General features: G+C 47.1%; 1 protein-coding gene across 1 annotated transcript; it reads left to right on the top strand.

The window, feature by feature from the left end:
- The first annotated feature begins 18,760 nt into the window (after positions 1-18,760).
- On the top strand, positions 18,761-70,567 carry ADAMTS10 (ADAM metallopeptidase with thrombospondin type 1 motif 10). The gene is made up of 24 exons (XM_063147146.1): positions 18,761-18,982; positions 19,870-20,234; positions 38,132-38,291; positions 39,648-39,865; positions 41,245-41,328; positions 42,668-42,813; positions 44,954-44,997; positions 47,863-47,968; positions 48,964-49,110; positions 49,227-49,368; positions 50,670-50,777; positions 51,892-52,037; positions 53,744-53,807; positions 55,665-55,767; positions 62,432-62,565; positions 63,911-64,034; positions 64,150-64,230; positions 65,029-65,192; positions 65,563-65,689; positions 65,916-66,045; positions 67,701-67,905; positions 68,952-69,128; positions 69,329-69,485; positions 70,337-70,567. Exons 1-24 carry the CDS (start codon positions 18,895-18,897, stop codon positions 70,444-70,446), a joined length of 3,330 nt encoding a protein of 1,109 aa, XP_063003216.1. The 5' UTR covers positions 18,761-18,894; the 3' UTR covers positions 70,447-70,567.
- Positions 70,568-71,523: the final 956 nt, after the last annotated feature.

Below are 71,523 nucleotides of genomic sequence, written 5' to 3'. Positions count from 1 at the left end.
AGAGAGATTCCACCAGCCTGCTGAAAGACCACGTCTTTTTCCTCTTCCCTCCGCACCCTATTTTCCTTGTGTGTCATGCCTTTTTAGATTCTAAGCCCCCAGGGGGGGGAATGTCTTTGTTTTACTGATTACCACCCTGGGAGCCTTTTTTGGCAGAGGAACAGGCTAACAATGCTTTAAATAAACATGCAAACTCCAGTTGTGGTGTTCCTCTTCAAAATGGTGGGAGGCCACCATTTCTATTTCCCAGAGATCTCTTAGGAATGAGGCAACTTCACCCAGCAATACACCAGACAGCGGGTTTATTTGTGGACTTTCCCCCCCTTCTTTTTTTAGAAACCTGACTTTGTTTTTTCAAGCCAGTGTTTTGAACTGCGGTTGCCTTTGCTTATTACTTAGTTTGGGCTTTATTTCTTGGGCTTTATTTCTTTTTAATGCACGTTTAGGTTGTATTTTGAACTTATCCAAATCCGGTAGAATTTTAGTATGCTTTTAGGGTTATTTTTTTAACAGTGTATATACTATGTTTTTAATTATTATTTTATGCTTGCTATTGTTCCCTGCCTCGATCCAATCAGAGAGGCTGGTAAGAAATAAATTATTATAATTATTGTAAATAAATTATTATAATTTTTGTGAACTGCCCAGAGAGCTTCGGCTATTGGGCGGTATAGAAATGCAATAAATAAATAAATAAATAAAATTATTATTATTATTATTTTGATGTAAAGATAAGCTGCCTTCTGTACAGTTTTATTTTCTTGAAGAGGGATATAAATAAATAAGCTGCTCTTTCATTCCAATAAAGTGACCCTATGAAAAGGAGGACAGGGCTCCTGTATCTTTAACAGTTGTTTAGAAAAAGGAATTTCAGCAGGGGCCATTTGCATACCCGCAGCACCTGGTGAAATTCCCTCTTTGTCACAACAGTTAAAGCTGCAGGAGCCCTGCCTTCTTGACCAGATACAAAATCATATTTATTTATATCCTTCCTTTTCCCCAGTACTGAGACTGAAGGCAGTTTACAAGATTTAAACAGGCACAATGAAAACATATAAATATAAATGTACGAAAGTTAAAATAGAATTAAAACCACTGTAATATTAAAAACATTTTAAAATATTCAAAAACTAATCGCAATTCAAAAATCCAATACATTGACACAGGTCCAGAGTATTCCCCAAAGGCATGCCGGAACAAAAAAGTTTTTGCCTGCCTCTGAAAGTGTAACAAGGAGGGAGCCAGACTAGCCTCCTTGGGAAGGGAGTTCCAGAGCCTTGGAGCAGCCACCGAGAAGGCCCTGTCCAGCGTACCCCTCAGGCATGCCTGGGCCATTGATGGGACTGAGAGAAAGGCCTCCCCAGAACATCTCAGACCACGGGCAGGCTCAGGGCCTTTTCGGTGGTGGCCCCCAGACTTTGGAACGATCTCCCTGACAAGGCTCGCTTGGCACCAACGCTGCTATCTTTCCGGCACCAGGTTGAGACTTTCCTCTTTGCCCAAGCATATGACAGCACATCTTAATCACCCACATGTTTAGTTTTTAACGGGGTTTAATGCTTTATGTGTGTATTTTCTGTGTTTTAAATTTTTAAATTTTGTATACTTGTTTTTATCTCAATTTGAGAATTTCTGTAAACCGCCCAGAGAGCTCTGGCTATAGGGGCGGTATATAAGTGTAATAAATAAATAAATAAATAAATAAAAATATATGGGAAAGTACGTTTTTTCAGATCACCTGGACCCAAGCCATAGAGAGCTTTATAGGTGATAACCAGCACTTTGAATTGGGGGGCCACCACTAAGAAGGTCTCTCTCTTATTGCTGCCATCCCAGCCTCCTTCGGCATGGAGACCCGGAGGAGGGAAGGTTGTCTTTCTTTTCTTATAAATGAAAAGCAGACTTGAGAGGAAGAACAGTGGAGGGGAAGTGTGTGCTTCACCCTTCCACGCCGCCCACTTTCCCCACCCAAAAGTCCTCCTTCCGGTTGCTCCCCTCAGCACTGCCTCGCCTTGTAAACACAGATCTGGACGCTTGCAAAGGGGAAAGTCACATTGGAGAGGAGCAATTCTGAGCAAGCGTGAAAAGGTTAAGCATTTCTGTGCTTCTGGTCACAATTCTAACCTCTTGGAGCTGCTGTCTGTGATCTCTTTCTTTTTAAAGATGGGACTAAATTACACACATCTACATGTAACATCTAATTTGCCAGAGAGACAGAAGCTCATGATTGTTGCTGTTGATTTTTATTTTTATTTTTGTAATGAAGGAGTACGTTTGCAACCATTTCTGCTTAGAACAGTTTTTGCTCGTTCTGTTGTGACCACGTTCAGGCCACGTTTGCAGGGAGTAAGCCCCATCAAACAGAGTAGAGCTTTCTTTTTAAGTAAGCATGCAGAGGATTGTATGGCAAGCATTTTTTGGAATGGCAGACATGCGGCTTTGTCCTTTGCACATTTTACATATTTTTTTCCTCTTCCCTCCGCACCCTGTTTTCCTTGTGTGTCATTCTAAGCCTGCAGGCAGGGAATGTCTTGTTTTACTGATTACCAACCTGGGAACCTTTTTTGGCTGAGGAACAGGCTAAAAATGTTTTAAATAAACAAGCAGACTCCAGTAGTGGTGTTCCGCCTTTGCATGTTTTACTTGGAAGTAAATCCCACTAGGTTTAAAAGTTTTGAGTGGGGAAATGGGCAGGGTTAATCGCGCCTCCTCTCCACGGGTCCTCTGCTAAGAAGTGCGGCCTCAAAAGGCTGCCTTTCATTCACAAGATTATTTTTCTGTAGTGTTTCACTGATGTCCAACTGATCTCCAATGCAATGGTTAAAAAAAAAGCCAAAAGAATGTTCTTTACAGAAGGATGAGTTTGTTTTTTGTTTGTTTTTTGTTTGTTTTTTTGCAGTGTTTTACTGATGCCCATAACCATTCCTGTGCATGGGCAAATCCCCACCACCACAAGAATCTTGTTTACTTTGGGATTGCTTTCTTGCGGTGTTTTTACTGATGAACACAGAGTTCCTATTCATTGGTCACTGAAATCTTGTAACCATTTCCCGGGGGTAAGTCTAATTTGAATTCAACAGGGGCTTACTTCTGAGTAGCCAGGCCTAGGGTTGTGCATCTTTCTCATTTACATGCCAGGTCTGCATTTAAAATGCAGATCAGGGGTCTGGAAACAAAGCCCTATGAAGAGGGACAGAAAGAACTGGGCATGTTTAGCCTGGAAAAGAGAAGATAGAGGGGAGACGTGATAGCACTCTTCAAATACTTGAAAGGTTGTCCCACAGAGGAGGGCCAGGATCTCTTCTCGATCCTCCCAGAGTGCAGGACATGGAATAATGGGCACAAGATAAAGGAAGCCAGATTCCAGCTGGACATCAGGAAAAACTTCCTGACTGTTAGAGCAGTAGGACAATGGAATCAGCTACCTAGGGAGATTGTGGGCTCTCCCATACTGGAGGCCTTCAAGAGGCAGCTGGACAAGCATCTGTCAGGGATGCTTTAGGGTGGATTCCTGCATTGAGCAGGGGGTTGGACTTGATTATCTTATAGGACCCTTCCAACTCTACTATTCTATGATTCTAAAATGCATTGTGGATTTCTCCTGCCCCGTTTTCTTGCCATTTGTACAAACATCTGCCTAAAATCAGAAGAATCGCTTATACAATAAATTGGCACATGGGGTTTCAATTGTAAATATATATATTTGGGCTTTTGCTGCTGTGGCACCCCGGCTGTAGAACGAGCTCCCCAGAGAGGCTTGCCTGGCGCCTACACTGTACTCCTTCCGTCACCAGCTGAAGACCCTTTTTTTTCCTCAGTATTTTAACACCTAATTTAACCTAAATTTAAACTTTGCTGTTTTAATTCCGTATTTTTAACCTATATCAATTTCTGTTGTGTGGTTTTATCCTGGTTGTGCTTTTCATATTGTATTTTGTAGTTGTGTTTTTTAGATGGTTGGTTGTTTTATTATGCTCTTCGTGGTTTTAATTTTTGTGAACCACCCAGAGAGCTTCGACTATTGGGTGGTATAAAAATGTAATAAATAAATAAATATTACCTAGCATTCATTTTAAATGTAGGCCATAAGGCAAAGCCAGCTCCTAAAATTCAGGCAGGCTCTGTGAAAACAAATTGTTATGACTGTCAGAGTGATAAAGAGTTTTATATTTGCCTCTATTCATTTACTTTATGGGCTTTTTTTTCTTTTTTTTTTTTTTGGAAGTATACTTTTCTATGTTTTCGGTTTTAATATTTGCTGTTTAACTGATCTTTGCCCTTGCCCTGGGTCCTGTTTTAAATCTATGGATGGATTGAATTAATGACGTCCGTAGTTTAAATGTTCACATGTTGAAATGGGTGGAATTTTTTTTAAGCTGTTTACTGCAGTGGAATTAAATCGAGGTGACATAAACCCTCATACAGCTACGAAGTTTTCTGGGTGAACTTCATAAGGTCGCAGTCTCTCAGCATGACCCAAATTCCCCAGCAGAAGCGCAATAAAAATATAATTAATCAGGTAACCCAATTAAAGATTTAAGTAGAAGACAAACCTCAGAAACACGGCAGTACTCCCAAATTGGAGTACTAATCAGCAGAGCTGCAGAAGAGATTTATGCAACGTTTATATACGGTGTCCGGTATTTTCAGTTTACAAAGAACCTAGTCAAATGTAAAAACTAAACAAACCCCAAAAGCCACAAAATGATAAAATATGATAAAAAGCATAAACAGCCAGCAATCCCTTAAACCTAAACAGCTTGGGAAAATAAGCGCTGTCCCTGATGCCAAAAGGTCAATAAAAATACTTCACTGGAGGCAATGTTCCACCACTGAGAAGACCGCCTTTCTGCTAGGCCACATCTGACATTAGAATGGTGGGGACATACATTGATGTTCTTAGGCAAGGATGGAATCAGTTCCTAAGGCATAAGAATATAAGAAGTGCCCTGCTGGATCAGACCGAGGGTCCATCTAGTCCAGCACTCTGTTCACACAGGGGCCAACCAGCCATCGGCCAGGGATGAACAAGCCGGACATGGTGCAACAGCACCCTCCCGCTCATGTTCCCCAGCAACTGGTGCACACAGGCTTACTGCCTCGAATACTGGAGATATCACACAACCATCAGGGCCAGAAGCCATGGATAGCCTTCGCCTCCTCCAGGAATTGATCCAACCCCCCTTTTAAAGCCATCCAGATTGGTGGCCATCATGACATCTTGTGGTAGCGAGTCCCATGGTATTTAAATGTACAGAGTTGGGGGAACTGTTCATAGAATCACAGGATTGTGGAGTTGGAAACGACCACACGGATCATCTAGTCCAACCCTCTGCAACGTGCAGGGAAACCCATTCAACCATCCATGAGAGGTGTCGCTTCAGGCTCTTCTTCAAAACCTCCAGAGATGGAGAACCCACAACCTAGGTCGACTGGTCTGCTGATGTTCAGTTCTTACCGTCAGGATATTTTTTCCTTATATTTAATCAAAATCTGCAACTTCTACCCATTATTTCGGGTCCTAATTTCATGGAAAATAGTTCTTCACCATCTTCCCTGTGGCCTCTTTTGATGCACCTCAACGCTGCTCACCTGTCCCCCCTCAGTCTTCTTTACTCCAGACTGAACATCCCAAGTTCCTTCAGTCCCTGCAACATCTTCATTGCCCTCCCCTGAACCTGTCCTAACCTGTCAACGTCCTTCTGGAAATGTGGGTGCCAGGTGTGGTGCCACGATTCACCAGGTGAATCACTAGTGCCACGTAGAGAGGAAGATCATATTGTCTTTCATATTGAAAGACACCCCACCACAGCTCTGGGAAGGAGATGGGACCAGGCTGAAATCCCCTCCTTGCAAATCCAGGCGTCATCTTGAGGGGGACCTCGAACGACCAACAGCCTTACCTAATTCGGAGAGCTGGCAGACGACACGTCTTCCTTTAAACGTTCTCTTCTGGTTTATTTTGTCAAGATGACAGTAATTAAATCAAGTGAAGTGGAAGCGGTTCCCCCATTCCAAAGCCAAACAATCGCTTCGGGTAATGAGCGGTTGCAGAGACAGCAAGGATGGAGCCTGTTGCCTTGAACAGGATGAAGCTGAGCTTCACTGTGTTGATGTTACTTTGGTTGACTTTGAAGCTCTGACCCCGTTTCCTCCGTGCGAAGGCAGGCAAGTTGAAAGGGTGAATTTAAAGCAACGCACGCGGGTTCCACGAAGCTGTGGAAAGTGTGGCATTGCCTCCTTTCCCTTGCTCTTGTTGGCTGACGCTCAGCAGGCCGCAATCCCACAGGTGGAGCTATTCCTCTCCTCCTGACCTCTGCATCTCCCTGCTTGGGAAAAACTGCTGTCGTAGATTCCTGCCTGTTGTTAAGAAACTGTGGAAGGCACGGCAACCCTGAGAGAGAGGGCGCAGGAGGGAAATATGGGACCAGGATACCTGAGAGAGCGCCTTCTCCCTTACCAACCTGCCCGGTCACTGAGGACATCCGAGGGCCTGCTCCTGGTGGTTCCACCTAGATCCATCCTCCGATTGGAATCCACCAGGGGGAGAGCCTTCAGCGTGGTGGCTCCCCTCCTGTGGAACTCCCTGCCTCTGGAGGTCAGGCAGGCGCCAACCTTGTACTCCTTTCGGCGCCTCCTGAAAACATCTTTATTCCAAGAAGCCTTTCTTTAACGTGCAGCCTTGGATTTCTGATTTTTGCTTCTTGTTAAATTTTGTTTTAACTGTTTTATTCTGTTTTTATTTTCATTTTACCTTGTACACCGCTCCAAATTTTTTCAATGGGGAGCGGTATATAAATACTCTAAATAAATAATAATAATAATATACTACAGTATTTTTTAGACAAATGACAGTAGATATAACCATGTTTTAATTAAGTTTTCTAGTTAAGAATCTGCTCAGTAGGAGTCAGGACAGAGAGATATGCACAGTATTGTAGTTGCTAGAACAAAAAACTATATTATTATAGATATCCAAATTTTCAATTATATCTGTATGGGTGTTGTTCTTTTTCTTTCCTTTTTTTAAATTAAATAACGGCTTTATAATCTATTTGTTTTAGCTCCTGAGGAAGGATTCTTTTGAATCCGAAACGTCGAGCTTTTTCACATTGTTACAAAAATAAAACGTCCATTGTTTATTTACACACAGCACCAGAGCTTGCCTCTCTTTCTTCCACCTCCTTACTGGTGCCAATTCCCTTCACCCATCAGTGCTTATCAGTTAGAGCAGGAAGCCTGAACCTCCATTTTTGGACCAGTTCTCTGGGGCCACATTCCAGTTGTGAGCAGGGCCAGAGACCAAAGGTGGCAGGGCCAGAGACACCAGAAATGCCCCCAAATAGTAGCATATTTTAGCATAAAGCTATTACTGCCCGTTACAAAGCGTTAGGAGATGAATTTAGAATGAGTAAGAGGAAAATGCCCCAAAGGGGGGAACCCACCGAATGATTGGGTAGTTGGGAGAAAACAGATGGGAGCAGGGAAAAGGGATCACCTAGGAAGTCACTGAGGGCCAGATTTAGACTCTAGGAGGGCCGTCTTTGGCCCACGGGCCGAAGGTTCACCACCTCTGCATTTCCAGTGAATTGGGCCCCGAGAATTGGGCAGCCACCCTGAGTTCCCAGGCAAACTGCAGCTTGTTTTCAGAAGAAAACAGGCAACCGTTTTTGAGCGGAGCAATGAGTCCTTTGCCACAAAATTCTGCCCTGAGAAAGGCCTTCACCTCTGAACAATCCAAATTCTCTCATTGAGATACACGAAAGGAAAACAGTCAATGGGTTTTGAGTGGAGCAGTGAGTTACCGCGAGTCTAAAATTCTGCCTTCGCCTCTGAAAATTCAAATTATCTCATCAAAATACATGAAGCTCTTCTTGGGACATTTATTTATTTAGTACTACATTTATATCTGACCTTTATTTATTTTTTACTTTTACATGGAAAGCGAGGCACACGGTCTTCTTCCTTTCCATAACATCCTTACAACAACCCTGTGAGGTAGATTAGGCAGACAGCCAGGGACTGGCCCAAAGTCATCCAGTGAACTTCACGGCCAGTGGGGATTTCAACCCAGGTCCCCTGAGCCCCAGTCCAACATTATTATTATAATATTTATTTGTATCCCGCCATTTGCCCAATACTGGGCCCAATACTACCCACTACACCACGCTGCCTCTCAATTTACTTAAATTTATTTAATTGGGTCACGGGACAGTGGTTTAATTAAAATTAGTTTTCTTACCGAGAGTTGCAGGTCAAGCACTGAATCTCAAAATGAACACTTAGGGACCCTCCCCTAAAGATTTTAATTTGCAAACTGCTGTGAGGAAAAAGTACTCTGCACATGCTTAGAGTTTCTCCTACTTTAAAACTGCTTTTAAAAAAACAGATATTATTATTATTATTATTATTATTATTATTATTATTATTATTATCATCCCGCATTTTCCCCAGTACTGGGACTCAAGGTGGTTTACAAGATTAAAACGTGTACAATTAAAACATATAAATATAAATTACAAAAGTTAAAATAGAATTAAACCTACAGTAAAATTAAAAACATGTTTTTTAAAAAATTCAATACCGGTTACAAAGGGGGGGACCAATACATTAACACAGGTCCAGTATAGTTCCCAAAGCCTGCTGAAACAAAAAAGATTTTGCCTGCCTCTGAAACTGTAGCACAGAGGGAGCCAGCCTAGCTTCCCTGGGCAGGGAGTTCCAGAGCCTTGGGGCAGCCACCGAGAAGGCCCTGTCCCGCGTGCCCATCAGGCGTACCTGGGATGTTGGTGGGACTGAGAGAAAGGCCTCCCCAGAAGATCTCAGAGCAGGGGCAGGCTCATATGAGAGAATACGGGCTTTTAGAAAAACCAACAGCCCATCAACCTGAGAGGCAAAAATCTCTTGTGCAGCAACAGGAAAATATGAGAAACATTGAATTAGGTGTGAGCTGCTTAAGAGAAGCCACAAAGGAAAAGAAGAGCCGTGCTTCTTTTGTCCACAAGAGGGCGCTTTAAAACTGACACACACACACACACACACACACACACACACACACACACACACACACACACACACGGTGTGCATTCTCTGAAAGGTTCTGCTCTGAACTTTTATTTTCCCTCAAAATCCCCACCCTAGTTCGTTGTATTTTCCCCACGTTCCTCGATTTTAGCGGGGAATCAGATCTATTCGAAGCACAGCCCTGGGCATTCTCCCATCCAAGGTTGGCGCAGACGGTCGGCATTTCAGGGCAAAGGCCGACGGCCCAAACTTCAGTAAGGGCCCCCTCACAAGACCCACACACCCCGGAGTGGATGGTCCTCTTCATCATAGCAACCTGCTTGTGCACCTGCCTCTCACTCTGGCCCAGGCAAAGGTGGTGGTGAGAAGAAGCAGGAAGCACCACGGCCTGCTTACACCCTGGCTCTCGGCCTGCCACGCAAGCCAGTGGTAGCCATGATGAGGAAGATGAAGAGAAGCAAGACCAGCTGGTGACCATCTCAACTCACTGAGAGGGGGGAGCATTGAAAGTATCATAGAATAGTAGAGCTGGAAGGTAAGGTGACCATATGAAAAGGAGGACAGGGCTCCTGTGTCTTTAACAGTTAAATTGAAAGGAGCATTTCCCTCTTCATCAAAACCGTTAAAGCTGCAGGAGCCCTACCCAGCTATATGGTCACTCTACTATAGCTCCTGCAGCTTTAACGGTTTTGATGAAGAGGGAATTTCACCAGGTGAATTTCAACACCTGTTGAAATTCCCCTTTCAATTCAACTGTTAAAGTTACAGGAGCCATGTCCTCCTTTTCATATTGTCACCATGTGGAAGGGGCCTATAAGGCCATCGAGTCCAACACCCTGCTCAGTGCAGGAATCCCCTTTCAAGCATCCCTGACAGATGGCTGCCCAGCTGCCTCTTGAAGGCACAACCTCCCTGGGTCATTGGTTCCATTGTCATACTGCTCTAACAGTCGGGACGTTTTTCCTGTTGTTTTGTCGTACTGCTCGAACAATCAGGAAGTTTTTCCTGATGTCCAGCTGGAATCTGGCTTCCTGTCACTTGAGCCCATTATTCCGTGTCCTGCACTCTGGGAGGGCCGAGAAGAGATCCTGGCCCTCCTCTGTGGGACAACCTTTTAAGTATTTGAAGAGTGCAATCATGTCTCCCCTCTGTCTTTCCTTCTCCAGGCTAAACATACTCGAGGGCTCTCGAAAACTTCAGCCTGGCACTGTCTTTTGTTCCGCCTCTCTTTACAGTGGAACATCCCTGGGACTGAGGGAGCAGAAGTCTGTGAAGCTCCACCAGTTTGCCTGCTGGAACGGCGCCACACAGCTGAGAAATGGAGCCAACCGTTTAATTATCCATCGTATGCCCTCAGTGCAGCCTCAGCTTAGTGCAGGAGTAAACAACCCTTTTAAGAACATCAGAAGAGCCCTGCTGGATCAGACCAAGGGTCCATCTAATCCAGCACTCTGTTCACACAGTGGCCCACCAGCCATCGGCCAGGGATGAACAAGCAGGACATGGTGCAACAGCACCCTCCCGCCCATGTTCCCCAGCAACGGGTGCACACAGACTTACTGCCTCGAATACTGGAGATAGCACACAACCATCAAGGCTAGTAGCCATGGATAGACTTTGCCTCCAGGAACTTATCCAACCCCCTTTTAAAGCCATCCAGATTGGTGGCCATCACCACATCCTGTGGTAGTGAGTTCCATAGTTTAACTCTGTGCTGTGTGAAGAAGTCCTTCCTTTTATTTGTCCTGGATCTCCCACCCACCAGTTTCATGGGATGACCCCGGGTTCTAGTATTTTGGGAGACGGAGAAAAATGTCTCCCTGTCCACATTCTCCACACCAGGCATCGTTTTCTCCACCTCTATCATGTCTCCCTTTAGCCTCCTCTTCTCCAAGCTAAACAATCCCAGTTGATGTCACCTTCCCTCGTAGGGGAGATGCTCCAGCCCCTGAATCATTTCCGTTGCCCTTTTCTGCATTTTTCCAGCTCTATTAATTTTTGTGAACCGCCCAGAGAGCTCCGGCTATTGGGCGGTATAGAAATGTAATAAATAAATAAATAAATAAATAAATAAATATACTAGAGTGACCAGATTTAAAAGAGGGCAGCTTTAACTGCTGTGATGAAGAGGGAATTTCACCAGGTTCCCCATATATACAAATGACACCTGCTGAAATTCCCTTTTCTATGCAACTTTTAAAGATACAGGAGCCCTGTCCTCCTTTTCATACGGTCACCCTAACCATGTCCAGCTTTGTTGGTTCCGTGGCCAATGGCTGGTTGGCCAATGTGTGAACAGAGTGTTGGATGAGACGGACCCTTGGTCTGATCCAGCATCAGGGCTCTTCTGGTGTTCTTATGACGATAAATGCCTATACTTCAAAATTTTCCATGACACTGCCGGTTACATGTGTTTAGCCTGAACAAAAAATGTAATTAAAAAAGCAAACAGACAACGACTGAGTAGGCCCCGAAGCCTGGGACTTCCCAGAATGCCTTGCAACGCCTAGAACACTTCCCAGAATCCCTTGCAACGAACGCAGCATGGAGGAGGTACAGGGCTTCGAAGCACCTTCAGAAATCAATGTCATTTGGAAGCACAGTGCAGGCTTTTGCTCCGTTTCTTTTGAAAGGGGAGGCGCAGACCACTGTCTTGCTGTGTGTAACCACTGTTCAAAGCGAGGTCAAAGAATGGGAGGGATTCTTGGCCGGCTTTCGCACTGGGTAGGAAGAGACGTTTCCTTCCTTTTATTCAGCTCATGCTGGGTTGACCACAGTGCATAGATCCTCCGTTGCACACGCAGAAAAGAAGACTTGAACGAAAGCACCAAGCATTTCACTGCGGAACGGGACCAGCTTTTTCGGTCCAGGAAGGCTTTCCTCTCTGGAACAGGAACTTGGCGCACGGCCCGAAGATTCAAACTCGTCACCTTCCCTTCTTCTGTATTCATTTGAAGGAAATGCAACCTCATGCCCATGGATTTCCTGTGCTGAACTTCGAGACTGAAGTCCCCCGCCCCCACAAACTGAGACATTTTAAAGGAATACCACCACCACCCACCCCACACCCATTCAACACCTCATTCAGAAGTGGTGAATTTAGGGGGACATTTTGAAGACTTTTCATTGGACATCGACATATCTTAAAAAGTTCTTATGGGGTTTATCGCCGGTGGGCCGCACAAGATCTGTTTACATTTAAACTGCCAGGCTGATCCCTCGCCCCATGTCTAGAAATAATGGTACATCTGGGGCGTTTGAAGAACAAGACGGCCGTCAGCAGTAACAAAAAGTTTTGAAATAAAGAGGTTCTGAATATGATGATTATCCTACCTTTTCCCCAATCCTGGCCCTCAAGGCAGCTTTACAAAATTAAAACATATAGAATGAAAGTGTAGAAGTAGAAATATACAAAAGCTAAACAATATAATTAAATGTAGTTTAATCTTAAAACATTTAAAATACAGATGATTTTAAAAAATCCAGTGGATGAACAGAGGTCCAGGCTATTTGCCAAAGACCAGCCAGAACAGAAAAGATTTGGCCTGCCTCTGTGAGCACATAGAATCACAGAATAGTAGAGTTGGAAGGGACCTATAAGGCCATCCAGTCCAACCCCCTGCTCAATGCAGGAATCCACCTTAAAGCATCCCTGTCAGATGGCTGTCCAGCTGCCTCTTGAATGTCTCTAGTGTGGGAGAGCCCACCACCTCCCTATGTTATGGGTTCCATTACCATACTGCTCTAACAGTCAGAACATTTTTCCTGATGTTTTGTCATACCGCTCTAACAGTTGGGAAGTTTTTTCCTGATGCCCAGCTGGAACCGGGCTTCCTGTAACTTCAGCCCCATTATTTCGTGTCCTGCATTCTGGGATGATAGAGAAGAGATCCTGGCCCACCTCTGTGAGATTTCAGCTTTCCTTGCATCTTTAGTCAAATTTTATGAGGGATATACGCGAATTTTGTTCCTGTTAGCGAATCATAGAATCAGAATCGTAGAGTTGGACGGGGCCTATAAGGCCATCAAGTCCAACCGCTCAATGCAGGAATCCATCTTAAAGCATCCCTGACAGATGGTTGTCCAGCTGCCTCTTGAATGCCTCTAGTGTGGGAGAGCCCACAACCTCCCTAGGTCACTGGTTCCATTGTCATACTGCTCTAACAGTCAGGAAGTTTTTCCTGATGTCCAGCTGGAATCTGGCTTCCTGTAACTTGAGTCCATTATTCCGTGGGGGCATCGAGAAGAGATCCTGGCTGTTCTCTGCATGACAACCTTTCAAGTCCTTGAAAAGTGCTATCATGTCTCCCCTCAATCTTCTCTTCTCCAGGCTAAACATGCCCAGTTCTTTCAGTTTCCGGAGCAGCCACCAAGAAGGCTCTGTCCCTCCCCCCCCATCCCCCAGCGTACCTGTAATGGTGGTGCAACCAAGATTCACTGCCAAGCTGTCATATTTAAAACAGGCTCAGTTGTCAGGAAATTCCTGAATCAGTAAAAGGCAGCATGACTTGGCAAAGCCCACCGTGTCCTAGAAAAACCCCATGAGCGAGAAAAGAGAGATAATAATAATAATAATAATAATAATAATAATAATAATAATAATTTTATTATGACATAAGCTCTAGTCCCCAAAATGCTTGTTCCATATTCCATTTGTCAACCCTCTCTTGCTTTTCAAATTTATGTGGCTTTTCTGAGCATTGGCAAAACCTCTGCAAAACCTCGCTGCAGAAACGGGCAGTCCTAAAACTGCACCTTTTATTTCTGAGCATTTTCATGACGGCTTACAATTTTATTTTAATTTTTTTAAATAAATCAGCACCTTTCCCTTAGACGCACGGCCAAATCGTATTTCCATCTCTCCTTTCTCCGCACCGCCCACCCCCTCCTTTCAGCTAGGGTTAAGCAAACTAACGATGCCTTGGTTCTCGAAGAGACCTGCCGTTAGATGGCGTCACCAAAGAAGGAGGAGTGCGGGTTAAAAAAAAGAAAGAAATGCCTGGCCCAATTCCCTCATTTTTTAAGCAGCCCGTCTCTCCACGCTGCTAAATGCCCTCTCCCGGAGTCCCACTGGCGTTTTGAAAGGAGTTCTCCAGCAACGAAACTGTTAGCTTAAGAAGCAGTTACAACTTCGTGGAAGGAGTGTTCTTGCTTTCTTTCTCTCTTTTTTCATCTCTCCCTCTCTCTCTTTCTCTCTCTTTCTCTGTCTGTCTGTCTGTCTTTCTCTCTCCCCCCCTTTTTTTTCCTCTCTCTCCTTCCAGCTGTTGCTTGGTGGAAATTCTCCCCCTGAGCTTGGAGAACTTTCTAACAACGTAAAAGCGAATTTCGGCTGCCAAGGAAAGAAGGGGGGAAAAAAAGATTAAGCAAAGGGTAAGCAAAATTATGATGTTATTCTCTCCCCCTCACCCCCTGGGTCTCCTGAGTTTGCAACGGAAGGAATAAAATCCCAACGGGGATGAGATTGCAACGCTCAGGTCTGCGGGTTGGTGCTGCAGGGAGGGCTGCGAATTTCTTTCACTTTGACCTTGCCGAGGGCGCCTTTGGGTTGCTGTCCGTCGGCAATGTCCCAAGGCCTTCTGGGTGGGTCGGAGCAGGGGGGGAGAGTTTCGGGGCCACGCCAAGTCTGTTCAGCAGACGTTCCGAAAATTCCACACGTATGCAGAAACGCCAGGGCCGGGTTCCTCAGCACCGACGGAACAGGCCTCCCCGGGTTACAGCTGTTGCTGACGCCTGCCCTCGGCCATCTGGTCGTGTGGCTGGCATTCCAACACCCATCTCCCTTGAGACGGCCGAGTCTCCCCACAACGCTCTCCGGCCAGCTTTGAATTCCCTGCCTTCGTTGCCAGCTCTCCAGCCGTTGTGGAATTATACATCACCCCTTCGCCTTTTGCTAAACACACCACTCCTGTCTCCCTTTCGGATGGACTTCACTTCACGTCTGCCCGCTGCCTGCAACCCCCCAGAAACGTCTCAATCATCTCTCCCGGAAAAATCGGTTAGCGGCAGGGCCCCTTTTCCAAGAGCTGCTGGATTCCTGGCATCGAGCGCCAGATAGTCATATGTTCCCATGATTTGATCCTTAAAAGCCTTTCCCTCATCCTCCCCACTCCCCACAAAATACAGTGAAATCCAACCATCTGCAGCCCAGTTTAATTAATCCCTTGGAACACGTTATTTTAATCATCCACAAAGAAAAAGGGGGGGGGAACCGTTTGTCAAGATGAAAAGCCAGATGTTTCAGGCGTTAACCTCTGACGGATTGCGAGTGTAGATAATGAGGTTTAATGGTTCAAGACAGGCTGGCGGTGAGGGAATCTTGCCCTAGATTTTTTTATTTACTTTATTATTGCGTTTATATTCCGCCTTTTTTCCTCCAAGGCACCCAAGGCGGCGTACATAATTGTCCTCCTCCTCTCCATTTTATCCTCACAACAACAACCTTGTGAGGTAGGCTGGGCTGAGAGTCTGTGACTGGCCCAAAGTCACCCAGTGGGTTTCCATGGCCGAGTGGGAACTCGAACCCAGATCTCTGGACTCCTAGTCCAACACTTTAACCATTATACCACACTGGCTCTGTTTTTCTCTGCCTTCCAGAAGTTTGGGAGCTGATTGCGATTCCATTGGGTAGCTTTGCCTATCGTATGTTCTGCACATTTAATAGCTAGGCCCCATAGGATCGTAGTTGGGACACCAAGAGGACATCTAGTCTGAGGGGCAGCAGGCATCCCTTCAGAGGTTTTGGCCTACAAAGAGACCTTGAGGTTGTGATGGACAGCTCGATGAAAATGTCCACCCAGTGTGCAGCAGCTATAAAGAAGGCAAACCCCATGTTAGGAAAGGAATTGAGAATAAAACTGCAGGTATCGTACTGCCGTTATACAAATCTAGGGTGTGACCATGCTTAGAATATTGTGTAGAGTTCTGGTCACCACCTAAAAGAAGAAGAAGATGTTATAGAGCTGGAAAAAGTGCAGAAAAGGGCAACGAAAATAGTGAAGGGGCTGGAACATTATTAGAATGTAAGCCTATGCGGCAGGGCCTTGCTATTTACTGTTTTACTCTGTACAGCACCATGTACACTGATGGTGCTATATAAATAAATAAATAAATAAATAAATAATAATAATAATAATAATAATAATAATAATAATAAAACATCTCCCCTAGGAGGGAAGGTTACGTCTACTAGCATTGTTTAGCATGGAACAATGCCAGTTGTTCCAAGCTAAACAAGAGGTTCAGGGGAGACATGATAGAGGTGGACAAAATTATGCTTGTTGTGGAGAACGTGGAGAGGGAGACATTTTTCTCCCTCTCTCAAAATACTAGAACCCGGGGTCATCCCATGAAGCTGATGGGTGGGAGATCCAGGACAGATCAAAGGAAGGGCTACTTCACACAGTGCAGAGTTAAAGTATGGAACTCAGTACCACAAGATGTGATGGCCACCAATTTGGATGGCTTTAAAGGGGGTTGGATAGATTCCTGGAGGAGAAAGCTATCCATTGCTACTAGCCCTGAGGGTTGTGTGCTCTCTCCAGTATCCGAGGCAGTAAGCCTGCATGCACCAGCTGCTGGGGAACATGGGTGGGATGGTGCTGTTGCACCATGTCCTGCTTGTTGATCCCTGGCCGATGGCTGGTTGGCCACTGTGTGAACAGAGTGCTGGACTAGATGGACCCTCGGTCTGATCCAGCAGGGCTCTCCTGATGTTCTTATTGGCTATGTGAACTAGAACTGATGGGAGTTGTAGGCCGAAAAGTCTGGAGGCTACAATTTGCTCAATCCTGCTCTTGTCCAAACTCTGGCCATCACAGGAAATCCACAATCTCTTCTTAAATGCCCTCCCCCCAACGAAGGAACCTCCCCCAGACTCCAGCACGCCCGACAGTTCATGCCGTCAGAACAATTCGTCAAAACCTTCGAATTCCTCTTCGAATTTTCAGCCCGTTGCTCCGGATCCAATTTAAAATTGGAGGTGCAAAGTGTTCCATTTGTTTTTCGCCGCGAACCGATCAAATTCGCTCTTCCCAAACCAAACCCGCGATTTCGTTCTGTTTTAAAACGTGCGCAAGGACGAAAAACATGTGCAAAAGAATGCTGGCCTCTCCAACGAGTTGCTTTCCTAATGGGTTCGACTACAACTCCCAGAATCCCCCAGCCAGCATAGATGGTCAACCCGCATTCAAATGGAAAAGGAACCAAATTTCCCCTGACCCCACATCCCTTGCTAGAAATGGACAGAACGTGTGTGTGTATGTGTATGTGTATCCCATAGGGTTTTCTTCCATCTGTTTCAAGTCTTCGAAATAAATAAATAAACACCAGAGCTTCCAATCAGCAAACATGGGCTTGGGAACGTGAAACTCTGCAGGGAAGAGAAAAAAAAGACCTTGTTCTCTTTGCAGTTAAAGAGGCACACCGTGGGCCGACGTGAGGGACCATCTGCTTCCGATTATCATCTCCTGCATGTGGGTTTCGAGCCAAACGGCTCTGTTTTCTGCAACCCCAGTGGCAAAATTAGGAACAGTTGCGGCCTCCCTTTCCACATCGATGAGCCCTTTAAAAAAGAATAATAATTAAAAAGCAACAACCAAACTATCCCCCCTTCTCTCTCTTTCTCTCTCGCACACACACACACACTTTTCTTTCGCTGTTGAGAAACCTCCCTGGTTTTGCGGCATTTCCAAGCTGTGACACAAACCCTGCCAAGAGGTCTCGGGGAAGGCATGTGTGAAAGAAAGACAGGCTGATGGAGGTGGTCGTGGGGGGAGCCCTCCGGGTGGCCGTCAGCTGTGACTTGGGAATCGTTTGGATTTGCCGAAGGGTAACGGGAAAGTCGTTGTTCGTACAGGCCTGGGGAGGGGGGATGGAAAACCAAGCCAAGTACGAGTCTTCAGCCCGGAGGTAAACCAGGCCTCTACTGGGAAGCTCTGGAACTCTGACAGTTCTGGTGTGCACAGCTGGAGGGACGCTGAAAAGTGCTGACTTCAGGCAGATGTCTAGTGGGCTGGACTCCATTTCTTTTCCTTTTCTCCTTTCATCCTTCCTCCCATTCTTTCGTTATATCATCCATTCCATCAGTTCTCTTTCTCTACTTTTTATCCCGGCACACTCACTTCATTGACCCATTCCATCTTCCACGATCCATTCCGTCCTCCTTCCTTCCTTCTTTCCTCCTCCTCCTCCTCCTCTCCCGACATGGACTTGCCTGTACATTACGTTCAATATCTAAGGTCCTCCTCCGAGGACAAAAATCCCCTCTGCATCACAATAGCTAAAGCTGCAAGAGCGACGCTCGAGTGGCCAGATACAAAAGAGGGCAGGGCTCCTGCAGCTTGAACCATCGTGACCAAAAGGGCGCTTCACCAGGCGCTGCAGGCCTACAAAGGACACCTGCTGAAATTCTCTTTTCTATGCAACTGTCAAAGATACAGGAGCCCGGTCCTCCTTTCCGTCAGGTCACCCTAGCAAAACGCAGCACACAAGACACATTAAACCCTGCTGTGTAACCAAAAGCCTTAACCAGCAGGGTCTAGGTGTCTTCTGAACGGGCTCACTGTTTATTTCCCCCTCCCCCAAATCTCCTCTTGCTTCCATTCTCCATTGCTCCCCTTAACTCTGCCCTTCTCCCTCCCGACAGAGCAACGCTGAAGATGGCCGCCGCGTGCTGAGGACCAGGGCCCGGGTTCAAAGCGCCGCAACGCCTACCCCATTGTCCCAGAGAGTGCCCAGTGGCTGAGAATGGGCACCAAGGACCTGGGGCACCCTCTCTTGGCATAAGTGGAGGCTCAAAGAAAGAAATGTGGGGGCAGATCCTGTCGACCTGGTCCAACACAGTCCACACCGCACAGAGCATCGCTGCCCATTATGGCAACGGCGTGGAAGCTTTTCACCTGGACACTCGTCTCCGCCATGTCTGTGGGCAATCTTCCCGGCTACACATTCCAAACCCAAGGTACGGTGGCGGGCGCCGACATGCGCTCTCAATTTTCTAGACCTCAAGGTGTCACTGAGAAATGTACACAACCACCGAGAGATGCGTTGCTAGGCCTAACAAGTCTTTGATGCACCATGAAGAACATCAGAAGAGCCCTGCTGGGCCAGACCAAGGGTCCATCTAGTCCAGCGCTCTGTTCACACAGTGGCCAACCAGCCATCGGCCAGGGATGAACACGCAGGACATGGTGCAACAGCACCCTCCCACCCATGTTCCCCAGCAACTGGTGCACACAGACTTACTGCATTGAATACTGGAGATAGCACACAACCATCAGGTCTAGTAGCCATGGATAGCCTTTGCCTCCAGGAATCTATCCAACCTTCTTTTGAAGCCATCCAGATTGGTGGCCATCACTACATCTTGTGGTAGTGAGTTCCATAATTTAAGTCTGCGCTGTGTGAAGAAGTCCTTGCTTTTATTTGTCCTGAATCTCCCACCCATCAGCTTCATGGAATGACCCCATTGGGTTCTAGTATTTTGAGAGAGGGAGAAAAATGTCTCTCTGTCCATATTCTCCACACCATGCCTCATTTTGTCCACCTCTATCAGGTCTCCCTTTAGCCTCCTCTGTTGCACCACGTCCTGCTTGTTCATCCCTGGCTGATGGCTGGTTGGCCACTGTGCGAACAGAGTGCTGAACTAGATGGACCCTTGGTCTGATCCAACATCAGGGCTCTTCTGAAGTTCTTATGACTAGATGGACCCTTGGTCTGATCCAACATGGCACTTCTTATGTTCTTATGGAATGTAGCCCCGAGTGGGAGTCTTAAACGACTAACCGATAGGCTGCACTTTGCCCATGTCCTGTGTCACTCTTGTGCTTCTCCTTTTCCTCCCTACAGAGGAGTTTCTCTCTAGCCTCGACCACTATGAGATCGCCATCCCGATCCAGGTGGACCAGAACGGCGACTTTCTCAGCTTCGACATGAAGACCCAACGGAACCGCAGGTCTCGGCGTAGCGTGGGACAGCTGCCTTACGAGTCCCCGGAACAGCACGTCTTCTACAAAGTCTCCGCCCACCGGACCCAGTTCCTCCTCAACCTGACCTTGCACACCAACCTGCTGGCCGAGCGTTTCCGGGTCGAGTACTGGAAACGAGATGGGATTGACCGGCAGCACGAGTTCCACGAAGACTGCCACTATGCCGGCCACTTGCAAGACGAGTACCTGAACTCCAAAGTCGCCGTCAGTAATTGTAACGGGCTGGTAAGTGGATCGCTTCCTCCCTCATTGTGGTGGGTCTGTTGAGAAAAGACGTGGTATTAGAGGTGCTGGGAGGTTTGGCCATTTCAGAGCAGCTGGGATAAGAGCTCAACCCAACTCTTGACCTTCGATGCACGCAAGGTATTGGGCCTGTTCAGACGACACGCTTCAGAGAAGATTGAGGGGAGACATGAGAGCACTCTTCAAATACTTAAAAGGTGGTCACACAGAAGAGGGCCAGGATCTCTTCTCGATCCTCCCAGAGTGCAGGACACGGAATAACGGGCTCAAGTTAAAGGAAGCCAGATTCCAGCTGGACATCAGGAAAAACTTCCTGACTGTTAGAGCAGTACGACAATGGAATCAGTTGCCTGGTGAGGTTGTGGGCTCTCCCACACTAGAGGCCTTCAAGAGGCAGCTGGACAACCATCTGTCAGGGATGCTTTAGGGTGGATTCCTGCATTGAGCAGTGGGTTGGACTGGATGGCCTTGTAGGCCGCTTCCAACTGTATTCTATGATTCTATGAATGGTTCACATTACACACTGGCCCTGTTCAGAAGACACTTTAAACCATGGCTTTAACTACATTGGTTAAGCCGGAAAGCTGGGACGAGTTCGGAAAACCATGGCAAGCAGCGGGATCAAAGTGCCCCATGGAATGGGCCACATGCGCGTTGTTTACTTCCTCTTTTGAAAGAGGAATGAGGGACACATGCGCGGGCGGAGAAGCGACGGTACACAGATGCGATTTCCCCCGGTGTGATGGCGCTCTTTCAGCTGGGACTATGCACAGAACACCCTACCAGCTTCGGAGGCAGATTCGGAGCTTCTGAATCGGCCCCGATCCACCTCGGCCTGTTTCGGCCTGGATCTGTCCCGCTCCGAACCTGGATCGAGATTCAGAAGTCTGAATTATTTGGACATCCGGCAGGCCAAATGGTTGGCTCTCACCCATGAAGCCCCCTGCCCATTACCTGGACCCACCATGAGTGCCCGCAGCTGTCTCCCTTGAAGAGGCCTGAACGGCTGCAGGCACTTACAGTGGGTCTAGCTAAGGGGCAGGGGGCTCGCATGGCAGAGCCTGGATCAGTCCAAAGTATTTTGGTCCCAAATCTGACCCAAATCAGCCTGAAGCCTTGGAGCTAAGCAGAAGCAGGGAAGAGCAGCTGGCCCAGCTCAAGTAGGAGCTATAAAAGTAAGCCAGATTCCCAGGGAGCGAGCGAACAGGGAGCGAGCTAACAGGAAGAGCAAACAGGAGTTTTACAGGGGGAGTGTAGGGGAAGAGGAGACCAAGGAAAGGGGAAGAAGACAAGCCTCAAGGAAACCCAGGAGGCTGCCAATTCAAAGAGGCCGTGTGCTTGCCATGTGCTCCTGAGTGCTGAGTGAAGAAGGTGAGTGTGGATAGTTGCTGCAGGAGCTGAAGGGGGAGTGGCCTGATTGTCAGTTGGACTCAGCAATCAGTGCCTGATTGCTGTTGATTGCTGTTGATTGTTGTTGGCCTTTCAGTGACCTCATTCTGCTTCCTGACTTGGAGCTAAGCAGAAGCAGGGAAGAGCAGCTGGCCCAGCTCAAGTAGGAGCTATAAAAGTAAGCCAGATTCCCAGGGAGCGAGCGAACAGGAAGAGCAAACAGGAGTTCGGCAGGGGAGGTCAAGGGGGAGGCCTCTAAAAAAAAAAAAAAGAGGTGGGGGGGAAAAAAGAAAAACATAAAGAGAAAAAAAAAACCCACAAAACCCCCACCAAAAAAAAAAAAAAACAACCAAAAGATCTTAATTTCCCTTAAGACATCCTCATATAGTTGTGTACCTTCAGAGAGGACACGACAAAGCAAAGGCAATTCTACTATAATCAAAAAGGAAAAAAACCAAAGCAGAAATCGACAATATGGATGGAAAGGAGTCCCTAGAGGTGGTGACCTGCAAAGGGTGTGCAATGTTCGTGTTTCTGCCTGAGCTCAACATGGCGTATACCTGCAACAAGTGCAAGCTGGTGGCACTTTTGGAAGAAAAAGTGAGAGGACTTGAGCGGCGAGTGTCCACCCTCCAAGGAATAAGAGAAGTCGAGGAGTTCTTAGACCGAACGGTGGAACTGCAACAGCAACAAGAAGCACAAGAGATTGAAGAGCAACAGCCAATTGAAGCAGAAGTGGAGTATGCTGAGGGGAGGAAAGCCAATGAAGAGGAAACTCCCTGGAAAAGAGTGACAGTTAGGAGCAGAAGAATTAGAGGGCGTTCTGCACCAGTGGAGCCATTGGAGTTAAGCAACTGCTTTCAGCTTTTGGAGAATGAGACTGAAGGACAGTTTGCAGAGGAAGAAGTGCAGGAGACACCATGCAACAGTGACCAAGAGGCAGAAGGTACATCAACCAAGAAGAAGAGAAGAGTAGTCGTTGTGGGAGACTCCCTGCTGCGTGGGATTGAAACCCAAGTATGTCCTGAAGACCCATGGACTCGCCAGGTGTGCTGTCTCCCTGGAGCACAGATTAGAGATTATTATTATTATTATTATTTATTTATATAGCACCATCAATGTACATGGTGCTGTACAGAGTAAAACAGTAAATAGCAAGACCCTGCCGCATAGGCTTACAATCTAATAAAATCATAGTAAAACAATAAGGAGGGGAAGAGAATGCAAACAGGTACAGGGTAGGGTAAGCAGGCACAGGGTAGGGAAAAACTAACAGTAGAAAGTAACAGTAGTTGTTTTAAAGCTGTGCTTTTAATGTTGTGATTTTAAATGTACTTTAATATTGTGAGGAGCGTTACTATATTCAGCAGTATACAAATGCCACAAATAAATAAACTGTAGTCCCCAGCAACTGGAATACAGAGGCATACTATAGAGCCACTATGACTAGAAGCGATTGATGGGCTTATTCTCTTCCATGAAACCATCTAATCTCTCTTTAAAGCTGTCCAAATTGTTGGCCATCATTACATCTTATGCTGACGAATTCTAGTTCCCGGATACCCCAATGGGAAGCCCACAAATGGGACATGAGTGCAGCAGCACCCTCCCACCTACCTTCACCAGCAACTGGTGTATTTAGGCAGATGGCCACTGATACTGGAGGTAATATATAACCATCACGATTAGTAGCCATTGATAGCCTTCTCCATGAATTTGTCTAACCCTCTTTTTAAAGCTGTCAAAGTTGTGGTAGCAAAGTCCAAAGTTTAACTCTGTGCTTTCCTTTTGCCTATCTTGAATCTCCCACCATGCATTTTCACGGATGACCCCACTGAGTTCTAGTATTATGAGAGTGGGAGGAAAACTTCTCACAACCCGCTTTCTCCACCCCAGGCATTATTTTACATATCCCTGTCATGTCTCTCCTTACTCGCCTTTTTATTATTTATTACATTTCTATACTGCCAAATAGTCAAACTCTTTTTCTCAGCTAAACGTCACCACGCTAGCTATATAATCCATATTCCAGGTAAGTTTCAAATGACCTCAGGCAAAATTAAGTTCCTTATACATGGTGCAATTTACATGATTTATCCTTTTTAACCTTCTTTTTATGTAGTTTTATCATCTGCGTGAGATGATCACTGCTTTAAATTTCAGGGTGGAAGCTCTTTTAGAGTTAAAGAAAGTGGGAGTGGTAAAAATGCTGTATAGCAAAGGAGGACCGGGCTCCTGTGTCTTTAATATTTGCATAGAAAAGGGAACTTCAGGAGGTGTGTTTTGTATGCATGCAGCACCTGGTGAAATTCCCTCTTCATGACAACAGCCAAAGTTGCCAGAGCCCTGCCCTCTTTTGTATCTGGTCAAGAGGGCAGGGCTCCTGCAGATTCCACTCCTGTGATGAAGAGGGAATTTCACCCAACCTGCTGAAATTCCCTTTTTCTATGCAAATATTAAAGACACAGGAGTCCTGTCCTTCTTTCCTAGATAAACAAACATACAGAAGCACACACTGATGTGGATTTCTCAGTGGTAGGAAAAAAGCACTCTGCACATGCTCAGAATAACCATTTCTCACAAGGACTTCACATCTCCCAGACCTCAGCCAAACCAATAGGAGGAGACTCCTGGGCTCAATAATTCATCCCCTTTGCCTTCCTCAAACATACATGACAAGAGAGAGGGTGCATGCGTGTGTACCTCAGCCTTGGGCCTCTCTAGCCTTCCCCTTCTCTCTTCCCCACTCTAAGTCCTCCACCATCCCACAATACCCAGCGACCACGCCTGTCCCACGCATGCGCACTCCGTGGGTGAGTTCGGAGGACACGCTAATCAACGGTTGTTTCCCATTCTGTTCCTATAACCCCGCCCCCGTTGATTAGCGTGTCACCCCCCCATCTCTAATTCACCAGCTAACAACCAAATTTGCTTTAAAAAAAAAACAGAAAAGAGGCGTAGCCCAAATTAAAATAATAATTAACCCCCAACATACGCCAGCAAACGCCTCTCCGCTTCCTTAAGCCCCTCCTCCTCCTCCCCTCATTGGTCAGGGTGCGGCCGCCGGGCCAATCCTCCCCCTCCGCCGCGCGCGCGCCGGGGCCCGCCTCTCGCCTGAGGGGGCTCGCTTGACGATGTGACTGAAGGGTTACCGAAGCTCATAAAGCCCACGGACACATACCCCTTTCTTCTCATCCATGTGGGAACAAATGATGTCGCCAAGCAGAGCTACGAAGAAATCATTTCAGACTTTGAAGCTCTGGGAAGGAAACTGAAGAACTTTGGGGCCCAGGTAGTTTTCTCATCCATCCTCCCGGTTCTTGGAAGAGGATTAGAAAGGGAAAGAAAAATACTCCGGATGAACGACTGGCTTCGAAGGTTGTGCCGTCGTGAGAGTTTTGGATTCTGGGACCACGGGCTACGCTACTTGGAACATGGACTGCTGGCAAGGGATGGGTTGCACCTCACAAGGGCTGGAAAGAATGAGTTCGGCCACAGCATGAAGAACTTGATCAGGAGGGCTTTAAACTGAATCTTACGGGGGCAGGGGACGTAAATTTTGAGGCAACAATGGATGAAGGCCAATGCACCACAGTACAGAGAACAGCTCCAACAGTGTCCCAAAATAGTGTCTGCAACAAGGTAGGAACAAAGCCAGACTATAAAACACATGGTCTTCGATGTTTATATACTAATGCCCAGAGCATGGGAAACAAACAGAATGAACTTGAACTCTTCTTACATGAAGGCAAATACGACTTGATAGGTATAACTGAAACTTGGTGGGATGACTCCCATGACTGGAATATAGCAATTGAAGGATATAACTTGTTCAAAAAGAGCAGAAGAAATAGAAAGGGAGGTGGAGTCGCACTATATGTTAACAATACCTATCCCTGCACAGAAATACAGGCGGATGAGATTGGGAGCCCCGTCGAGAGCGTCTGGATTAAAATAAATGGGGCTAGGAATAAAAAGAATATGATAATCGGAGTCTACTACCGACCACCCAATCAAGGAGAAGACGAGGACGAAACTTTTGAGAAACAAATTGCCAGTGTTTCAAGGAAGTGTGATGTAGTAGTGATGGGGGACTTCAATTACCCTGATATCTGTTGGGAGACCATTACTGCCAAAAGCGGCCCTTCCAAGAAATTCCTGACATGTATGGGTGATAACTTTCTCCTACAGAAAGTGGAGGAAGGAACTAGAGGATCGGCAATCCTTGACCAATAGGGATGACTTAGTGGATAAAGTGGCAGTTACGGGAACTCTGGGGGAAAGTGACCACGTCATACTTGAATTCTTGATTATGAAGGAGACAAAAGTCGAGCGTAGCCATACATGTACTCTGGATTTTAGGAAAGCTGATTTTAATAAACTCAGAACTACAATAAGTAAGGTCCCGTGGCAAGGGAGCCTAAAGAGAAAAGGAGTGCAGGATGGGTGGGAGTATCTAAAAAATGAAATTTTAAAGGCACAGTTACAAACAATTCCAACAAGGAGAAAAAATAGAAGACAACAGAGGAAACCAATGTGGCTCCACAAAAAGCTTATTGATGACCTGAAAACAAAAAGGGATACATATAGGAAGTGGAAGGAAGGCCAGGCTACAAAAGAAGAGTGCAGACAAGTGGCGCAGAAGTGCCGAAATGGCGTCAGGAAGGCTAAAGCTGTGAATAAGCTGAGATTAGCGAGGGATGCTAAAAGCAATAAAAAGGCTTTCTTCAGATACGTGAGTAGTAAAAGACAGAGGAAAGAAATGGTGGTTCAGCTGCTTAATGAGGATGGCAAATTGATAACAGATGACAAAGAAAAGGCTGAAGTGCTCAATTCCTACTTTGCCTCGGTCTTCTCCCAAAAGCGGGTCTATGACCCCCCTGGAAAAAGTGAAGCAGAAGTTGAGGGGGCAGGATTACAGTTTGAGATTGATAAACAAATGGTCAAAGAACACCTAATTTCCTTGAATGAGTTCAAATCTCCAGGGCCCGATGAACTGCATCCAAGAGTAATGAAGGAGCTAGCGGAAGAACTCTCAGAACCTTTGTCTATTATCTTTGCAAAATCATGGAAGATGGGTGAGGTGACCTGGAGGAGGGCTAACGTTGTCCCTATCTTTAAAAAGGGCAAAAAGGAGGAACCTGGGAACTACAGACCAGTCAGTCTGACATCCATCCCTGGGAAAATTCTGGAGCAGATTATAAAGAAGTCGATCTGTAAACACCTTGAAAGCAATGCAGTGATTACTAGAAGCCAACATGGATTTGTCAGGAACAAATCCTGTCAGACTAATTTGATCTCATTTTTTGATAGGATAACCCCCCTTGTGGACTGTGGGAATGCTGTGGATGTCATATATCTTGACTTCAGCAAAGCTTTTGACAAAGTACCACATGACATTCTGATTAACAAACTACCTAAAAGTGGGCTAGATGGAACAACTATTAGGTGGATTCACAGTTGGCTACAGAATCGGACTCAAAGAGTACTTATCAATGGAACCTTCTCAAACTGGGGAGAGGCAACGAGTGGGGTGCCGCAGGGCTCAGTCCTGGGCCCAGTGCTCTTCAACATTTTTATTAATGATTTGGACGAGGAGGTGCAGGGAACGCTGATCAAATTTGCAGATGACACAAAATTGGTTGGGATAGCTAATACCCTGGAAGACAGAAACAAACTTCAAAGTGATCTTGATAGGCTGGAGTGCTGGGCTGAAAACAACAGAATGAAATTTAATAGGGATAAATGCCAAGTTCTACATTTAGGGAATAGAAACCAAATGCACAGTTACAAGCTGGGGGACACTAGGCTCAGCAATACTACAAACAAGAAAGATCTTGGAATTGTTGTAGATCACAAGCTGAATATGAGCCAACAGTGCGATATGGCTGCAAGAAAGGCCAATGCTATTTTGGGCTGCATTAATAGAAGTATAGCTTCCAAATCACGTGAGGTACTGGTTCCTCTCTATTCGGCCCTGGTTAGGCCTCATCTAGAGTATTGCATCCTGTTCTGGGCTCCACAATTCAAGAAGGACGCAGACAAGCTGGAGCGTGTTCAGAAGAGGGCAACCAGGATGATCAGAGGTCTAGAAACAAAGCCCTATGAAGAGAGACTGAAAGAACTGGGCATGTTTAGCCTGGAGAAGAGAAGATTGAGGGGAGACATGATAGCACTCTTCAAATACTGAAAAGGTTGTCACACAGAGGAGGGCCAGGATCTCTTCTCGATCCTCCCAGAGTGCAGGACACGGAATAACGGGCTCAAGTTAAAGGAAGCCAGATTCCGGCTGGACAGCAGGAAAAACTTCCTGACTGTTAGAGCAGTGCGACGGTGGAATCAGCTACCTAGGGAGGTTGTGGGCTCTCCCACACTAGAGGCCTTCAAGAGGCAGCTGGACAACCATCTGTCAGGGATGCTTTAGGGTGGATTCCTGCATTGAGCAGGGGGTTGGACCCTTTGTAGGCCCCTTCCAACTCTGCTATTCTATGATTCTATGATTCTATGAAGCCAACCCACTTTGGTTCCAGACCAACTCAGGCCGAATCAGCCTGCTTCAGCTCGGAATTTGGATCCAGAGCCAAAGTGATGCATATCCCTACTTTCAACCGTTCCTCATAGGATTCAGTTTCTATTTCTAAACCTCTCGCCTTCGCAGTCACTGTCCTCTGGACACGCTTCCGTTGATCAATACCCTTCTAAAAATGTGGGGCCCAGAACTGGAGTCAGGCCAGACTTAGCCCATGCAGGTCATGCTTTGAAATCTTATGGTCTAGAACCTTGCTTGATATTTACAAGCTCATTGGATTCTGCTGGCCCCAACACTAGTTCTCAGGACTGGATTGCTGCAATTTCAGAATACTAGGGATGTGCACAAACCCACCCACCCCGATCCTCTTCACGCCCGATCTGCAAATTGCGGATCGGGCCCGCTCCACCCCGCCGTGATCCGCCTAGGGGCCGCTCCGCTCTGATGCGGAGCTCCAGCTCCGAATCAGAGCTCTGCAGTGGCAGGGAGTGGCACCAGGTAAGGCCCCCTCCCTCCTCCCCCTTACCTGTGTCCGTCGGGGCCCATCCCAGCTTCACTAGAGCCCGCGGCTCAACCAGGAACTGTAGGCCCCTTCCTGGTTGAGCCGCGGGCTCTAGTGAAGCTGGGATGGGCCGCGATGGATGCAGGTAAGAACCCCCTCCCCCTTACCTGGCTCTGTCACCGTCGCCGCACAGGCAGCAGCGGCGGCAGGGCCAGTTAAACCCCCCTCCCTCCTTTCCCTTACATCCATCCGTCTGCGGACCCGCAGATGCTTCAACGGAGCCCGAGGCCTCAACCAGGAAGACCAGGCCGCAGTTGTGGCCTAGTCTTCCTGTTTGAGTCCTCAGGCTCCGTTGAAGCAGCTGCGGGACCGTGGACAGATGCAAGTAAGACCCCCCTCCCCCTTGCCCCCTTATCTGGCTCTGCCGCTGTTGCCGCACGGGTGGCTGCGACAGCAGCAGGGCCAAGTAAACCCCCCTTACCTTTTTTGCGGAGCACCGGATCGAGGCGAAGGATCCGCCTTCACCTCGATCCGCTCCGCAACTCTCCGCGGCTCCCCCGATCCTCTTCACCTCCGCCTTAAGCGGAGGCGAAGCCCCCCGATCTGCTCCTGCTTCTCCGGTCCAAGAAGAAGCGGAGCACATCCCTACAGAATACACCCACACATACTTGCTCCAAATTTGCTGGGAGTGGGGGAGGGGAATTGAAAGAGATGCCACCATCGCCTTCAGCAATTACTCCCACAAATGACCAGTTCTGAGCACGAAGTGTCCCCCACCCCAAAGGTTTCCCTCTTTGAATTTGAGAAGGAATGAATTACATTTGAGCACCAGAGGGGGGGATCTTGCTACACTAACAGTGGAAGAAGTTACCCACGGAGGTTCTGTACCCAGAACCTGGATTTTGAGGGGGAACTTTCTGTTTGAAAAAAAAAATGGGTCATGTAAACAGCTCTTGGGCCTTGGGAAGGTATATCGTCCAATCTCATTTCTTCCAGCAGCTCGGAGTTGGAGTGGTGTCAGGGAATATCCAGGATATTTAGATAATTAGAAGTTATTTAAGGACACAGGGCAGGCTTCAGAGGTTTTCGTGGCTGCAGCCGGGGATGAAAACATCCTGGTGGGATTGGGTGGCCATATGTCCTAATTTATAGAGAACAGTCCTCTATTTCATGGGCTCTCCAGACCAAATCCAGTTTAAAGACAACTAAGCATCACAAGAAGTTGCCCATCAAGAGTTAAAAACTGGAGAGCAAACCGAGACAGAGTGGTGTAGTGGTTAGAGTGTTGGACTGGGAGCTGGGAGATCCGGGTTCTAATCCCCACTCGGCCATGGAAACCCACTGGGTGACTGTGGGCCAGTCACAGACTCTCCCAGCCCAACCTACCTTGCAGGGTTGTTGCTGTGAGGATAAAATGGAGAGGAAGATTGCATACACCGTCTTGGGTTCCTTGGAGGAAAAAGGCGGGATATAAATGCAATAAACAAATAAATAAATAAATAAATAAATAAGCAGATCGGGTTACATTCTTTCCCGCTATGGTGAGATGCATTGCATTTCTCTTTAATTATGAGAACCATGTCTAAATGTGCGGCTTCAATGAATGCGTGCAAATTTTATGCCAACAACGTCCCTTTTCGTCCTCTGTTTTGGCCGCCCTATTCTGGAGAAGCCCCAAGGGCGCCGCCCACAGCACATCTGGGGAAGGTGAGTCACCTGTAGGGATGGATCCTTATGCCCTTTGGGGATCAGGCTGAAGGCGATGGGGAAAGCTGCTGCCAGTCAGAGCAGGGAACACTAGAATAGATGAACAAATTGTCTCCCCCCCTTCCCCCCCCAAAAAAAACAACTGCCGATCCTGTGGTTGCTTTCCGGCTTTTGTGCAGCTTCCCTCCATTCTAAACAGTTGAAATGCCTCCCCTAAGTCTTAGTTGTTGGTGGTAAGAGGTTTTGGGTTTTTTACTAAAACTAGCTTGACTTGTGCAAACTATCTGCCCACTAGTACTTTATTGCTCAGCATCCATGAGTGCCCAGAAAAGTCAGTTGTGAGGCCGTCCGGGAGACCACTGGACTCCCCTCTGCTCCCTCCCAGATGCTCCCCCCGCTCACCTGTCTGCTGACCCACAGGACTTACAAGAGGCCTCCGTGCACACTGGCGAGCTGCCCAGCCTCCTCTCTGGGCTCCCCCCTTTCTAACCACTCCATCGCTCCCTCCCAACCACTTCCCTCCACTACCAGCTGTGTTTATGTATCCTGCTGCTTAGCCACACAAAGTTCTTCTCATAGCTCGGAACCTCCAGCTCACAAAGTTCTTCTCATAGCTCGGAACCTCCAGCTCGCAAAGTTCTTCTCATAGCTTGGAACCTCCAGCATACAAAGTTCTTCTCATAGCTCAGAACCTCCCGCATGTCATAGCTCAGAACCTCCGTGCCACACATTGCCACGCATCGCCTTAATGTTTTATGGAAAGATAGATAGGCTGGTAATTTTTGTTATTTTGGCCCCCACTGCCTTTTGGGCCCTGTCATTCCATCCACTGGAACGTGGCCCCTGACAACCTCTCTGAAATTGTATTTGGCGCCCGGTTCAAAAGAAGCTCAACATCCGTGCTCTAATTTTGTATGCAATTCCTGAGCATTGCAAAAGTCAGAAGAAGTTGGCAAGCTGAAGGGGAATGGTGTTCCAGCCCACAAATTAGTCTAGGATGTGCAAATAGGAAGTCGGTTCACCAAAATATGAGGACCCAATGAAATTCTCTCCTGACCCAACATGCATTTATTGAGAGCGTGGCGAAAGCATTGGTTTCTTCCTCTTTTTACCCTACCAGGAAGGGGGGGAAAAGCGGACAGAAATGGGTCTTTGCCCTTTTCCTCCCTGTGCCCCCCCCCAAAAAAAACCCTTCACCCACCAACTGTTACTGCTTTTATTGCATGAAACAGCCTTTTCTGAAGAAATAGGAGGTGGGTGAGTGGCATTTGGCAGCCAGGCCAGGCCAAGACATTCTGCGGCCTGAGAATGAGATGGTGTTCCTGTCCTTCCAGCTCCGGCTGTGAGCGTCAGGTTGTTATCAGGGTTACCAAGGAGACAGAAGTAGCCAGACTCACAGATTTGCTTACGAGACTAAATTTTTTGGCATATTTCTGCACATTCAAGCATATCCCAATAAAGTAGACCAGACTGCGAAAGCTCCTTGCACAGAAGACCCTTCAGCAAATTCTGGACCCCTTCCCCCCATCCCTGGGCACAGGAACAATTATAGCATAACTGAATTATCCATTTTTTCATCGGGTAACCTCACTTGTGGACAGCGGGAATGCTGTGGACGTCATATATCTTGACTTCAGCAAAGCTTTCAACAAAGTGCCCCATGACATTCTGATTAACAAACTAGCTAAAAGTGGGCTAGATGGAACAACTATTAGGTGGATTCACAGTTGGCTACAGAATCGGACTCAAAGAGTACTTATCAATGGAACCTTCTCAAACTGGGGAGAGGCAACAAGTGGGGTGCCGCAGGGCTCAGTCCTGGGCCCAGTGCTCTTCAACATTTTTATTAATGATTTGGACGAGGAGGTGCAGGGAACGCTGATCAAATTTGCAGATGACACAAAATTGGTTGGGATAGCTAATACCCTGGAAGACAGAAACAAACTTCAAAGTGATCTTGATAGGCTGGAGCGCTGGGCTGAAAACAACAGAATGAAATTTAATAGGGATAAATGCCAAGTTCTGCATCTAGGAAATAGAAACCAAATGCACAGTTACAAGCTGGGGGACACTTGGCTCAGCAATACTACAAACAAGAAGGATTGTTGTAGATCACAAGCTGAATGTGAGCCAACAGTGAGATATGCCTGCAAGAAAGGCAAATGCTATTTTGGGCTGCATTAATAGAAGGATAGCTTCCAAATCACGTGAGGTACTGGTTCCTCTCTATTTGGCCCTGGTTAGGGCTCATCTAGAGTATTGCGTCCAGTTCTGGGCTCCACAATTCAAGAAGGATGCAGACAAGCTGGAGCGTGTTCAGAGGAGTGCGACCAGGATGATCAGGGATCTGGAAACAAAGCTCCATGAGGAGAGACTGAAAGCACTGGGCATGTTTAGCCTGGAGAAGAGAAGATTGAGGGAGACATGATAGCACTCTTCAAATACTTGAAAGGTTGCCCCGCAGAGGAGGGCCAGGATCTCTTCTCGATCCTCCCAGAGTGCAGGACATGGAATAACGGGCTCAAGTTACAGGAAGCCAGATTCCAGCTGGACATCAGGAAAAACTTCCTGACTGTTAGAGCAATATGACAATGGAATCAGTTACCAAGGGAGGTTGTGGGCTCTCCCACCCTAGAGGCATTCAAGAGGCAGCTGGACAACCATCTGTCAGGGATGCTTTAGGGTGCATTCCTGCATTGAGCAGGGGGTTGGACTCGATGGCCTTGTAGGCTCCTTCCAACTCTGCTGTTCTATGATTCTATGAACTTGGCATTGCTGCCAAGTTAAGCTTAAGTGATGAATTGCATGTTGTTAATATCAAAGCAGCTCTGCTCATCATAAGACTGCTCATCATAACTAGCATAAGTCTAGTTTGTTGTTTTTTTGTTTTTTTATTACATTTCTATACCGCCCAATAGCCGAAGCTCTCTGGGCAGTTCACAAAAATTAAAACCACAATAAAACAACCAACAGGTTAAAAGCACAATTACAAAATACAGTATAAAAAGCACAACCAGGATAAAACCACACAGCAAAATTGATATAAGATTAAAATACAGAGTTAAAACAGTAAGATTTAAATTTAAGTTAAAATTAAGTGTTAAAATATTGAGAGAATAAAAAGGTCTTCAGCTGGCGACGAAAGCAGTACAGTGTAGGCGCCAGGCGGACCTCTCTGGGGAGCTCATTCCACAACCGGGGTGCCACAGCGGAGAAAGCCCTCCTTTCTCCTGTTGTTTATCAACAACAAGTGCCTTGTTGTTGATAAACAAGGCACTACTTGGCATTTCTTCGGCACGCATAAACATCCCTTTCACCCAGGTGCACTTACTAATTGGATGGCGAGACTGGAATGTCAGCTCGCTAGAGCCTCTAGATACAGTAGCAGGCTACATCGATAAGACACCTGATGTTCTCATGAGATCACTGTAATTGTGCTGTTGACTCAACTTTCCCATAACACAAAGGAATGTTGCTGATGGGTACAGACTGAAATGACACTTTGCTAGCTTAGAAGCAGAAGCAGCCATTCACCCAGAAGCCTTTGCAGGCAGCCATGGGGTTTGCCAGCCTCCAGGCCATACAGATGGCGGCCCTCCCGTGCCAGGCACAAAACCTGACTGATGAAGGGACAGTGTCTTCCACTGCATCTGAAAGCAGCCAGGTAACTTAGGGGGGTGCAAGACAGATTGCAGGGCACACAGGTCTCTCTTGAAACACCTTGCTGCCACCCTCACAGCATCTGCTGCCCGAGGCAACTGCTCCACCATGCCTTTTGATAGGTCCGGCCCTTTTTTGCAGGAATACCTCATAGAGAGAAAAGGGTTAAGCCTCCCTCCCCATGTCCTGTGGGAGTCATTGATTTAGGGTGACCCTATGGAAAGGAGGACTGGGCTCCCGTATCTTTAACAGCAGCGCAGAAAAGGGAATTTCAGGAGGTGTCCTTTGAATGCACCCAGCCCCTGCTGAAATCCCCTCTTTGTCCCGACAGTTCAAGCTGCAGGAGCCCTGCCCTCTTCTGCAGTGTGACCAGATACAAAAGAGGGCAGGGCTCCTGCAGTTTGAACTGTTGTGATGAAAAGGGATTTTCACCAGGTGAAAGGACACCTGCTGAAATTCCCTTTTCTGTGCGAGATAGAAGATACAGGAGCCCTGTCCTCCTTTCCATAGGGTCCTCCTATTATAGTGCATACATTCATTTTTGGACATTTCACTTCTGGACAACATGGCTTCCCAAAGCAGCAGCAGCCATTTAACCTGAGCGCCACAGTGGGACAAACGAATAAGCAAGGAAAAAGGATAGTGCGAGAAATTCATTTTGGCTTCCTTTTCACCAGAAATTATACAATCCGCACCACCCAGAACTGAACATGGGGGTGAATACACATTGAGGTCAAGCGGCATAAATTTCTGAACTTGCAACGTGATTCTCAGGGGGAAAAATCAATTGCAAAAACGCATAAATTTAGAAAACGCGTGTGGGAAAAGCTGTAGCTTGAAAAATGCGCAAAAAACACACTATTATCAGTGGAGACGTATACATACATTTCAAAAATTGGTGTGTAGATTTAGGGGAAAGTGCCTCAAAAATGTGCACGGATTCTCACAGGGGAAAGAAAACCAAGCCAAACCAAAGCTCAGGGTCTGATACAGACATGAGTCGGAACAATGTACAATCCGGAAAACCTTGACTTTTTTTTTTTTTTTTTTTTGCTGATTCACAAAGTGGGAAGGTGAAACCCCTCTCCGGAACCACCCTGAACTCTTTGAGAAATAATTATACTATTTCCGCCCTCTGCCCTCCGAGACGAGTCCTTGCGAAGGCTGCCGTTGTCCGCTGCTCTTTCGGCCGCTTCAATTTCTCTCCCCTCCCTGGAGTTGAATCCCTTCTGTGTGCCTGCAGTGAAAGGTTCCCTGACTCCCCAGTCCTGGACAGGGTTGGTGTTCATGGGCTGGCAATCGATTTCCTTCCCATACGCAAGCTCTGTTGCTCTTGGCCAGGCGCCACCGTTCCAAACACAAGCGAGGTAGTGTGAGGTTAGCCTGGTGGGACGTCTGACCGAAAAACCGAGCGTCAGCCGGCGAAGCGGGCTGGGAGGAAGCGAATCGCCTCTTGGCTTACAGCGTGGCGTTTGGGGGCTGTTTGTTGCAGGGAGTGTGTGTAGCGGGGAACGCTGGCTCCGGGGGGAGCAGGATACAGCCCAAAGGCTCTTTGAACAACCTGGCCTCGTTTCCAGTGGGAGAGCGAGGCATTAGGAATCCTAGAACGGGCTACACTCGGGCGGTGCCGGGTGGTCTTTGGCCAGAAATGTTTAAGCAGAGTCTGGACAGACACTTGTCAGGGACACTGTAGTTGCACCCTGCATTGCAGATCCTGAACTTGGATTCCAGGGTGCTCAATTGGGGCCCGTCTTCGGTGGGACATTGAACTGTTGTTGTTTTTCGTTTCTGCGTCTTGTACTGATCCCAGCGGGTTTGTCCCAAGTGCGGTGGTGGCTGCATGCCAGCAGTGGGTGGGGCCATAAAGGAAAGTAGGTGTGGCCACCCGCACAACTGGCACGTAGCCCTGTGGGTTGAGAAAGGCCTAGTGTGGGGGGTTGGGAGGAGGGAAATCCAACTCTCCTGGGTTCCACAGACGACCCCTCTCCTTTCCAATGAATCATAGAATCATAGAATAGCAGAGTTGGAAGGGGCCTACAAGGCCATCCAGTCCAACCCCCTGATCAGTGCAGGAATCCACCTCAAAGCATACCTGACAGATGGTTGTCCAGCTGCCCCTTGAAGGCCTCCAGTGTGGGAGAGCCCACCACCTCCCTAGGTCACTGATTCCATTGTCGCACTGCTCTAACAGTCAGGAAGTTTTTCCTGATGTCCAGCTGGAATCTGACTTCCTGTCACTTGAGCCCGTTATTCCGTGTCCTGCACTCTGGGAGGATCGAGAAGAGATCCTGGCCCTCCTCTCTGTGACAACCTTTTAAGTATTTGAAGAGCGCTATCATATCTCCCCTCCATCTTCTCTTCTCCAGGCTAAACATGCCCAGTTCTTTCAGTCTCTCCTCATAGGGCTTTGTTTCTAGACCCCTGATCATTGACAGCTGCTGTTCCCACCACCACCACAATGACTGAAATGATGCAATGTAAGTGATAGCCCCATCAAACTTTATTCCATGCCCCTTAGCTGCATAGGCAGTAAGCCTGTGTGCGCCAGTTGCTGGGGAACATGGGCGGGAGGGTGCTGTTGCACCATGTCCTGCTTGTTCATCCCTGGTTGACCACTGTGTGAACAGAGTGCTGGACTAGATGGACCCTCGGTCTGATCCAGCATCTCGGCTCTTCTGATGTTCTTAATCAGCTGCAGCCTCATTCGCCTTCATTGCACACACACACACAGCTGCGGACACACTTGCAGCGCCACCACTCTTCAGGGACAAAGCAGCCTTGATCCCCGGAAGATGCTCATGATGTAGCTCCTTAGGAGGAAGATTAAGGAGGGGAGTTGCCAGCCGGACTATTTTGAAAAGTCCAGCTGTTCAGAGGAGGGCAACGAGGATGATCAGGGGTCTTGGAACAAAGCCCTATGAGGAGAGACTGAAAGAACTGGGCAGGTTTAGCCTGGAGAAGAGAAGATTGAGGGGAGACATGATAGCTCTCTTCAAATACTTAAAAGGTTGTCACACAGAGGAGGACCAGGATCTCTTCCTCATTCTCCGAGAGTGCAGGACACGGAATAACGGGCTCAAGTTAAAGGAAGCCAGATTCCAGCTGAATATCAGGAAAAACGTCCTGAGTGTTAGAGCAGTACGACAATGGAACCAATGACCTAGGGAGGTGGTGGGCTCTCCCACACTAGAGGCCTTCAAGAGGCAGCTGGACAACCATCTGTCAGGGATGCTTTAAGGTGAATTCCTGCAATGAGATGGGGGTTGGACTTGATGGCCTTGTAGGCTCCTTCCAACTCTACTAATCTGTGATTCTATGATTCTGTCATGAAAGAACCTCAAGTTCAGCTCCTTTTGGTGTTTTGGGAGTGCACCTTCCGACAGGTTTTATGGTGTTTATGTCTGTAAAATGAGTTAGGCAGCCATGGCTAAGTCTCACCCAGTCACTTTCACCTCCAAGGCAAAACTGATCTGGACTGTCTTGCCGCTCAGAGTCGGTGTGGGATCAAGGATACATAACCAGGTAAATTGTTTTGTTATGAGACGAAAACACGCAGTCCCCCTCCACTAGGGTAACCATGTGAAAAGGACCGGGCTCCTGTATCTTTAACAGTTGTATTGAAAAGGGAATTTCTGCAGGTGTCCTTTGTATGCATGCAGCACCTAGTGAAACGCCCTCTTCGTCACAACAGTTAAGGCTGCAGGAGCCCTGCCCTCTTTTGTATCTGGTCACTCTAGCTATACTAAAACCCCTCCACAGAGCGGGAAGTCTCTGTTGGTTTCCCCAGGAATATTTTCTGTTGGGTGACCATCTGAAAAGGAGGACAGGGCTCCGTTATCTTTAACAGCAGCATTGAAAAAAGGCATTTCAGCCAGTATCGTTGGTACGCATGCTGCCCCTGGTGAAATCCCCTCTTCGTCACAACAGTCAAATCTGCAAGAGCCCTGTCCTCTTTTGTATCTGGTCACTCTAGCATAGCTCCTGCAGAATACTAATGACACCTGCTGAAATTCCCCTTTCGATACAGCTATTGAAGATCCAGGAGCCCTGTCCTGCTTTTCATATGGTCACCCTACCCTTGACTCATTTCAGCACGGCGTGATAATCGTGGACGACGAGGAATACTTCATTGAACCGCTGACCCCCGGTGGCAACATCAGTGACGAGCATGAAAGCAAAGGAAGCCCCCATGTGGTATATAAACGATCCTCTCTTCAGCACCCTCACATGGACGCTGCCTGTGGTGTGTTAGGTACGACCCGCGCCACCATTCAGCACATGAATACAGTACACAGTGCGGGAGATAGAATTTCACTCCCTGAGAATCCTAGTCCCTGTCTAATCCCTAAACCATCTGTCAGGGATGCTTTAGGGTGGATTCCTGCATTGAGCAGGAGGTTGGACTTGATGGCCTTGTAGGCCCCTTCCAACTCTGCTATTCTATGATTCTATTATTCTAGTCTTTTTTCCACTTTCCTTTTTTTTAAAAAAAAAAATCCCTAAAAACAAGTTTCTAGTCCACATGATTTCAACACTGGTGTGTGAGGGCGATGCCTGGCCAAAACTCTAAAACCAGAAGAGTGGCTGAATAAGATTTCCAGTTTGGGGCATGGGGGAAAAGAAGTTTCCATGCAAATTATGCAAGAGCTCTGAGACTGTGCGAAATTTAGAATGTGGATCAGTCCTTCACCATCATAGAGATGGGAGAAATAGCACATTCCACAAGTCTTTTCTGCCCTCTTGTGGCAAGGGACGTCTATGGGTTTTACACACATAGGATTGACAGTTGTTGGGATTTTTTTTTTCGTTTTTAAATTAGCCCTGCTCCTGTGCCATTGACAGGAGCCTGGTGTGTAGGGTGACCACATGGAAAGGAGGACAGGGCTCTTGAATCTTTAACAGTTGAATAGAAAAGAGAATTTCAGCAGGTGTCATTTGTATGCATGCAGCACCTGGTGAAATCCCCTCTTCATCACAACCATTAAAGCTGCAGGAGCCCTGCCCTCTTTTGCATGTGGTCAAGAGGGCAGGGCTCCTGCAGCTTTGACTGTGGTGATGAAGAGGGGATTTCACCAGGTGCTGCATGCATACAAATGACACCTGCTGAAATTCCCTTTTCTATACAACTGTTAAAGATACAGGAGCCCTGTCCTCCTTTCCATAGGGTCACCCTAGTTAAAGAAACAGGAGCCCTGTCCTCCTTTCCATAGGGTCACCCTAGTTAAAGGCACAGGAGCCATATCCTCCTTTTCATAGGGTCACCCTAGTTAAAGGCACAGGAGCCCTGTCCTCCTTTTCATAGGGTCACCCTAGTTAAAGGCACAGGAGCCTTGTCCTCCTTTCCATAAGGTCATCCTAGTTAAAGGCACAGGAGCCCTATCCTCCTTTCCATAGGGTCACCCTAGTTAAAGGCACAGGAGCCCTATCCTCCTTTTCATAGGGTCACCCTAACTTAAATGCTCCACTGTACATACTCTAGAGTACAAAATTGACGCCCCTAAAATACATTTTGGCCCTGGGAACATCGCGGCAAATTGGGGCCTGGCACCCTTTGCCACACTGGGTAACCCTGAGGGAAGCCACGTGCCTCACAACCATTTCCCCTCAGATGAGAAACCGTGGAAAGGCCGGCCCTGGTGGCTGCGCATGCTGAAACCCTCCCCGGCGAAGACCCCGGGCAACCTTACCCAACGGGGCCAGCTGCCCCTGAAGAGGTCGGTCAGCACCGAGCGTTACGTGGAGACCCTCGTGGTGGCCGACAAGATGATGGTGGGCTACCACGGACGGCGAGACATAGAGCAGTACGTCCTTGCCATTATGAATATTGTAAGTGTTATAAGCGAGACGTTATTTCCAGGTCGCCAACCCTCTTCTTTGAAACCGCAGCCCCTGAACGCCTCATCCTTGAGGTTGGCACATTACACATCAACCGACTGAGATTTGTCACATTCACACATCACACAGGTGACAGGGGGCCCGTTCCGAAGACACCTTAAACCACATCTTTATCCATGGTGGTTAAGCCAGAAAGCCAGGCTGTGTTCCAAAAACACCTTAAACCATGGCTTTATCCATGGTGGTTAAGCCAGAAAGCCAGGCTGTGTTCAGAAGACTCCTTAAACCACATCTTTATCCATGGTGGTTAAGCTAGAAAGCCAGGCTGGGTTCTGAAGACACTTTAAACCATGGCTTTATCCATGGTGATTAAGCCAAAAAGCCAGGCTGTGTTAAACCACGTCTTTATCCATGGTGGTTAAGCCAAAAAGCCAGGCCCCATTCAGAAGACACCTTAAACCACATCTTTCTCCATGGTGGTTAAGCCAAAAAGCCAGGCTGTGTTCCGAAGACACCTTAAACTATATCTTTATCCATGGTGATTAAGCCAAAAAGCCAGGCTGTGTTGAGAAGACACCTTAAACCATGGCTTTATCCATGGTGGTTAAGCCAGAAAGCCAGGCCATGTTCCGAAGACACCTTAAACCAGGGCTTTATGTACAGTGACTACTGTGGTTAAAGCCATGGCTTAAGGTGTCTTCTGAACACTGCCTGGCTTTCTGGCTTAACCACCATGGTTAAAGATGTCGTTTAAGGTGTCTTCTGAACAGGGCCAGGGTTTCCCGGTCTCTTCTAGTTCCTCAGAGTCAAGGGGTGGCGTCTGGGAGAGAAAGGGCAGAGTCCATTGAGCTGGAAAGGGGGGCATATGGCTACTAGCCCTGATGGCTCTATGCCATCTCCTGTATCAGAGGCCATATGCCTATGTACGCCAGTTGCTGGGGAACACGGGTGGGAGGGTGCTGTTGCACCCATGTCCTGCTTGTGGGTTCCCATCCGACAGCTGGTTGGCCACTGTGTGGACAGAGTGGTGGACTAGATGGACCCTTGGTCTGATCCAGCTGGGCTCTTCTTACATTCTTAGGCTGGTGGACCTGGTGGTTGTGGTAAAAGATGGCACCTGCTTTTATGTTCTTATGGGCGGAGCTTGACAGGTCAGGGGCGGGGTTTGATAGGCATGAGGCAGAGCCAACAGCAGTCGCTCCAAGCAGACACCTGCCTTCCCCTGAAAAGTTGCCCCTCCCCTGGAAAGCTTACTCCGTCTCCCAGAGACGCCCGGAGAAGGATGCTAAAACCTTGTCAACTCCAATCAACCATTAAACTGAACCCATCGTGTTTTTAACACTAGTCTTTCTTTGTTTTCTGGAGGTCAGGTTGCTAAACTTTTCCAAGACTCAAGTCTGGGTAATATTGTGAACATCCTCGTGACGCGTCTCATCCTGCTGACGGAGGACCAGGTAAGGAGGTTTTCCCAAAGGGAAGAAGGAAGGGCAGGTCATTGAGAAAGCCACCAGCGTAGGGTGACCATATGGAAAAGAGGACAGGGCTTCAGTGACTTCAACAGTTGCATAGAAAAGGGAATTTCAGCAGGTGTTGTTTGTGGGCATGCAGCAACTGGTGCAATTCTGTCTTCATCACAACAGTTCAAGATGCAGGAGCCCTGCCCAGTGTGGCTAGATACAATAGAGGGCAGGGTTCCTTATCAAGCTAGCTTATTTGTCTTCTACTATATCAAGAGGTCTTCAGGGTTAGAAATTCCAATTAAGCACTTCCTTGCTGATATAACAGATTTAGCCTTACAGCACATTCAGGTGCATACATCCTTCCAATCCCATCATGCAGTTCACTTGCAAGAACCAAACTACATACAAAGGCCCATAATACAGAGTAGGTCAATCAAGGCTTATGGCCTTGTTTTCTCAAATGCTCATTGGAATGGCTTTTGCATTGTGGCAGACGGCTATCAAAGGAGCCTAGGAAAGGAATTCCAAAGATTTACTGTAGCCGCAAAGAAGGCCCTGTCCTGTGTTCCAGCCAAAGAAATGTCAGGATAATTCGGCATGATGTGAAGGGGCTGCATTAATAGAAGTATAGCTTCCAAATCGCGTGAGGTCCTGGTTCCTCTCTATCCGGCCCTGGTTAGGCCTCATCTAGAGTATTGCGTCCAGTTCTGGGCTCCACAATTCAAGAAGGACGCAGACAAGCTGGAGCGTGTTCAGAGGAGGGCAGCCAGGATGATCAGGGGTTTGGAAACAAAGCCCTATGAGGAGAGAGTGAAAGAACTGGGTAAAGAGAAGATGGAGGGGAGACATGATACTTGAAATACTCTTCAAATAATTGAAAGGTTGTCACACAGAGGAGGGCCAGGATCTTTTCTCGATCCTCCCAGAGTGCAGGACACGGAATAATGGGCTCAAGTGACAGGAAGCCAGATTCTGGCTGGACATCAGGAAAAACTTCCTGACTGCTAGAGCAGTACGACAATGGAACCAGTGACCTAGAGAGGTTGTGGGCTCTCCCACACTAGAGGCCTTCAAGAGGCAGCTGGACAACCCTCTGTCAGGGATGCTTTAGGGTGGATTCCTGCATTGAGCAGGGGGTTGGACTCGATGGCCTTGTAGGCCCCTTCCAACTCTACTATCCTATGATTCTAAGGCCCTGTCCTGTGTCCCAACCAAATACAGGTCAGGATAATTCAGCATGATAGGAAAGAGAGCTGCTCCAGAACATCTCAACAAGAGCACCAGCCTGTGTGTTCATGTATGTTCAAACAATGTGATCTCTCATGTCCTTCAGCCAACCCTGGAGATTAACCACCACGCTGGGAAGTCTCTTGACAGCTTTTGCAAATGGCAAAAGGCCATTGTGAACCGCAACGGCAATGGAAACGCCATTCCGGACAACGGCATAGCCAACCACGACACCGCCGTTTTGATCACCAGGTAAACCGGAGAGGTGGGATGGGGCTGAGGGAACAGCTTGCCCTAGAGCTGAAACAAAGTCCTTTCTCACCCCACTGCGGAAGGGACTCAGCCTTGCATGGGTTGGAATTAGGGATGTACAAATTTCGTGAAATCTGCCCCACGTGTGTTTTGTGGATTGTGGACATGGAGTTCCTTCCAGCGTCCGTTCACAGACGGATTTGATTCCCCATTACGCAGAAAAATACGTGAATCATTCCATTAGGAAGTAAGTAAGAATTTATGTAACTTATGTTAGTACGGGACATTTTGCGTTTTGTCTCTCCATTCCATTCAACTTTTCCCTGAGCATATTTTCCAGCATGGCACACGTCTCAGCGGCAACTTGCGAATATTTCTGCGAATGAATTTCAGGAAAGAAAATAATAAACAAACCCAGGAGTCCACAGATGCCACATAGCCTGGGGAGGCCGGTCCATAGTGGATTCCTCAGGTCGGATTCTTAGAAATCTGAACTCATTTTAGTCTGTCTCAAACATCTCCAGCAACTCTGGTTGGAATAGCACTTAGTTTGATACAGTGAAGGCTTCAAGCAAGCTTACAAAGCTGTCAAAATTGGCCACACTGGGCCCGGTCCATTTGAGTGGAGTCCTACCTGCTGACACTCCTAGGCATGGCTTCTGCTATGGGGCACCCATAAAGTCCCCAAGAGAGGGGTCTGTCCATGCTTTTCCCTGGGGGGGAGCTGCCCCCTATGGGAGGGGAAGGAGAAATCATATAACTCTGTCCCTCCGCCTACGAATTTCCCCTGGGTTCAAACTGTGTAGACTGCAAAGCTCTGTGCTGGTTAGGGAAGTCTCCCCCTAGTGACTGAAGATGTCACTGCAAGCTTCAACCACTTGGACAGACTGAAATTTATTAAAATTAATTCATGCATTTAAAAAAACAAAATAACTCCCAGGTGCATACTATTAGAGTCCCCTTCAAATGCATGCGGAGTTTCAAATGTCTAGGTTTCACATTCAGAACATCAGAAGTGCCCTGATGCTGGATCAGACCAAGGGTCCATCTAGTCCAGCACTCTGTTCACACAGCAGCCAACCAGGGATGAACAAGCAGGACATGGTGCAACAGCACCCTCCCACCCATGTTCCCCAGCAACTGGTGCACACAGGCTTATTGCCTCAAATACTGGAGATAGTTCACAACCATCAGGGCTAGTAGCCATGGATAGCCTTCACCTCCAGGAATTGAGCCAACCCCCTTTTGAAGCCATCCAGATTAGTGGCCATCAGTACATCTTGTGGCAGTGAGTTCCATAATTTAACTCTGCGCTGTGTGAAGAAGTCCTTCCTTTGATCTGTCCTGGATCTCCCACCAATCCGTTTCACGGGATGATCCCTTTGGGTTCTAGTATTTTGAGAGAGGGAGAAAAATGTCTCCCTGTCCACATTCTCCACACCAGAGAATTTTAATAAAATGCTTTTTGAGGAAAAATCTATCTATTTTTCTATTTGATACATTATAGTCCATCGTGAAATAAGTATTCGTTTTTAATTATGTCGCACGAGGCTGTATATTCCTGCAATGTTTAAATTTTTGCGAAAATGAATTCCATGAATCCATGTCACCATGTCATGCTCTTCCAGAGGTTTCTGTAAGATTATGGGGCAATTTTTTCTATCTAGAAGATATTATTATCACAGCTGCTTCATTTGACAGTTCTCAAAACTGTGAATTTGGGTCTGCAAATCCCAAATTTGCAGGAGTGAACCATGTGCTTTGAGTGACTAATGCTTTGCATCTATTCTCCCACTCTCCCACGCCATCCTCAGTGGTGCTACAAGCGGGAGTGTGTCCCTTTCGGCACACGGCCAGAGGGCATAGATCTTTGCAGATCTATGTTCACAGAACTTACCTCTTAAGTGCTAAGTTTCAAAAAATTTGATGAATGGAGTGCACTTTTTGTGGGGGGGGGGAAGTCACAGGATTAAATCGAGACTTTCTGAGTAGTGATTTAAATCGTGATTTAAATCAAATTTATTTAAATCAAATCCACCCTGATTCAAAGTATAAAACAAACCTTAACGATGTTGAAGAGCACTGGGCCCAGGCGGACTCTATTTCCATTTCAACTTTCTCTTTCTCTACCCTTTTTTAGGTATGATATTTGCATCTACAAAAACAAACCGTGCGGCACTCTGGGTAAGTAGGAAAACTGCTTATCATTACAGACTGTGTTGTTGTTGTTTTCAGCTTGTGTTGAGTGCGTGTGGAAGTGGGGAGTTTCAAGAACAGTTGGTTACAATTTGTGGCCAAATCGGACGTGGCGGTGTTCTGTAGCCCCTACATGGCTGATATCCCCTCCCCACCCCAAAACAAATATCCGATGGAGGGGAGAGAGTGCTGAATCAGGTCCATGACAGGGAAGGCTGAATCGGATTGGGTCCATGGTAGAGATGGAGGTTTAAAGACCCTCTAACTCCCACCGCAACTGCATTCCGCGTTCTTCTTCAGGCCACAAACAGACAGGCCGCCTCCAATTGGAGGGGTTTTCTCCCCCGTGATAAAGTCTTTGAGGATGTTGAATATTCCATAATTGACGGTTTAACCTGATATGGCGTTTGTTCCGATGAAGCTTGAGCAGTGAAAATGGGAAATATATTGCAAAATCCTGTCAATATCAACTTACAACGCTGGAAAGAACAAAATGTAATAAGTAGGGCGGTGCTCCGCTTCTCCTCGGACCAGAGAAGCAGAAGTGGATCGGGGTGCTTCGCCCTCGCCTTAAGGCAGAGGCGAAGAGGATCGGGGGAGCAGCAGAGTGGAGCGGATCGAGGTGAAGGCGGATCCTTCGCCTTGATCCGGAGCTCCGCAAAAAAGGTAAGGGGGGTTTACTTGGCCCTGCCGCTGCCGCCGCCACCTGTGCGGCAACAGCGGCAGAGCCAGGTAAGGGGGCAAGGGGGAGGGGGGCCTTACCTGCGTCCGTCGCGGCCCCTCGCCGGCTTCACTAGAGCCCGCGGCTCAACCCGGAAGTGTAGGCTGCAAGTGGGGCCTACAGTTCCTGGTTGAGCCGCAGGCTCTAGTAAAGCTGGCGGTGGGCCAGGACGGAAGCAGGTAAGGGGGAGGAGGGAGGGGGCCTTACCTGGCGCCGCCCCCCGCCGCTGCGGAGCTCTGATTCGGAGCTGGAGCTCCGCAGCAGAGCGGAGCGGACCCTAGGCAGATCAAGGTGGGGCGGAGCGGGCCCGATCTGCAATTTGTGGATCAGAAGCAGAGCGGATCAGGGGGTCCGTGCACAGCCCTAATAATAAGAACAAACTTTATTTTCATTGTATCTGTGAATATATGCTATGTACTGATGTTATTGCCAAATGTGTCAAATATACTAAAGTGGGTTAGCGTGATTTTGTTGGGCTATATTATAGACTTGTGTAGTCTTTAAGTAGGAAAATCATTCCAATTATTGTGTTGTTGTATTATAGTACCCAACACCACTATTGTTAAACTACTATGGGATAGATACATGAGCCTTTTTATAAGTTTTGTATAATTCTAAATAAATGGGTTTCTTGTTGATCATCTCTCTTCACTAGAGTGTTGGGTAGTTGCGTGCTTTCAGGCACCTTATATATTAGGTTTTTCTAGACAGACATGACGGGCTTTGCCAAGTCATGCTGTCTTTTACAGATTCAGGGATTTCTTGACAATTGAGCATGTTTTAAGTATGACTGCTTTCTGGATGTTGGTGTGGATGTATTTTGGTAGGCCCAGTTTTTTAAAAATTATTATTATTATTATTATTATTATTATTATTATTATTATTATTATTCATTTCTATACCACCCCATAGCTGAAGCTCTCTGGGCAGTTTACCCAAGATTAAAACATTAAACATAAAAAACCCGATACACAGAATTTTAAAACATAAAAACAGACAACATACAAAGATAATATCCATATAAAAACAACTTTTAGCTCTCAGCCAGACCTAAAGATACATCTGGGGTTAATTAAAACTCAGCATATGCTGTTAAATGCCTGGGAGAAGAGAAAAGTCTTGACCTGGTACCAAAAAGGTAATGGTGTTGGTGCCAGGCAGGGCAGGCCTTGTCGGGGAGATCATTCCATAATTGGGGGGCCACCACTGAGGAGGCCCTCTCCCTCGTTGCCATCCTCCGAGTTTCCCTCAGAGTAGGCACTCGGAGGAGGACCTTAGACGTTGAGCGCAGTGAGCCGAACCTTCGCCAGACCTTATCACTGAAAACGTTAACAACACACAGTCTGTGGGGAGAAAGTGTTCTTAAAAGGGGGAGGGAATTTCAGGGCTGGCTGATCCTAGAGTCCAGAGCAGACTCAAATGGGCGCAGCTAAAGGAAGGCGAGAGAAGGTCTGCCCAGCTAGCTTCTCGCCAAAGGCTTCTTCAAAATCCCCCTCCTTGAAATTAAAGCGATCTAAGCCTTTCCCTTTTTCTTGAAAGGACAATTGTCTCGCTTAGTTTGCCTAGTTTTGCCTACAGGAAAGTTCCTAGACTCTCTTCAGACCTTTATTGCCTGAATAAAGCTTTGTGGGTTACGTGGCAGACCTCTTTATTGTCTCCCAATAAGGCGGGAGGTTTTGGGAAACACGACAGTACGTGACTCTCAAAAAAAGGAAAGAAAAAAAATACGTGGACGGAGATTACCTTAACAAAACATCCACAACCCCCAAACCCTGACGCAGCAAACAAGTGAAGGAAATGGTCATAAAACCCGAAAATAAACACGAGGGTAAAAAATAATAATGTGGAAGCTAAACAAGAATACCCATCAATGGTCCATGTTCAACAAACAGTAGCAGTAAACTGGATAATCTGATGCAAGGGAAGGCAAAACCCATCACTCCTGCTTTAGGGTGGATTCCTGCATTGAGCAGGGGGTTGGACTTGATGGCCTTGTAGGCCCCTTCCAACTTTGCTATTCTATGGTTCTATGATTCTATTGGCTTTGGTGGCTGTGGCTGATGGGGGATGTAGTCCAAAAGACTGAGAGATCACACGCACACACACCCTGATGACATTTTTGCCTCTCCCAGGACTGGCGCCCGTGGGGGGAATGTGCGAACGTGAACGGAGCTGTAGCATCAACGAAGACCTCGGCCTGGCCACGGCTTTCACTATCGCCCATGAGATTGGCCACACGTGAGTGCCCTCTTGTTCGTGGCTCTTTTTCCTATCGCTGTGCTGATTATTTATTTATTTATTACATTTCTATATCGCCCCACAGCCGAAGCTCCCTGGGCGGTTTACAACAATTAAAAAACAGTGAGCGTTAAAAAGTATACAAAAATTTAAAACCATCAAAAACATAAAAACAACGGTATAAAAACAACAGTATCCATTTTAAAACAACAGTTCTGAGGGCTGTTAAAAAACAAAGTTAGCGTTGTTAAATGCTGTTAAACACCTGGGAGAAGAGAAGAGTCTTGACCTGGCGCTGAAAAGATAACAGTGATGATGCCAGGGAAACCTCATCGGGGAGATCATTCCACAATTGGGGGGCCACCACTGAAAAGGCCCTCTGCCTTGTTGCCATCCTCCGAGCTTCCCTCGGAGTAGGCACTCGGAGGAGGACCTTAGATGTTGAGCGCAGTGTACGGGGAGGTTCATGTGGGGAGAGGCATTCCGTCAAGTATTGTGGTCCCAAGACGTGTAGGGCTTTATAGGTTAAAACCAGCACTTTGAATTGGGCTCGGAAATGTATAGGCAGCCAATGCAAGCGGGCCAGAATCGGTGTTATATGTTCGAACCTTCTGGTTCCAGTTATCAAACTGGCCGCTGCATTTTGCACAAGCTGCAGCTTCCGAACCGTCTTCAAAGGCTGCCCCACATAGAGGGCATTGCAGTAATCTAATTTGGAGGTTACCAGAGCATGGACGACTGAAGCCAGGTTATTCCTTTCCAGATAGGGGCGTAGCTGGTCCACCAACCGGAGTTGGTAGAAAGCATTCCGTGCCACCAAGGCACACCTGGGCCTCAAGTGACAGAGATGGTTGTATTGATTTTATGGGTTGCATCGATTATCTTTTCTCCTTTCAGTTAATTGTGGATTTCTCTGTTTGTGGGGGTAAGTCTCTTCGAGACGGTTTTTGCGCGGATTTCTGCCTCTGCCTCTTACCCTGTGTTGCTCCTTCCAGATTCGGCATGAACCACGACGGGGTCGGAAACGGCTGTGGCTCGCGGGGTCAAGAAACCGCCAAACTCATGGCCGCTCACATCACCATGAAGACCAACCCCTTTGTGTGGTCAACGTGCAGTCGGGATTACATTACCAGCTTCCTTGAGTAAGGGTTGGCTTTCCTCCTTGGTCCGTCTTCGACCCACGTCCTTTTCTCTCTTTTCCAAATAGTTGATCAGCCTCTAACATGTGTCTCCTTCGCTCCCCGCGGTCTCCCTCTAGCTCCGGAATGGGTCTCTGTCTCAATAACGCTCCACCCAAGCAAGATTTCATCTACCCAACAGTGGCTCCCGGACAAGCCTACGACGCGGATGAACAGTGCCGCTTTCAGTATGGAGTTAAATCTCGTCAGTGTAAATATGGGGTAGAGAAGACTTCCTGCTTTTATTCTTGATCCCCAAAGGGGTGGTGGGACGGGCAACCCATCAAGCAAGCTCCTTGGCCCATGGAAGGGCTGTCAAAGGGCTGGAGAGCATCTCCTCTAGGAGGGAAGGTGACAACAGCTGGGGTTGTTCTACTTGGAGAAAAAGGAGGCTGAGGGGAGACCTGATAGAGGTGGACCAAATGATGCCTGGTTTGGAGAAGGTGGAGATAGGGAGACATTTTTCTCCCTCTCCCATAATACTAGAACCCATGAAGCTGATGGGTGGGAAATTCAGGACAGATCAAAGGAAGGACTTCTTCGCACAGCACATAGTTAAATGATGGAACTCATGACCACAAGATGTGGCGGTGGCCACTAATTTGGATGGCTTTCAAAGGGGGTTGGATCAATTCCTGGAGGAGAGGGCTATCAAGGGCTACTAGCCTTCAGTATCAGAGGCAGTAAGCCTGTGTGCACCAGTTGCTGGGGAACATGGGCGGGAGGGTGCTGTTGCACCATGTCCTGCTTTTGGGTCCCTGGCCGACAGCTGGTCGGACACTGTGTGGACAGAGCGCTGGAGTAGATAGACCCTCGGTCTGACCCAGCAGGGCCTCTTTCTCTTCATTTGGGGAAATCGAACCTTTTCCTCTGTATCCCTCACCCATTCTCATGCCATGACACCATCCATTTCCCCTGCCTCCCATCATCCCCATCATCCCGCCTTTTGCCCAACACTGGGCCTCAGGGTGGCTTTACAAAATTAAAACACACACAATTAAAACCTACGAATAGAAATATACAAACGCTAAAAATATAATTCAATGCACCTCCATATTAAAGCATTTTAAATATCCAACAATTAAAATACATAATGGCGGTCCAGACTATTCGCCAAAGGCCTGCCAAAACAAAAATGGTTTTGCCTGCCTCTGAAAACACATCAGGGAGGGAGCCAGTCTAGCTTCCCTGGGAAAGGAGTTCCAGATGCCTGGGGCACTGGGGCAGCCACCGAGAAGGCCCTGTCTCCCGCGTTCCCACCAGGAGGGCCTGTGAAGATGGCGGGACTGAAAGAAGGGCCTCTCCAGAAGATCTCAAAGCACGGGCAGGCTCAGAAGGGAGAATACGGTCTTTCAGATAACCTGGACCCGAGCGGTAGAGGGCTTTATAGGTCATAACCAGCACTTTGAATTGTGCCCGAAAACAGACTGGAAGCCAGTGGAGCTGTTTTAACCGGGGACTTGTCTGCTCCCTGTCACCAGCCCCGGTCCACGCTGTACACTGTCTCCTTTTTCATCCTCCAGGAAGTTTGCAGTGAGCTTTGGTGTCTAAGCAAGAGCAACCGGTGTATCACCAACAGCATCCCAGCTGCAGAAGGAACCATTTGCCAAACTAACACCATCGAAAAGGGGGTAAGAGAAGCCACGGGGCCAAAGCCGGATGAGATGTCGGATGCCGGATGTGATTTTATTTATTTATTGCATTTATTTATTGTGAGGCTCAGTTCAGCCCACAGGTCAGTCAACGCAGTGGGAGAACTCCACTCAACGGTTGAGTTTTTAAGGGGTGCGCCCCACACAATGTGTTCTAAATCCACCATTGTGGGACTGTGGGCTCTCGTGGAGTTGAGTAAAATCCATCATGGTGTTTGATTGACAGTTCCTCTACCTTCTCTCCTCCCCCAGTCCTCCCGATGGTATCCCATCAGCCATTGCTGGAAAAAATAAATAAATCCTGGCGGCTCTCCTAGAGCGGCACTCGCTCCTTTCACCGCTCTTGCCAGAGAACTCTGTAGCCAGTGGGAAAAGTCAACGCAACGCAAGGGGAAACGCCATGGAGCCCTCCACACAAAACACAACGTTTGTGCAGGAGCTCTTCTTTACACAGTGTGGATATTCAGAATGGAGTGTTTTCCAAAAAAACCTCCACCGTTGCATGGAGTTTTCCCGCCAGACAAAAAAACCTCCACCGTGTATTTCCTGCCCTACCTGGGAGGTGTCAGGGATCGAACCCAGGGCCCTCTGTATGCAAAGCAAGGACTCTCCCACAGAACCACGGCCCCTCCCCTGGGTTTTGTGGATTGTCAGGTGCCTTTCATTCCTCCCTCCGCTCAGGGATGGAATCAGATGTGTTCCAATTCGCTGGATTTGCACACATGCGGACTTGCGAAAACGCACGCATTTCCATACATGTGCAAAACCATCCCAAATGCGCATTTCTATGTATTCGCTTATGGGGGGGAAATGTGGATTTTCAACCAGGTTTTTTTAAAATATATATATGCATTTTTCTAGTATTAAAATTCATAAAATTCTGGAAAAAAATTTAAAAAATGGCCCGCAAGTCCATGGAATCTGTGTTCCTTGGGAAAAGTGGACACACCCACACCCCTTCCTTCCGTCCTGCTGCCCAGCTGATCCAGGCTGATCAGCTAAGGATGGTGGGATCCTTTTAAAGGAGTGAACCATGTGCTTTGAGTGACTAATGCTTTGCATCTATTCTCCCACTCTCCCACGCCATCCTCAGTGGTGCTACAAGCGGGAGTGTGTCCCTTTCGGCACACGGCCAGAGGGCATAGACGGAGTGTGGGGCACGTGGTCATCATGGGGCGAATGCAGCCGGACGTGCGGAGGAGGCGTTTCCTCATCCATCCGCCACTGCGACAGCCCACGGTAAGCGGACCTCAGCCAAAACCCGACATAGAATCATAGAATAGTAGAGTTGGAAGGGGCCTACAAGGCCATCGAGTCCAACCCCCTGCTCAATGCAGGAATCCACCCTAAAGCATCCCTGACAGAGGGTTGTCTGGCTGCCTCTTGAAGGCCTCTAATGTGGGAGAGCCCACCACATCCCTAGGTCACTGGTTCCATTGTCGTACTGCTCTAACAGTCAGGAAGTTTTTCCTGATGTCCAGCTGGAATCTGGCTTCCTTTAACTTGAGCCCGTTATTCCGTGTCCTGCACTCTGGGAGGATGGAGAAGAGATCCTGGCCCTCCTCTGTATGACAACGTTTCAAGTCTTTGAAGAGTGCTATCATGTCTCCCCTCCATCTCCTCTTCTCCAGGCTCAACAAGCCCAATTGTTTCATTCTCCGAAACATGCCCTTGTCAGGCTTTGCTGGCTGACCGAACCTGAAAGGTGACGGCTGCAATTCATCCCGGGTGATAAACCTGTCAAGGCCAGGGAAGGAGGGAGGGTGAGGTGAGGCGGTACACAGCGCTGGGGTTTTACTAGTTCAATGAAGTGAATTCAATGAGGCAGAGAAGAACCCTTTTCCAATCCAGGGTTGAAAATCCGAGGGATTCAACGCGTAAAGGTGAGGGTGAGGCTCAGGGTCTAGGACCAGGCTGATAAGATCCACCGTATAGCTACAACGTTGTGTCTTCAGCAATTGTCCTGTGCCTTCTGGCTGCTTTTAAGTTCAGCGTCCTGGTGGTGGAGCAGCTGCTGGTGATTAGTCCTCTGTATGGTTGAATATGAGCCAACAGTGTGATGTGGCTGCAAAAAAAGCGAATGCTATTTGGGACTGCATTAATAGGTGTATAGCTTCCAAATCGTGCGAGGGACTGATTCCCCTCTGTTCAGCCCTGGTTAGGCCTCATCTTGAGTATTACGTCCAGTTCTGGGCACCAAGAAGGATGCAGGTGAGCTGGAGGGGTCTGGAAACAAAGCCGTATGAGGAGAGACTGAAAGAACTGGGCATGTTTAGCCTGGAGAAGAGAAGATTGAGGGGAGACATGAGAGCACTCTTCAAAGACTTGAAAGGTTGTCACACAGAGGAGGGCCAGGATCTCTTCTCGGTCATCCCAGAGTGCAGGACATGGAAAAATGGGCTCAAGTTACAGGAAGCCAGATTTCGGCTGGACATCAGAAAAACCTTCCTGACTGTTAGAGCAGTACGACAAAATGTCAGGAAAATCTTCCTGACTGTTAGAGCAGTACGACAATGGAACCAGTTACCTAGGGAGGCAGTGGGCTCTCCCACCCTAAGAGGCAGCTGGACAGCCATCTGTCAGGGATACTTTGTGGTGAATTCTTGCATTCAGCAGGGGGTTGGACTCGATGGCCTTAGAGGCCCCTTCCAACTCTACCATTCTGTGATTCTCATTTTAAGTGTACAGACTCTAGCTCTTTTACATAAAGCCTCCTTCGCTCTGCTGGGGTGAGGGGAACCCGCTCCTCTGACTCCGACGGAGGGTTGCAGCAGAGCATTGATCCTTATCCTCTAGTGACCCTCAAGCTGCTTCTGTTCTCACCCGGGTCTGCGACCTGCCATTCCCCTTCATCCTCGGAGAAATCCGAGGGAGGCATGACAGCTCTTTGCCATGCCCGCGGTGTCTCCAGTGCCCACGTCTCCTTTCTCCTTTCTGTCCCAAAGGCCAACCATCGGAGGAAGGTACTGCCTGGGTGAACGGAAGCGCTATCGCTCCTGCAACACGGACGTGAGTAGCAAGAAAATGCTCCGAAGGAGGTCTGCAGAGCATGGGGTCCCAATCCGGTCTCACGGCCATGTCCCTTCCCTCAACCGCGGGATGGTTTCTCGACTTTTGCGCATTCTAAGAGGTTGAAACTGAGGCCTTTGCTAGACCAACGTTTATCCCGGGGTGAACCCCGAGATCGTCCCTGTGTGTCCAGATGACGCACAGGGGATCCCAGGCTCAGGGAGGGATCAACCATCCCGGGGCAAGGGTTATCCCCCCCTTGCCCCGGGATAACGGGCACCACTTTTAGCCGGATATTATTCGCGGTCTCGACGGGAGCGTGTGGCGCCTCTAACAAGCAGTTTTCCCAGCTCCTTGCAATTACTTGCAAGGAGACGGGATGGGGGAGAGATTAGGGCCACTGAAGGGGAGAGATCAGGGACAGGGGGGAGAGATCAGGGATGGGGGGAATTCAGGGAAGGTTTTTTTTAAAAAAAACATACTCACTTTCGCGCAGGAGCACTCCTGCGCATTCAGCCCCGTCAGTAAAAAAAAAATGGCGGGTGTGCCTTGCGTGTAGACTAAGGTGAGATCCCGCGATATTTGCATCACGGGATCTCCCCTGGTCAGGCCCGGATTTACAGGTAGGCCTAACAAAGGCCTAAATCAGACTCTATCTTCTGTGGCTGAGCTAACCATGGTCAACTCCCCACCAAAGTATTTTTAGTGCTCCCAGCAAAGTTTTCGGTGTAGGCCAGAATATGTTGTCTGTGCTCTACAGGTGTTGAGGAATGATACGTCTAGGGATATCGCAGGCTCCCGAAAGTTTCCGTAGTCCGACAGACTTCCCCGATTCTCCTCCCCGCCAAATCCAGCTCCCTGGGCAGTCACACATTCACACCCCACTCTTCAAGCGCTGCATGACCTGACATGGGCCCAGCAGCCATCCGCCCTGGTCTGAAGCCTCAATTTTTGCGCAATTACGAAGGCTCCTGAATTTGCGTATTTCCCACGTTACGCAAATGGCGGCCGTAAAGGCCCCGTTCACACAACATCAAAGGAACGAGTGCTCCATTCACACCTTTAATCTTGCAGCCATTTACGCAGGATAGGAAATGCGTAATTTATGGAGCCTCCTGTCATACCTAACCCTACTGCCCTTGTTTTGGGAGAAGATGCTTCAGGTCATCAATCAGAATCAGAATCAGAATCAGAACTAGAAGACGCAGCACCAGACACCCTGTACCAGTGGGGGAGGAAGCTCACGGGCGATTCCCCAGCTGGAAGTCAGCCTTCTCCAGAGCTTATCTCCTCAAGGCCAAATCCTTGAGGATTTGAGTGTCCCGACAAGCTAGCTGATGCTAGGGTCCACCAGAAGCTCAAACGCATGGGGCGGAAGGAAGGCGTGAGAAAGTCAGTTTGATTGCGCCAGAACCTGCCTCCGCACCAGGCGCTCTGAAATTACGGGCGTTTGGGAAGTGGCTTCCTATTCTTCTTGAGCGGACAATTGTCTTGCTTAGTTTGCCTAGTTTTGCCTAGGGGGACGTTTCCAAGAGGTCAGAGTCTCTTCAGGTAGAAGAGACATTTGTTGCTTAATAAAGGCTTTGTGGATTCCTTAGCAAGCCTCGTCATTTGCCTCCCATCGAAAGCAGGAGTGTTCTGAGAAACACAACACCTCCATTGTGCGCAGCAATGGAGGCTCCAGACCAGGATGAATGGGCTCACGGCCTCATCAGGTGCTTGCCGAGTCATGGAGAAGCTCGTGAGTCCATACATTCCTAATCACGTCCCACAGATAGATAATAATAATAATAATAATAATAATAATAATAATAATAATAATAATGGGGGTCTTTCTTTCTCCCCACCCTGCCTCAGGACTGTCCTCCTGGATCACAAGATTTCCGAGAGCTTCAGTGTGCTGAATTTGATCACATCCCCTTCCGAGGCAAATATTACACCTGGAAAACGTACCGTGGAGGTAGGTCTCCTTTTTCCTGGTGGACAGCTTCAACATCCAGGTGCGGATTATAATAATAAGCCTTCACGTGGGGCTGCAACCAAATGTTGCAGTATGGGGTGCTCTTTTCCAGGGTGCCAGCCAGCCAGCCAGCGATGCCCTTTTCCAGGGTATTCTATTCCATTCCCTTTCCTGAACATGAGACATGGACATAACGGGCGACACACAGCTGCTCAGGGTTCTTTTCCTTCCAAGATCCAGGAGCAGGTTTACAAGATGGTCCAAAGTGTAGGCTGGCTAAGGGACAGCAAAGAGCAGGCAACGCCAATCCAGAGTCATAAGGCGGTTCAGGGTCTTGTCGTGCTTCTCAAAAAGCTCCTGCCTTCTTGGGAGACAATAACGAGGCCTGCTAAGTAATCCACTCTGTACAGCACCATGTACATTGATGGTGCTATATAAATAAATAATAATAATAATAATAATAATAATAATAATAATATTTTTTTATAATTTTTTTTTATTTTCTACAATACTTAAACATACACATTTACATTCACATAAAAACAACAACAACAACAACATACTACATAATGTTCAATTTGAATACAAAATCTTATCTTAATAACATAATCAAATAACCTACAAGTGCACCCCCCACCTCGGGATCTCATTCCTGATTCCAGAATCTCATACTTTCTTCTGCTGGTGGTTTCCCACTTCCTTTTGAAAACACAAATATTAGGAACTGTTTCCAAATTCCTTCAAAATCATTTGATTTAGCTATACCTCTTCTCCATTTAATATTACTTGTTAATTTATCATTAATAGCTATATCCCATACTTCTTTATACCATTCTTCAATAGAATATTCCCCTTGAATCTTCCAGTTCCTAGCTACAATCAATCTTGCTGCAATCAACAAATTCGTTATCAGTTCCTTAGTTTCCTTTTTACATTTAAAATCTTCTTCAAATAGTGACAGCAATGCAACTTTTGGTGTTCGTTCTATCTTCATTTCCACAATTTCTTCAATCTCCAAAAACACCATCTTCCACAATTTCTGAACATAGTTACATTCCCACCACATATGCAAATACGTTCCTTTAACCCCACAACCTCTCCAACAATTTTCTGATTGCTGATTGTTTATCTTATTCAATCTAACCGGAGTTAGGTACCACCTCCATACAATTTTAAAATAATTCTCTTTTATTCTTACTGACATATTTCTCAACGCTCTTTGTTTCCATAATCCCTCCCAACCCTGTTGTCCTATTTGTACCTTCAAATCTGTCTCCCAAACCATTTTACCCGAATTATCCACCGTCCCTTTCTCTACCAATATTCTATATATTTCACTCATCAACCCTTTTAACACTGTTCTTTTCTCCCTTTCATTATCTTTCTTAACTATTAGTTCCTCAAACTTTGTTAATTCTCTACACTCTCCATTATCTCTTACCCACTTTTTAGTCCACTGTTCTAATTGCCTATAATTTAACCAAGTTAATTTTTTATCCTTCAAAACCTCTTCCATATCCTCTCTTGTACTCATTCCTCTTAACCAATCCTTTAATTCCACTTTATTTTTTTCTATTAAAACTTTACTTAATCTACTCTTTAATTCCTCCGGGAAATTCTTCAACATTATTACCGGTGACAAAGGAGAGCCGCTCGGAAGCAGCTCCCCTTTATATTTACTCCAAATTTCCCAGTGAAACCTCAAGAGCGGGTTATTTATACTTTCCACCCATTTTTTTTTTCCTTTCCATAAAAAATACATTTTCCAATTTAGTCTCTATATTACTCGTATTTTTTTCTTCCATCCAATCTAATTCCCCTAATCCTATAATTGCCTCCACTATATATCTTAATCTATTAGCTACATAATATAATTTAATATTCGGGAGACCCAATCCTCCCTTTTTTTGGCTCAAATACCATTTACTTTTATTTACCCTCGCTTTCTTATCACCATTACAATAATTATTTATAATCCTTTGCCAACTTTTTAGCTCTAATTCTGAAATTTTTATTGGTAGCATCCTGAACACAAAATTAATCTTTGCTAAAATCTTCATTTTTATTAATGCTATTCTTCCAAACCAAGATAAATTTAACCTTTTATATTTTTCCAATTTTGCTAAAATCTCTTTTTTTAACACATTTAAATTCTCTTTCTCTAAACTCTCTAATTTCTGCGTAATTTTTATTCCCAAATATCTAATCTGATTCTTAACTCTAATTTCTCTTCCCTTTTCTTCCCAATCCTTCTCTTCCTTTTTAGTATAATTAAACAACATCAATTCTGATTTAGACCAATTTATTTTTAACCCTGTAATATCCTCAAATTCTCTCAATTGTTGTTTAATTCTCCCCATCTTCTCTATTGGATTCTTTATCGTCAACAACGTGTCGTCTGCAAACATATTCAATTTAATTTCCTTCATACTACCTATTCCTTCAATCTCCTCATCTTCTCGTATTGCATTCGCCAATAATTCCATTACCATTACAAATAGGACTGGTGAGAGCGGACAACCTTGCCTTGTCCCTCTGGCTAGTCGTATCTTATCTGTCACACCATCATTCACTACCACTACGGCTGTATTTTGAGAGTATAACTGTTCTATTATCGCTTTAAATTTATTTCCAAACCCCATTTTATTTATAACCATCTTTAAAGCTTGCCAGCTCACACAATCAAAAGCCTTAAAAATATCCAATGCCAGAATTCCCGCTTTAACCTAGACTTATTTATCACCTGTATTGCATTTAATACTCTTCCCACTAAATTAGGCATCTGTCTACCTGCCACAAATCCACATTGATCCTCCCCTATATATTCCTCTATAAATTTATTCAACCGCCTTGCTAAGATAGTTGAAAAAAGTTTAGCATCTTGGTTTATTAATGAAATAGGTCTATATGAATCAGGGACAGTCAAATCTTTATCTGGTTTTGGTATTAAAATTATTAATGAGTGTTCCCATGATTCTGGCGTTCTATCCCCTTCCAATATGGAATTATACAAATTTATTAATTTTGGTATTAAAATTCCTTTAAAAACTTTATAATATTCTGGTCCTAAACCGTCTACCCCCGGTGATTTACCCGGCTTCAGGTTCTCAATTACTTCTTCTACTTCTCCTTGCGTTATTACCTTCTCCATTAACTCTTTATGCTCTATTTTTATTCTCTTCTTTATATATTTTTCTATATAAGCTTCCAACTTTTGTTTTTGAGTATCCTTTCCCTTATACAATTCCTGATAAAACTCCTGAAAAATCTTTACTTTATCCTTCATTGTATGACAATACTTCCCTTGTTTATCCTTCAAAATCCCTATCCCGTTCCTGGCTTTTTCTTTTTGTGTGAGCCTGGCAAGCACTTTAGAATTCCTGTTACTGTTTTCAAAATACTCCCTTTTCATATATATTAAATTCTTTTGAACCTCCTCTAAATTTAAATTTTCTAATTGTTTTTTCTTTGCCTGTATTTCTATTAATTTATATTTATTTTTATGTTGCCAATAATCTTTCTCCATTTTCTTAATCTCTTCCTCCAATTGTTCCTGCTCTGCTACTTGTTGCCTTCTTAAATTACACATTTCTCTAATACATATCCCTCTCGATACTGCCTTCATGGTATCCCAAACTACTGCCCTTGACGTTCCTCCCTTCTCATTAATTTCCCAAGCCTCTATCATTTCTCTTTGCATTTTTTCTACCACCTTATTATACTTCAAAAGTTTTGTGTTTAGTTTCCACCTAAACGCTTCCTTATAATTCTTTTTAACTGTAAATTCTAAACTTAACAATGCATGGTCCGTTACCTTTATTACCCCCATTTCCATTTTACATACCTTACTTGCAAACTCTTTTGAAACCATTATATAATCTATTCTAGAGTATGTCTGATGAACTGAGGAGTAATAAGAAAATCCCGGATTCAAGCCATTCAGTAAACGCCAACAATCTACATAATCTTTTTCTTTTACTAGTTTATTCAATATAGTAATATTATTTCTTTTTTCCACATTTGAGGGGTTTGATCTATCCACTCTATTATTCATTACCATATTAAAATCCCCAGCTAAAATTAGATATCCTTCCCTAAACTCCTCTATTTCATTAAATAAATTCATAAAAAACTCTCTATGTCTCTCATTAGGGGCATAAACATTTACTAATGTATATTGTTCACTTTCTATTTTCCCCTTTATCATAAGATATCTACCATTATCATCCTTTCTTACAGTTTCCAATATGAATCCACTTTTTTTTGAAATCAAAATTGCTACTCCATTTTTCTTTGACGTCCCTAATGACTTCTCATAATAAACAGACCACCTTGTCCGGATTTCATTTACGCCATCAAATTTTTGGTGTGTTTCTTGCAACATAATAATATCTGATCTTTCTTTATTTAACATTTGTTCTATTCTCCTCCTTTTCACGACTGCCCCCAGACCTTTAACATTGAGCGTTGATACTTTAATATTCTTATTCATAATCACCCTTTTGATTTTCCTTCCGATCCCGTGTGCTCTGCAACTCATAAACATATACAACACCAAATATAAAAATAAACCCTGAACCCCCCTTCATCCCCCTCCCTCCCACCCTAATGTTCCTCCCCAACCCCTCTTCCCCCCCACTACTTTCCCCCTCCCCATATCCCCGTGAGTCTATTACTCCGGCCATCTAACTTAGGGGAGAGGGGGGAGGCGGCGCCCCGCCATAACGGCACGATCCCTGTATTTAACTACTTATCATATTAATTATCTCATAACAACATTCCGCATTTACCCCGTCCCAGACGCCCCGGCTACGGCTCCATTCTCATCTCCAGCTCCAAAACTTGCATCATTACATAACCCCAATCTCTTCAGCAGCTCCTTGCCTTGCTCCAGTGAGGTTACTCTATGTTCACCCCCAGCATAGGAAAACTTTAAAAAAAACTGGGTAACCCCAAGCATATCTCACTGTATTTTTTGTTAACGTTTCAGTTATTTGCTTAACGCTGCGCCTCCATTGGAGTGTTTGCTGACAAAGATCGTTGAATACTTGCGCTGTTTTGCCTTTATATTTAATCATGACCATAGCCCTCAATTTCTTCATCACTTGCTCTTTTTTGTAGTAACTGCCAAATCTCACAAGAATGTCTCTGGTTGATCCTCTATACTTTGCTCCTCCCACTCTATGGATCCTTTCAATATCACAGTCTTTTATATCCAGATCTGGCATCATATCGTTGAACCACTTCAAAACTATTTTTCTCAAATCCTCTTCTGGTTCTTCAACAAATTGTTTAATGCGTACATTGCAACGCCGCTCCTGATCTTGAAGTCGGATCAGCTGTAGATCTTGACTTTGAAATTTTAGCTCACAACTTTTTTCAAAGACATCCTGTTTTTTCACAAGTGCTTTAACTTCCACATCTAGCTTCTTTATCTCTCTATCATTAGCCGCGATCTTATCTGCTAGCACCCCCATCCATGAAGCTGCATTTTTTTCATTAATATCCATCTTCTTGCTCAAAGTGGCAGTGCTATCTAGAATCAATTTCTTCAATTCTTCCAGTGCAACTGAAATTGGCTCCGTGCCAGAACCCTCAGCCATTTTGATAGATCCGTCTGAATCACTTCCAGAACTTTGTAAGTCTTTTTCTACAGACACTTTCTCAAGACGGGCCAAATTATGGTTAGAAGGATCAATTCTTTGCCAAGTAGCCTTCCCCAGGGTTTTTTTCCCTTTTTTTCTGATATACGGCATGGATCTATTTTTAACTCTCAGTCACTGTCCCGATTACAATCCACCGCGTCTCTCTCTTCTTACGCAGATAAACACTTATTCTTCGATGCTCTTTTTTTTTTTTTAAGAGGGGTGAATTTACTGCCAATTAAGCCTTTCTCTCAGATTAGGAGTATATAAATCATCACTTTATCAGACTAGAACACAGGAGAGCTCTAACATTCCAAAGTTAGTTTCGCTTTCTGCTCCCCCCTCCTTCCGTCTGCTTGCAGCCAGAGAACGGGCTGTTTTTCTCCTCCTTATTCTGAGTCTGCTTCCAAAAAAACAGGATTTTCACCCTCTCTTAACAATCATAATCATCCTCCTTCACTTTCATTAACGACCCATGCCTTTTTAGATGAGATAATTAGCTTTTCAGATCCCCCCTTCGGGAGCTCTCAAGAAGAGACCTTACCCGTCATGACGTCCGGCTCCACCCCCCCAATAATAATAATAATAATAATAATAAAGCTTTATTCAAGCCATAAACATCTCTTCCCACCTGAAGAGAGTCTAATCTCTAGGAACTTTCCCCTAGGCAAAACTGTGCAAACTAAGCGAGACAATTGTCCTTTCAAGAAGAATGGAAAGCCCTTTCCCAAGATGCGTTAACTTCAGAGGGGCTAGTTCTGAGGCAGCTTCTGATGGGGCGCCAGCCGGGCAGACTTTCTCTCGCCTTCCTTTTGCTCTGCCCGGTTTAGTCTGCGGCGTACTCTAGGATCGGCTAACCTCTCCGTGCTCTCTCCTTCGGAAGAATGTTGGCTTCCCACTGACTGTGTTGTGTGGGGAGCACCCCCTAAATACTCAACCGTTGAGTGCAGTTTTCACCCTGCGTTGACTAACGTATTGTCTGAACTGAGCTTCGCTCTCCAAATCATCTCCCCCTACAGGCGGTGTGAAGTCCTGCTCACTGAACTGCCTGGCCGAAGGCTTCAACTTCTACACGGAGAGAGCCGCGGCCGTGGTGGACGGAACCCCCTGCCGCCAGGATTCGAACGACATCTGCGTCAGCGGAGAATGCAAGGTGACGGCGCAGTGGCTCTAGCCACCCCTCCCCTCTGCGTGCCTGCCACGGAGTTGTGATTCAAGTTTCATGAGAAGCTTTTGGGGCTTACTTGGGAAGGGGGTTTGCATGCAAGAATATGATTGGGACAGGGTATGAAAACAGAGTGTGCGAACAAAACTGTGCCAACAGAGTGTTGAACTAGATGGACCCTTGGTCTGACCCAGTATGGCTCTCCTTATGTCTTTATGTTCATATACTGTAATCCTCAAGGAGAAATACGAATTCTAGAAAGGGAAGGCCTGCTGGAATAACAGAGCCTTTAATTCCCACTTCAAAATGTTCAGAGAGGTCATTAGATGCTTTAAAAGCAGATTAGACCAATATATGGAGGAGGAAAAGGCTATGAATGGTTACTAGTCATGATGGCTATATGATGCCTCTAGTATCGGGGGCAGTGTGCCTACGTACACCAGTTGCTGGGGAACATGGATAGGAGGGTGGTTTTACACTCATGTCCTGCTTGTAGGCTTTCCGGTGAAAGCTGGTTGGCTACAATGCTCAGTAGATAAGCGGTCTGATCCATTGGAACTCTTCTGATGTTCTCCTCCGTAAGGTTCAGGGCTCTTCTGATGTTCTCCTCCGTAAGGTTCAGGCCTCTTCTGATGTTCTCCTCCGTAAGGTTCAGGGCTCTTCTGATGTTCTCCTCCGTAAGGTTCAGGCCTCTTCTGATGTTCTCCTCCGTAAGGTTCAGGGCTCTTCTGATGTTCTCCTCCGTAAGGTTCAGGCCTCTTCTGATGTTCTTCTCCGTAAGATTCAGGGCTCTTCTGATGTTCTCCTCCGTAAGGATCAGGGCTCTTCTGATGTTCTCCTCCGTAATGTTCAGGGCTCTTCTGATGTTCTCCTCCGTAAGGATCAGGGCTCTTCTGATGCTCTCCTCCGTAATGTTCAGGGCTCTTCTGATGTTCTCCTCCATAAGGTTCAGGGCTCTTCTGATGTTCTCCTCCGTAAGGTTCAGGGCTCTTCTGACGTTCTCCTCCGTAAGGTTCAGGGCTCTTCTGACGTTCTCCTCCGCAAGGTTCAGGCCTCTTCTGATGTTCTCCTCCGTAAGGTTCAGGGCTCTTCTGATGTTCTCCTCCGTAAGGTTCAGGGCTCTTCTGATGTTCTCCTCCGTACGGTTCAGGGCTCTTCTGGTGTTCTCCTCCGTAAGGTTCAGGGCTCTTCTGATGTTCTCCTCTGTAAGGTTCAGGGCTCTTCTGATGTTCTCCTCTGTAAGGTTCAAGGCTGTTCTGATGTTCTCCTCCGTAAGGATCAGGGCTATTCTGATGTTCTCCTCCATAACCTCTCCTCATTTATTTCCCATAAGCACGTGGGCTGTGACCGCATCCTCGGGTCGGATACCAAGGAAGACAAATGCCGGGTGTGTGGAGGAGACGGGAGTTCCTGTGAAACCATTGAAGGGATCTTCAACCACTCGCTGCCTGATGGAGGTGGGTGAAGGACCTAGAGGGCAAGCAAGCGGGCCGCCCTGGGCGTCGCTGACGATTTCGCCACTACAATTAGCCCGTTGCCTGGGCTGATTTTTTTCCCCCATTTGTCCTGTAGGCTACGAAGAGGTGATATGGATCCCCAAGGGATCGGTGCATATTGACATCCGAGAACTCAACCTTTCTGTGAACTATCTTGGTGAGCTGCTTGGAAGGGCCTGATGGCTTTGAGGTGACCTCTTACCTGCATTGAGCAGGGGGTTGGACTCGATGGCCTTATAGGTCCCTTCCTGCTCTACTATTCTATGGTTCTATGATTCTATACCTCTAGCTTTACAACTCATTCTCCCCTGCAAACCTGAAAATCTCTCTCTCTTTCTCTCTCTCTCTCTCTGTCTGGGCATGTCTACACCAGTCGAAATCCCGGGGATTGTCCCTGTACGTCCACATGACTCACAGCGGATCCTCCATTTCCCCAGGCTCTCGCCATACCCTTTTTTCTCAGTTTTTCCCATGGTCCTGGGACGATTCCAAGGACCGTGGGTGGTATGGCTGTCTGTCCCGGATTCTTCCCTGTGAGTAGCGGCGGTCATCTGTGGGAAAGAGCTGGGATGGGAAGAATCCAGGGCCATTCGGGGTGGGGTGGGGAGTGGGGTCAGGCCTTTTGTGTTTTGTTTTGTTTTTACTTTTTTTGTGCTCCAGCTCCTGTATTCTTAAAAAAAATGGCGGGCGTAACATCTTTTTTCCTCCCTGGACGTCTCGCGCCAGGTGTGAACACAGAGGGAGGATCTCACGGTCAACAGATCGCAAGATCCTCCCCCCTCCCTCCCGAATCACCGGAAGGTGTAGAACTGCCCTCTCTCTCTCTCTCTTTTCCATCCACTGTATTGTGTACCATCATTAACCATTGGTCTCTTGGTCTTCTTCCTCCAAGCATGAAACAGCCAAGAACCACCCATCTTTCTCTTAGATGCTTTCTTTTGGCTTCTCCTTGCAGCTCTGAGAGGGGAGAATGACGAGTACTTTGTCAATGGGAAACTCTCTATTGACCCTCCCCGGCGCTTTGACGTTGCCGGGACCACGTTCCACTACAGGCGCTCACAGGATGAGCCGGAATCACTGGAGGCCCTTGGTCCAACCAACGTCACTCTCATCGTCATGGTAGGTTATAGTGCTAAGCTAAAAATGTGTGTTGTGGGAGAGGAAGGGTTGGTATTGCAGAATGCTTTATAAAAGGATCAAAATGGGGTTCCCTCTTTGGGCAATTATATGGCAAAAGGGCTGAGAAATTGATTCTTTGCATGATCCCTGATAGGCTAGGATTGCCCCAGTGACCATTAAAAGAAATATTGCCCATCATTCTGATTGGCAACGTCTGCCCTGAGTGACATCATCACATAACTAAGTCTGATTGGCTCCATAAGCATTGTGATGTTAGCATGTCCAGTGCGGAATCCCTGATAGGTTGGGATTTATTTTTATAATAAATCCCCCTCCCGAGTGCTGTGATGTAGCTGTCCCCTCTCTGCAGGTCCTTGTGCGGCAAGAACGGCAGAAGATTCGATACAAGTTCAACTCACCCATTGCTCGCAGTTCCATGACCCAGTACTTATGGCACTACATCTCATGGACAAAATGTTCGGCCATCTGTGCTGGAGGTAAGGGTTGTTATAGTGGAGATCTCAGAAGGGAAAGGGGGAGAGATAAAGCCCAGATTATGATTAAGCTTTACATGGCTGATTGGCTACGTAGGCCAGTATGGGATCCCTGCTTGGCTGGGATCCCTTCAGGAACAATGTAGTTTCCAGCTATGCACGCCTATGGGAGAGGAGAGGAGCTGCTTTCTTCTCTCTGTTGAGTCTCAGCATCCTGACCCTTTTGCAGGCAGTCAAGTTCAACCCGTCGTCTGCAGGAACCAGGCCGACAGTTCCACGGTGTTCAACCATTTCTGCAGCCTGGAAACCAAGCTTCCTGAGAGGCAGCGGTTGTGCAACACTGAGCCGTGTCCCCCGACGTGAGTTTGGTCGTTCCCCGCATCTGTGGGGCTGCGTCTGGGTGCAGGGTGACGTGCAGGAGATGTTCCTCCAAAGGGAGGATGAGGTTGGGGGCAGCTGAGGCCAATTTGGCCCAAGGGGGAGGAAAAACACTCTCAGGTTTTGAACTGATATGTAAGAAAGTTGCTTCAGTGTACATCTGTGTTGCTATTGTTGCTGTTCTTTTTATCAAGAGTTGCAGTTAAGAGGAAGAAAGGAAAAGACATGGGGAGAGACAGACAGAGGTGCCTGGAAGGAATTGAGTAAAAAGGGGGGAGTTTTGGAATGGAAAAAGGAGAAAAGGGAAAAGGAAAGAAAATATGCAAGAGCAAAAAACCTGGAAAGGGAAAGGTGTATTTTAATGCTGACTGTTTTTAACCTATGTAAACCGCCCAGAGAGCTTCGGCTATGGGGCGGCATATAAATGTAATAAATAAATATAAATAAGTAATAAGGGTATATGCACGCAGACAGAAACCTGGAGGGAAACTAAGGCAGAATAAAACATACAAAGGGTGCAGGGGGGGAGAGAGAGAGAGAGAAAGAGAATGGAATTTAATAGGGATAAATGCCAAGTTCTACATTTAGGAAATAGAAACCAAATGCACAGTTACAAGATGGGGGATACTTGGCACAGCAATACTACAAACGAGAAGGATCTCGGAATTGTTGTAGATTGCAAGCTGAATATGAGCCAACAGTGCGATGTGGCTGCAAGAAAGGCAAATGCTATTTTGGGCTGCATTAATAGAAGTCTAGCTTCCAAATCGCGTGAGGTACTGGTTCCTCTCTATTTGGCCCTGGTTAGGCCTCATCTAGAGTATTGCGTCCAGTTCTGGGCTCCACAATTCAAGAAGGACGCAGACAAGCTGGAGCGTGTTCAGAGGAGGGCAACCAGAATGATCAGGGGTCTGGAAACAAAGCCCTATGAAGAGAGACTGAAAGAACTGGGCATGTTTAGCCTGGAGAAGAGAAGATTGAGGGGAGACATGAGAGCACTCTTCAAATACTTAAAAGGTTGTCCCACAGAGGAGGGCCCAGATCTCTTCTCGATCCTCCCAGAGTGGAGGACACGGAATAAGGGGCTCAAGTGACAGGAAGCCAGATTCCAGCTGGACATCAGGAAAAACTTCCTGACTGTTAGAGCAGTATGACAATGGAACCAGTTACCGAGGGAGGTTGTGGGCTCTCCCACGCTAGAGGCCTTCAAGAGGCAGCTGGACAACCATCTGTCAGGGATGCTTTAGGGTGGATTCCTGCATTGAGCAGGGGGTTGGACTCGATGGCCTTATAGGCCCCTTCCAACTCTGCTATTCTATGATTCTGTGAAAGGACTCATTTCTCCGGGCTCCATCAATTTTAGTATCCCGTTCCAGCACGACCAAGGAATTGAGCAAAAGGCAGGGTTGTGCGAAGGGAGGGTGAAGCTGGGCAGACCTGGGCCGAACTTGTTCTCCATGCTTCCCATTGAGTTCCACGAGACCAAGTCAATGAGGGTCAAGCGGAGACCGGGCAAATCCTGACTCCCCACACACACACACACCCCCGACACTCGGCCTCGTCATACATTCAGCCCTCCCCAAATCGGTGTCCTTCGCTGTCCGACTCTTTGCTTTCTGCCTCCCGTCCTGGTCAGCTGGGCGATTGGCAACTGGTCCGAATGCAGCCGTAGCTGCAACCAGGGGGTGCGCACCCGGAGCGTGACCTGCCGGCGCAAAGTCTCTACCACCGAAGAGAAAATCCTGGATGACTCCTTCTGCAGCCTGCCGCGGCCCCGTGTGCTGGAACCCTGCAATAACAAGACGTGCCCCCCGGAATGGGCTGCCCTGGATTGGTCTGAGGTACGTGTCTCTAGACTAGGGGTGCCCCCCCCCCGCACAAATCATGTCTGGCAAGCCCCTGGTCCTCCAACATCTGCTGGCACTGAAACGAGAAAACGCACCCTCTAGGAACGGACTCTATGGTTCATCTCATGGAAGCCTCATTCCTAGAGCATCCCAGGAAGGGCTGTACGCCGCTCTGAGATCTTAATGATATAGGGTGGGGTAGAAATGTTTTAAATAAATAAATAAAAGGACGCAGTGCTCAAAGGTGCCTGCTTGTTTCTGGGGATGCTCTAGGAACGACACTTCTGTGGTGATAGAGGTGTACAAAACTAGGCCTGGTGTGAAGAATGTGGACAGGGAGACCTTTTTTTCTCCCTCTCTCATAATACTAGAACCCAGTGGGGTCATTATCCCATGAAGCTGATGGGTGGGAGATCCAGGACAAATGAAAGGAAGGACTTCACACAGCGCAGAGTTAAACTGTGGAACTCACTACCACAAGATGTGGTGATGGGCTATCAATGGCTACTGGTCCTGATGGTTATGTGCTACTTCCAGTATCAGAGGCAGTAAGCCTATGTGCACCAGTTGCTGGGGAACATGGGTGGGAGGGTGTTGTTGCACCATGTCCTTGTAGTGGGTTCCTGGTCGACAGCTAGTCGGCCACTGTGTGAACTGAGCACTGGACTAGAGGACCCTTGGTCTGATCCAGCAGGGCTCTTCTTAGGTTCTGAAGTCTCCTCCCATATGTACCTGCCCAGACCCTAAGATCATCTTCAGGGGTCCTTCTCTGGGAAACCCTGCCTAAGGACGTGAGGCGGGTGACTACCAGGAACAGGGCCTTTTCTGTTGTGGCACCCCAGTTGTAGAATGAGCCCTGCTTGTGGGTCCCTGGTCGACAACTGGTCGGCCACTGTGTGAACAGAACGCTGGACTAGATGGACCCTTAGTCTCATTTTAACACATCACTACCTCCCGTTACCCCTGAATTTTGGATGCTTGTGTCACCTGAACGCCTTTTTCTCTGCGGTTTCATCCTGCCCCTCAACTTCTCCTTGCAGTGCACCCCCAGCTGCGGACCGGGCTTCCGTCACCGGATCGTGCTTTGCAAAAGCGGCGACCACAGCTCCACCTTGCCGACCTCCCAGTGCCCCGAGAACTCCAAACCCCCCACCAGCATACGGTGCAGCCTCCGACGCTGCCCACCCCCGCGGTGGGTCACTGGCGAATGGGGCGAGGTACGGAATCGCCCTTCTGTATTTCCCTCCGGCACTTTTGCAGTCGGACACAAGGAGTATTCCGGAACGAGCCACTAGGGGGAGCTAGATCCAAGAGGGGGGAAAGAAAGCCAAAGTCGGCCATATTGGTTTGTTTTGACCTATCTTGGGCTAATCTGAAAACGAAATTGGCTACTGCTCTTCCTCATTCTTTCCCCCAGTGCTCTGGGCAGTGCAGTTTTGGCCAGCAAAGACGTTCGGTCCAGTGTGTGGCCCACACGGGACAGCCGTCCGGCGAGTGCGTGGAGACCCTCAAGCCGATGACAATGCAGCAATGTGAGAGCAGGTGTCACTCCGGACCGACGGAGAACCCGGAAGGTACCCGTGTCACAGGATGGTTTTACATTCATTCATGGTACAGATGCAGGGCATCAAAGAGATTTTTTTTTCCCCATCTGAAAAACTAATATTAGCCTGGTTCAGACAACATGGTAAACCATGCTGCTTAACCACAAAATGGTTAGCATGGTTTACCGTGTTGTCTGAACTAAGCCATTGTTGAGCCAATATATTTGGCAGAGTGTCTGCGGGTGAGCAGTATTTGTTGAGTTCACACCTGATCATCCAGGTGAGCAAGGGAACCTTAACCGCAGATGACCAGAGCAAGACAGGTGTGACTCATTGAGTAGCCAAGGTCACACTCTCTCGAATCTCTCTCTCGAAACTCTCTCTCTCTCCCTCCCTCTCAAATCTCTCTCACACTAATCAATCAATCAATCTCTCTCTCTCATCTCTCTCTCTCAAATCTCTCTCTTCCTCTCTTTCAAATCTCTCTCTCTAATCTCTCTCCCTCTCAAAACTCTCTCTCTTTCTCTTTCAAATCTCTCTCTAATCTCTCTCTTTATCTCTCAAATCTCTCTCTCTAATCTCTCTCTCCCTCTCAAATCTCTCTCAAATCTCTCTCTCCCTCTCATATCTCTCGTTCTCTCTAATCTCTCTCTCAAATCTCTCTCTCTTTTTCAAATCTCTCTCTCTCATCTCTCTTTCTTTCTCAAATCTCTCTCCCTCTCAAATCTCTCTCTCTCAAATCTCTCTCCCTCTCTAACCTCTTTCTCTTCCTCAAATCTCTCTCTCTCTTTCTCAAATCTCTCTCTCTCTCTCAAATCTCTCTCTCCCCGTCTCAAATCTCTCTCTCTCTCATCTCTCTCTTTCTTCTTTTTCTTCTCCAGAATGCAAAGATGTGAACAAGGTCGCCTATTGCCCCTTGGTGCTGAAATTCAAGTTCTGTAGCCGGACTTACTTCCGACAGATGTGTTGCAAAACCTGCCAGGGGCGTTAAACCAGAGCGTGTGCCCTCGTGCCGTGAGAAAACTGGAAGGGCCCAGGACGAGGGGGCAGGCCACGCCATTTCCTGACCGCCACCTGCCCCTTGCCACGGATCGCCAGTGAATTCGAAGCGGGTGCCTGGGCCGTGCTATTCCCGGCAGCTCACGAGAAGCCGTACCCTCCCCGTTCCCCGTCTGGCCACTGCGGATGCGCGGGCTGCGGTGGTGGGTGCTAAGCGGGGTGCAAGAGAGCATGGTGCCACAGGCAGAGGCCGGGGAGATAGGTGAGGCGCAACTGAGTGCATTACTTGAAACTCTGACTTTCTAATTTATTTTAGGAGCGCAGCTGGGTACCACAACCACCCTGCTGCTGGGGCATCCCCCATCATGCAATGGGGTGGGAGGCGTCCATTCAAGTCACCAAAACCCCATCAACATCATCCGTATTTCCCCTCTAAAGGCAACACCTAGAAGCTCAGTTCGGACGACACGTTTCTCAGCGGCGGTTTTAGAACTCCGCGGTGGAGTTCTTACACCACCGTTGAAAAATGTGTGGTCTGGAGGGAAAACTCCACGCAACGGTGGAGGCCTTTTTTTTTTTTTTTTTTGGAGAACGCTCCATGCTGATTATACACTGTGTAGAGAAGAGTTCCTGCACAACCGTCGTGTGGCAGGCTCTGTGGAGTTTTGCGTTGCGTTGCGTTGACTTTTCCCACTGGCTACAGAGTTCGCTGGCAAGAGCGGCAAAAGGAGCGAGTGCCGCTCTAGGATTGTATTTTTGCAGCAAAGGCTGTTGGGAGGCCATCGGGAGGACCGGGGAAGGAGAGAGGGAGGAGGAATTGTCAATCAAACACGATGGATTTTTCTCAACTCCACCGGAAGCCACAGCCCCACAACGGTGGAGTCAGAACGTGTTGCGTGGGACGTCCCCCCTATAAACTCAACAGTTGAGTGGAGTTTTCACACTACGTTGACTAACGTGTTGTCTGAACTGAACCAGAATGTCCCCACATTCAATGTGGCCGTTGTGGGCCAACCTTTGGTGGGTCTGTGGAGGAGGCATGGTGAGGGAGTTCGGATTTGCAAGGGAG

The sequence above is a fragment of the Elgaria multicarinata genome, chromosome 23, assembly GCF_023053635.1.
Source record: "Elgaria multicarinata webbii isolate HBS135686 ecotype San Diego chromosome 23, rElgMul1.1.pri, whole genome shotgun sequence".
Taxonomy (NCBI): domain Eukaryota; kingdom Metazoa; phylum Chordata; class Lepidosauria; order Squamata; family Anguidae; genus Elgaria; species Elgaria multicarinata.
The sequence above is the reverse complement of the archived record's forward strand: the minus strand, read 5'-3'. Positions and strand labels throughout refer to the sequence as shown.

Bases quoted from the DNA above. Each gene is read 5' to 3' on its own strand.
- ADAMTS10 (XM_063147146.1), top strand. From the start codon at position 18,895: ATGGCAACGGCGTGGAAGCTTTTCACCTGGACACTCGTCTCCGCCATG. The intron at 38,292-39,647 runs GTACGACCCGCG...ATTTCCCCTCAG, and splicing joins CGCTGCCTGTGGTGTGTTAG to ATGAGAAACCGTGGAAAGGC. The intron at 49,369-50,669 runs GTAGAGAAGACT...TTCATCCTCCAG, and splicing joins CTCGTCAGTGTAAATATGGG to GAAGTTTGCAGTGAGCTTTG.